This window comes from Clinocottus analis, unplaced genomic scaffold, assembly GCF_023055335.1.
Source record: "Clinocottus analis isolate CAN_PGR_092001 unplaced genomic scaffold, fCliAna1.0.p SCAF_14, whole genome shotgun sequence".
NCBI lineage: Eukaryota > Metazoa > Chordata > Actinopteri > Perciformes > Cottidae > Clinocottus > Clinocottus analis.
This window is the reverse complement of record NW_027175865.1, coordinates 11,855,471-11,927,559: the sequence shown is the minus strand read 5'-3', so window position 1 is coordinate 11,927,559 and position 72,089 is coordinate 11,855,471. Positions and strand designations below refer to the sequence as shown.

Genomic DNA, 72,089 nt, shown 5'->3' with positions numbered 1-72,089 from the left:
GAGAGAACTTTGAACTTTAATCTTTCATGCAAAATATGTGCATAATATATATATATTTTTTTTAAACAGCAACGTTACTTTACTAACAGCCGCGATTTTCAGGCTTGGCAGTAGGACATTTGAATATTCTTTCTAGTTCTGGAAAAATCTAATGTAATTAGAATTCCACTTCATCTAAAAATCAAAACAAGTTCTGATGAAAAAAAATTTGTGAGTCAAAAAAATAAAAATAAATTGGTAAACACATTTTTATCCCCATCTCACTCTCCCCCCCTTCTCGGTCCTTGTCGAAGCAGATCATTCCTGCTGAGTGGAGAGATTTGGGCTTGTTTGTTATGGTTGAAGTGTATCACTCACTGAAGCTCTGCTGCACTGCATCACATGAATTAATGATGAATGGAAGATGAGATAGGAAGAGGGGAAGAGAGAGGGCAGAGGGCTGCAGAGAGAGAGAGATGGACAGGAAAGAGGAACATGCATCAGAGATTAACTGGAGACATTACGGGATGCTCATTTTGAAAGAAACAAATGAGAAAAAGGATTGGAGAGAAAGAGAGACTGATGAGAGGGAAATGGAGATAGTGAGAGGAAAAGAGAATCAGCTGCCACACATGTTCTTATCTTTCCTGGTTGTTTTGTGGAAGAATAATCATGGCACTCATTTGATTACAAGTGTCTCATTGAAAAACATGAGTTTTCATAAGTGTGCAGCCAAATCCTTCAAACACAACTGCAAAGCATTTTGTAACTGGGGAGTTTGTAATGAGTACTGATTTCATGACTGGATATTGCATCTCGTCTGACATTGAGCGGTTGGACACTTTTGTGGGCGGTTGTTCGTTTGGGGTCAATTACAGGTAATAAATGGCCGAAATGAGCTTCCTCTGTAGGGTGGCCGGGCTCAGCCTTAAAGATAGGGTAAGGAGCTCGGACATCAGGATGGAGCTTGGAGTTGAGCCGCTGCTCGTTCGTTTAGAAAGCAGTCAGCTGAGGTGGTTCAGCATCTAATCCGGATGCCTCCTGGACGCCTCCCATTAGAGGTTTTCCAGGCACGTCCAACTGGTAGGCGGCCCTGGGGAAGGCCTAAGACAGGCTGGAGAGATTATATCTCCCGGCTGGCCTGGAAACGCCTCAGGATCCCCCAGAATAAGCTGGAAAATGTTGCGGGTGAGAGGAAAGCCTTGGTCGGCCTGCTGCCACCGCGACCCGACCCCGGATAAGCGGCTAAAAATGGATGGATGGATTCATTTTGTGATGTTAGAGGCGAGGCTCACTGTCAATTTCAACCTGTCTTTCCTCCATTTTATTATACACAGGTTCACGGTTCCTACTTACTAACTTTGGCTATCCTTAACTTTACATCTAGTGCCACCATTGGGATGGCATTGTGAACGATTTTCGTGAAAATATCTGAACAAGTGCTGGTGCGATTGCATTGAATACATTGAACCCCAGCCTCCGATCCAAAGAAAAGAAGAAAGTTGAGAATCAGGGCACAGCGGGCGACTGAGGCTCCACCGCACTTCAGTCGAGCTTCAGAACGGTGGGTCAGGCCCCGTGGCATCAGAGATCGTTTCACCAGCCAATCACAAGACCACAATGTTGGTTAATTACTCAATAAAATATCACCTCATCTCTATTCCCAACTGTTCTCATTTTCATGAAACGTGATCATGTGCTCACTGCTTCCCATTACTGCTTCAGAGAAATGTGAAGATTTCCTGTCTCACTTTGCAAAGAGGTAAAAACCACCAGCCTTCAGATAGTGCCGTACTATTGTCTCTTTTGCAATTTTGAGCAATTTTATTTTCCATCAAGCCATCTATACAAACACATCATTCATCACAACTCAGCATGCATTGCAACTGCCTGTCTTTGTAAATGTATTTTAGTTTTGCGCCACTTTCCTGGCCGAGATCTGTACATGTGTGTGGAAATTTGGGAATACGTGGAGATTTGTCTGAACCACTCTGTCAGCACTGTGCCTCGGTAGCAATAGCCTACATACCAGTCGGTCGCAACCAGTGGACTGGGCAAGACTGGCTCGTCGGCACTGACAGAGTTGTTGTCATATTCAATTGTTTATGATGATGCCTAGTAGAAACACGTGTCTCAAGTTAATTAAAATCTCAATGGTTAGGCTATAGTCGCTGCTAAACTCAATACTACACAAAAAAACACATGCTCATCTATTCAGGCGTCTAACGGCAGCCATGAAGCCAAGGTGGCGACTACGTATAATACGCAGCCCAGCAATCTCACGCTGAAAACCACTGGGCATCGGGACTCAAAATACGAGCTCAGTGTGCGACAGGCGGAAACTGAACGAAGAGAAGGAAGAGCCGACTAGTTATGCCTTGTCGTTGCGCCTCTTGAGATCAGCTAGCTGAGACTAGAACAGAAGTCTCCCAACATCGAGTCATTTGAAAGCCGAGCTCCATCGCAGACAATATCAAATATAACCTGGCTCCGAGGCAATGTTTCATATAAGTATGGTATGGCTATGCAGCACAGCAATGTCAGCCTTTAAATTACTGGGTGCTACCGCCAACTGGTGGTATGTCGGCTGCATTGCTGCTGAGATACAGTGAAGACGGAGTGGGAGAGACAAATCTCCACACACATTTGCAGATCGATGCCACGGCAGAAGTGTAGCAAAGGTCACCTTGGAAGAAAGCCAGTTGAAAAACCTGCTGAGTTGTATTACTTTTCTTTATGTCCAGTTGTTGGAGCAAGATATTCACTTTCCAGCCAGTAATATCTATGCACACATTTACAGACTTGTCTACACATTTTAAGTTTAATGTATGCGTTTACATATTTGTTTCCACATTAAGACAAATCTTAAAATATTTAAAGCACTGAATACAGTAATACTGACGTTACAAATCGGATTATGCACACAGATTCTGAATACATATTTATAGAATATAAGGTTATCATCCTGTGATGAAGATGTGCCAGATTTAGCCAATTACAGAGCAGAAAGAATGAGAACAAAGACTATATTTGAGTCATTCCCAACGTTTAGGTGTCACACACTACCAGCTGTACTGAATCAAACCTTCAAACCTGTAAGGCCACAATGTGCTGCCCAAAGAAAATGTTTTACTATGATTAAAACCCTTTTGGAAATCTTGAGTGACATGACATTTCCAAAATGTCATTCTGTGTAAATGTTTTAAACGCCAGTTATAAAACAACTAATGGGAAAGTACTTGTGGTAAAGGTCACTGGTGTTGGTAATACTGCAGAGATTTGGGTTTGAGGATCAGACATGCCACTAATCCCTGCCCGTGGACTTTACACCAAATCCCTTTCAGTCTCAACTCAATTTTAGGAAAACAACACTTTTCAAAAATCTAAAAAGTATGTTTTATATTAACTTATTTTATTACAACCATATCAACATGCCAATAACAAGTAAAATAAAGATATATTGGGAGGAGGTCTTTGCATCTTGTAGGTTATTGGATCCATGTTTGGTTTCTGTGTGCAACTATTGAAGAAGAGAGCTTTAAAACATTAGCCTAAATCACACACCATAACAGTAAAATATAAAGGAATGGAGCAAGAACTTGCATTAATTCAGAAAAAGGTCCCATTTGTAGAATTAAGGGGTTATGCCTGGGACAAGAACAAAGATAGTTTATTAAAGACACAATATTAGAGTTTAGTTATAACTAGAATGACCACCTCAGAGTTGTCAAGTAACATAGTTGTGAAGACTATGAAAGAATGCAATGAAATTTAATAAATCTATTCTGCATGTATGAATCATGCAGAATCATACAGCAGACGAACAGAGAGCTTTGTCCCATGGTATAGCAACAATGACCTGAAGCTCAATATCAGCATAACCAATGAGCTTGTGGACAACCAGAAAAACAAGAAGCCCCCTTTTCCTGGTTGTCACCCGGGAGAGGAAGTGAAGAGGATGTTCTCGTACAAGTACCTTGGGCTCCAAATCAAAATCTGGACTGGACCCACACCGCTGAAGCCCTCTTCAGTAAAGAAGAGACAGATTGTTCTTCCTGAAGAGACTTGGATCCCTTAGTGTGTGCAACAGCCTCCAGCAGATCAGCCGGGAGCCTTGTTCTTCACGGTGGCGTTCTGAGGGGGTCGCATCAAGGCTTCGGAGGTCAGCAGTCTCACCGAGTCGTTAGGAAGTTCAGCTCGGGGATCAAGTTAGAACCGGACGGTGTGGAGGCAGTGACGGAGAGGAGGACCAGGGACAATACAATAACCCTTCTCACCCTTTCCACAGCGAGGTGCGGCAGATTTGGGTCAGAAAAGATTAAGGGTGCCGATTGCTGTACAGGCACTTTATTTATTTGTGACATAGGGATGAATTAATATAATTGAGTTGATTTAGTTCAACATTGTTCTTCTGCTGTACGTGTGTTAGTGTGTAAGTTTATTGAAAGAAACCAAAAGCAGTCATATTCTTTGGATGTGCGTCCATGCTTGGCGAATAAATCACATTCTGAACCCAGAGTTGTAGACATTCGAGCAGACGATGTTCAAATATGGATTTTGCTGCAAAGATGCTTCACACGCACATTTCCAAGCCGGCAGCACAGACGACGTATGCAATCACCACAGTTACAAGATGGGCAGTGCACCCAAGATTAGTGTCACCAGTTCAGTATCCAGAAAGAGGTACGACGCTCAGACCGAAAAGGTTGTCACTCGTCTGAAGCATCCTCAGATTCATGTTTTTAGTTGTGGGCGCACTTCAAAGTTTGAGAGTGTGTGTGTGTGCATACCTGTGAAAATTGCCATAAGGCCAAGTCCTTTCCGCTAATCATTGCAGCAGGAATCTATTACCTCAAGGCCTGCTGGGAAAAACATTCTCCTCAAGACACACTGCTCATCTGCCAGCATATTTTACTCCTTCCCTCTTGAGATTTTAAAGCTGTCAAAGCTTGTTGTTTCTGTCTCAATAGTGCAGTAAATTAAAAGTATGCTTGCATGTGCATTTGATCTTTACTTGTCTAGTTTAGTAACTTTTACCTTCCCCTAAAGGCTTACAGAGGATGCTGCTCAGACTTATGCCAAAGCTTTACGTTGTACATACATTCAGGATTGCCTGCGTTCCCAAGTCTTCTGCCTTCTTCCCCCATCAAAAGCAGTTTGGAAACACTTTTGAGAATTCGCTATTTTTAATCACAGGAAGATGTGGAAAGTAAATGTTTAAATGAATTAAACCTTTATATTGTAATTAGGCTTTCTCTTGCGTAAAACACACCAAATGTGTTTGTGACAGCTCCTTACTTATTAACATATACAGACGCCTTTAAATCCTAAAAAAACAAAAACAATGCATTGATGTGCAAAAAACAAAAATAAACTTCATGAACTACAGCATTATGTGGCTCTCCACCAGGATCTGAACCATTTATTGTTGTCCCACTGCTTAATAATCCTTTTTTTCTCAAAAATGATGAATACATCTATACACAAAAGCCGGCTTTCTGAACTTTCTGTGCAGCGCCTGAGTTTCAGACCCAATCAGTACATTCCCGTCAGTGAACTGCCCCAAGCTTCATTCCAATAACATTGTCTTGCAGATCTCTAACAATTCATATACTCTCTTTCATTTGGCTGTCCAGCAGCCCGACGTCAACAAAAGCAATCCTTTTAAAAGCATGTACCAGAACTATACCCAGCCAACGTGGCTGGGATGATTAAGTATTGTCTGTCTGTGCTCGTGTGGTGATGTGTGTGTCCGTGTTTCCCTCGCATTCTTCATCCCGAACATTAAAATCCTTCCACTCTTTCACAAGACTATGTCAACTTCTCCTCTCCACAACCCCTGTTCATTTTTATTCCATCACATTAATTCCAGCAGGTAAGACTGGAATAGCATGAGCGGCAGCAGATCCACTCAGAAATGCTCACAATTTGCCAAAGAAAAAAAAATTGAGTGGGCGCAGGCAACAGAAAAACCAGAGCGATGGTGAAAACACACAAGGCTTCAGGCAACATTAGGAACTCTCAACAAAATGAAAAGCGACAACACAACACCTGCATGATGGATATTTGATCACGGCCAGAGGAGAAACACGCGCACATGAGTTCAAGTAGACACACTTCAAAAAAGTGTTGATTTATCATAAATTATACTTCTGGTATTCTGTATCTACAACACCACCCACCTTATAAAAAAAAAAAAATTCACGCTCATTTTGAAACATTTTGATAGAGATTGTTCTAGTGTCAGCAGTATTCAAGCTCCCTCTGATCAAAATGTGTCAAACTTAACTTAGCTGCAGCGCGAGAAGCCCGCCGTTGTATTCGTCCTCCTGGAAACATGGAAACAAAAACTACTCTGGCATTTTTCCCTGCTTGCCATCAAGCATTGGCGAATTCAGCACCGGTTAAACATATTTTCCCCCATAAATACCGGCAGGAGAAAACTGAAAAACAGAATTCAATATGGCTGCCTGTGCCAGAGTCAAATCAGAGAGCGCAGGTAATGCCGGCAATACATCTTCATTACAGAATCCATGGGGGGAAAAAAAAGTTTGAATAATGAAACTCTTTTTTTTCGCGTTCGCACTGGAACACCTCATTATAAATCACACCTAACTCATCACACAATCACTCTACTCTCACCCTACTCAAAATCTCTGCTACTCTCTGGAGAGTGAAAAGGAAGATTAATGTATATGAAATAAAATAGATGCCAAAAGGTGTTGTTTTGACATTGTGAGGGACCAGGAGAGAACAGGGGAAGAAGGACACACAAAAAAAAAAACAACACATGACACGGGATGATAAATATATGGCAGAGGTGAAAATGGTTTCCACCTGATTTGATACGGAACGCTCTGCCTGTCCCTCTTAATCTCACAGTCTTGGTAACATATTCATTGGCACCATCAGACACACTGCGTTATAGGCTAAAGGTGGGGAGTGTTGTCACATGCTCTTATCTATACGAACCCATGTGCAACTCTTGGCATTTCCATTCAGCACACAAAGAGCGCTGCATAGGTTCATACCAAAGCTTTCGGGGTCACAGAGCGGCGATATGTAATTTGTGTATTCAGACATTATGGATGTTTCCAAAGGACACAAAAACACATTAAGGTTGTTTAAAGTTTAAAGCGTTAAGGCTGATCGATCCATCTCGCCGCAGGAATAAACGGATTCTCTGATGAGAGTCGTTCTATCTTCATCTCTCTCCCTCTCTGTTGGTCTAAATTTTTCTGACACACGCATACACACACACACACACACACACACACACACGCACACATGCATACATTCCTTGCCTTTGCAGTGGGACTTGGGTAAGCTGCTATTGGTGGTGATGTATAGAGGCTGCAGAGGCCCCAGCTGACCTGGGATCTGCTGCTCTATGAATCTTTTATCACATCACCTCTGCAACCGTTGCTCCCCACTCTGCTGCTGCTGCCCCCTCTTCCCTCCTCTTCCCCCCCACATCCCCCTCCTCTGCTTCCTTTTCATCGTCACACTGCAAAAATATCCATAGAAAATGTTTGAGAGCATTTTAACTTGGAATAAATCGTCACCATAACGACAAGTGATTTGTGTAATTTCCACAAACAGACACCGTTGCCAGGAAGACCGCCATCCTCTGCCAGCCATTCGAGCTCATTGAGTAAGCGTTAATCATCCCTCAATTCTGCCCAATTGAATCAGAAAATGAGCCCGCAACACGGTATTCCTTTCAGAGCCGGGCGATACGTGAATTTATCAATCATTTTTGGAATTCATGGTTTAGAACGATGTTTAAAACGAACAGTGTGTGTGTGTGTGGTCCTGCTATGGCGCCAGCCTTAAAAACACCTGCTGAAAGTGAGCAGATTCATTTGGTAAGCTAGTACTTGGTTTCCAATACAAGAAGAAGTGCAAAGAGAAACGCTGGAGCTGGACGTCCCGACTGCTCCATCTCAAGCGCCCCGTCAGGTTCTTTGGGCTACATTCAGACTTGTTTTTCCATTCAGCCACATCGCTGAGGAGGACTGGCCTCACTGCTATATTGGTGCGTTTCTGCATGGGTTGCCGTGGTAACGGCGTGGGCATCATTAACTACATAGCATCGCAACGTGGAAGCATGAAAAATGAGCTTCCATTACGTCGCCCTCAGAAACCATCACTCTGTCAGGGCGCTTTGCAGAAAATGTGTGCGTGTGCATTAAATCGGATTGTAGGTGAAAACGAGCCTGAAACACACAAACAGAGTATCCCGTATCATTTATAGTGTAACTAATGAAGCGGCAGTTGAATGTACATAATATAGAGACCAGCGGCGGGCCGTGGATTTCATCCCCATGTCTTCAGTCAGAGTGAATTAGCTGTTAACTTTTAGGGCAGATGAAGGATGTAACAGCAGGACTGTTCATAGCGAGATAACTGTCCAGGGTTTTCTTAATTTTGAATTACTGGCGTGTTTTAAGGTTGACTTGTTGCTTGAGGAGGAGGATAGGGAGCGGTTTCCACACATAAACATGTCATAATACACTACGCCTAAAAAAAACTGGACCGTGAAAGACTTTGTGTGTGACACAAAAGACACTTTGAAATTCAATTTTAGCATCCAAAGCATTCGGACTGAGATTCATCTGGAGAAATCCAAATAGAATCGCAATTCAGAACCACCGCCAAACGTGGCTTGGATCCAATATCAGAGGAACTGGGAGACAATCTGCAATATTTATAAGGGATAGGAATTCCCCAGAATTCTCAAGGAGACCATAAATGTCATATGAGATTTTTATTGAAAAAATATTGAGCACTGCTTGTGTTATGGAAAAATGAATGATGGTCAATTACATTTTTCATGAGCAGCGATTTCAATAAAACATGCCTATTTAAAACAGCCATTGTGAAGAAATGGCTTGAAGGTATGGTCTATCATTTCAGAAGATGAAGTACGCATGTTCCTTAATTATTTCATTTTTAGCCACATATTCCTGCAGCAGTTTATCGTGCAGGTATGGAGCCATGTTGCATATCAAGTAATTACATTTTGCAATGCACAAGATATTCCACATCCTATGTTCAGGCTGGTCTCATCCGGCATTCGTAGCTATACCAACGGCAAAAAAATAGAGATATTACACATCCATGTAATGTAGTCATGAACGAGGAAGTATAAAGACCACAAAAGCTCACACATCGCGGGTGAGAGGAGAGGTGGACGGGTCAAAGAAACGACAATATTTCAGCCAGGAGGCCGCTGTTTGTTCCTCGTGTGCAACGAGAAGTCAAAGTTTATATTTGTCATATAACTTGTGTATTTCTGTGAAATCACTTTAACCCAAAAGAGATTTTTTTTCCCCGAAACCTAACAAAGTAGTTGTGTTGCCCAAATCTGGTTGAGCAGTTTTGTTGCCCACATATGTAGTTTCCTGTGAAGACAGAAGTTTATTTTGAAAAGACCATATGCATGTAAAAGGCAGAAACTGACACGTTGCTGGCTTTTTGTAAGCTATCATACGAACCGTTGCACGAGGACAAGCTGTTATGATCATGTTTAGCGGGGAAATGAATATAATTATAGTTGCTTTACAATCAATATGTGTGCCCGACATAATTTGAGCAAAACAAAGCTTGGAGAAAACAAACCAAAGACAATGTTTCCAACTCCAATGACAGCTTAATTACAGCCTAATTATCAGAATATGGATATGTATTAACTCCAGCGCCCTCTAGGGGTTTGGGAACCACTTAGTAAAGCAGACAAAAAGAGGCAATGGCCTGAAGAAGAAAGTGAGAGGAGAGGGTTAGAAATCACCAACTTGTTTGTGGGCACCGACAGAGAGAGAAAATGACCCGGAGCCCACACGCCACCGTGTAAACACTCCAGAAACACCACCACATCTCACGAAGCAAATTCAAATGCATCTCTTCTTCACCTCCAGTCTCTCTTGACACGGCTGTCACTCCATCCCGTGGCAGTCCGGAGAGAAAGGGGCGCCGTTCAATTATCCTTCTCTTTACAGGACGAGCGCGGCAACCTTGGCCAAACCGGCTTAACTTTAAATGAATAGCAGAGGGCCCTTTATGTGCAACGTGAAACAGTACGCCACATGACAGGCAATTACTCTTGGTGATGTCACTCTGTCAGGGGGTCACTCCCGCTGCCATTGTTGTTATGCTCTGCTCCGCCCGTCCGCACGACTTTTGATAGACATTTCTTTAGTGTTTGGGCTGAGCTTTGCTGGCAGTTTGTGGCGGCGCTTGGACAGAAACTCAATATGGGCCGGTGCCTGTGTGAATGAACTTGGAGAAAGAAACGGAGGGAAAGGGATATAGGACGCAATGGTGGGCGAGGGCGAGAGACAACAGCTTTAGAAGTCACACAGACCGAGAGAGAGGTTTTTTTATTAAAATGACTCTCTCAGACTTGAGAAATGGTCTTTGTTCTAGTGAAGTCCAGCCATGGTTTATTCATGCCAATCTCATTTAATTTCTATTTACATGCATAACATATTATTCCACAGATAGCCGCGTCCGAGTCCTCCGAGACATTTTAGACAGCATGATGAAATTTTGAGTGACAGTGAGATACCATGGCTGATTTCTAAAGTGCAGCATCATTTCGGGAAAGAAAGAAAACCCTGCTGTTTTATAAATACAAACACAAGCAGGCGCCTCGTGAACGTGCGCGGCAGCATCCTTTTGTGATCTTTTTTTTTTTTTTTTTTGTCAACGTGACCGCATCTCCAATAGGGAAATGGGATCTTTATCCATAAAGAACAGAGAGAAATGGCAAAAACGGGAGGAGCTCTTTTCCCCCGGGCCCCAATTAAAACTTCTTTCGGCAAAGTGGCAGCTTTTTATCCCTCGCTCTCACAATGTTTTTTTTTTTCCCGCCACATCTCACGACAAACTGAAGGAAATAAGCAGTGAAAGCAGGCTATTAGAAACCGAGAGCCAAGTGAGGGAGGAAAGGGGGGGCGAGATAGGCTAGAAGACGGAAAGAGCAAGAAAGCTATTAGTCACGCATTAGTCAGAAATTATGGAATAATTTCAAATGTTAAAACTCCATATCTGGTATTTGGAGTCATTATTATACAGTTTGCTTGAACTTAAGGGAAGGCGCGGACTGCTTATGTAGAACAAGAACGACAACTCGTGAACAGAGGGAACTTTATAATGCCAAGAAGCCAGGAAGCTGACGCGAGAGATCTTCTGCGGTGAGCTGAGATGGAGTGCGTGTCGCTCAACAGACACACTGACAGTTTGCCAAATTTATAAGTATTCGGATCCAGTTGTGGCCATTTTTCCGATCTGACAGATTGCACAGGCTCAGATGTTTACATTCACAGTATGACGCTGCAGCTCAGGATCCAACTGCAACTTCATCTGATCGATTTAATGCGGGTCTATATTCATTATCGATGCTTGCACATCTCACAGAATTACACTTCAAGGAGCCGACAGTGAACTTAAAAACCCATACATGTTACTACGGCTAAGATGAGAGGCAGTACGCTGTGTCTCGATTAGTTATGCTGGTTGGGTTGGGGTGGTTGGCTAGAAGTCCAGGCTTTCTTTTTGCCATCTCCATAAGCCAACAGCTCAGCTTGTTGTTTCTCAGAATACAAAGTTTCCATCCGGACCAGACCATCAGATTCAATTACTGAGCACAAAGCCCACAGCGGCACAAAACCTGCAGCATTCAATAAAAGATGGAAATAAATGATGTGCTTCTATAAAAAAAAAAAAAAAGGAAAAGGGAGCTCTTAGATAGTGGAAATGGTTCATGAGGTATTTTGATTAAAAACTATCCACTGATTGCTTTCCATCCATCTTTTCTATTTAATTTTTGTGTGATTTGCAGCAGCCAAAAGACCCGAAAGAATAAAGACTATTTTGTGCCTGTGAACTTGTTAAGATTGGACACAACTTTAACCAAGGAAATACAATATTGTGTTTTTTTAAAGGCTGATTGTTTGGTTATAATCAATCTGGAAATAAAACAAGAACATTATTATAAAAATAACATTTGAAGAGTACCTTCTCAAGCAGAATTAAATACGAGTCTTCTTAGAGAGTCAAACCTGTTGAAATTAAAATTGAATTGAAAGAACTAGACAAGGCGCTCTCCTTTCACACAGGCGAACGCCAATGTCAAAATTAGATCCTGATTCAATTCAGGAAAAGCATTTGCCCCTGAGCATCACTTCTATCACACATCCACAAGCATCAATCAACACGCAGCAAAAGCTGATCGGTCACGGCCGAGGTGAATGGACTTCCCTAAGCAATGGTGCGTTGGCCTCCGTGAAAATCAAATCGTTGATTAAATCCTGGCACATAATCTCAGTGTTGACATCAGAGTATACAAGAAGTCCTGTTCCTACACTGCCTGAAGAACTACAGGGTCGATATGTGAACTCGGAGTGAACACCGGCATGCGAAACTCAGCTGAACGCCCCTCGTTTTGTTGCAACTTCCAAACGCTCCACGGTAGCTGTTAACCCTCTATGGGCTTGATACTGACACATTAATGACCTTGATGCACAGCTATTTCACTCCAGCACAGATAAGAAAGCAAGCATTGCTCCATATAAATGAAATCAGGGACCGTATCTCATATTGGTACATGACGCATTATGAAATATAGTCAGCCATGCAAGCTGGGCAGGTACTGTGTTCGTAGTGAAACATGTGTGTGTGTGTGTGTGTGTGTGTGTGTGAGTGTTGCAGGGGATGTGACAGCCGGGATCAGATAGCAGTGACTGCATTCCAGACTGAATTTAGAGTCAGTCTGATATAAAGGGTTGGAAGAGGGGGGAGATTGTCTCTGATATTTATTGACTGCAACATTTGTGGAAGCAGTTGTGGCGCTGCAAGCAGCAAAAGGAAACTTTTATGCTTTGTGTTACCGCAATTGCGAACTTGTATTAAATTGGACTTTCCACGCAGCTTGATTGAACGAACATCCCCTCGCGTGGTGCCCTGCAACTCAATACTATCTGCAGTCTTGGATGTCCTTGCAAAAACATGTGGGCCTAATCATATTACGAGCTTGAATTGAACATTCTCCTTTAAAAAATCTGTCCCTTGAGGCCAATGCTTTGCAACTTGTCAGCAGATGATTACATATGTCAGCGCTGCACTCAATCACGCCAACTTCCACTCTATGCCAACCATTTTGTAAGTGTCCTGCAAAGGGCATTTCAGGACGTGAGGCCTGAGAATCCTGCCACTTTACTGGTGACGAGGATAAAGGATAGACTGCATGCCTTGGGGAGAGAGATGGGTAAAGAGAATAAAGAATACAATGTTTGCAGCCAGGAATGCTTTAGAACGGTAGGTGAGAAGAGAGAGAGAGAGAGAGAGAGAGAGGTGTAAGGAAGAGAACACAGATTATACGGTTTCCTTTTTGCTTGACTGAGTGTACTGCGTGCAAACTATGCACCACCCCTCCATGTGCGCTTGCCGAGGGTGATGACACAGTTTGTCAGCAGGAGTTTATGTCCTAACAAGTCTTTGTCTGTACTCAGATTTAGGCAAAGGCCTTAAATGGACAAGCGGCCTGGAGAGAGAGCCTGATTAGCTACAAGAGGCCAGGCCCTTGGCAGACCTTTCCTAAGACCTTTCCCTGTCTCCCTCGTCTCACGACTGGAGACAGCTGAAGACAAAGCCCTGGGTGCCTGGCCCTGAATGTAGAATAGTCATCTAACTGTAAACACTGTGGGACTACGGGGCATTATTTAGCAAAGACATTGCATCATAGTTTTTTTTTTTTCCATATATATGTATGCAAACAAACAGCCCCAAAGGCATGAATTTCCTGATTTGCCCTCCCTCTGCAGTTTATTTCTACGCCCTGCCTTTTGTTTGCCAAGAAGATTGCCTCCGAGTCTTAGCCTGCGCGCATTACCATCAAGGTGGCGCACCACAAACACATTTGAGGAAACACGCGCTGAATAGTTCTCGGGTACATTTGCATGAAGACAAGTTCATCAGTTCCTCAACCTCTCGTCACCCTCTGATTTCCTCCCCTGCCACTCTGGTTGCCTCCACCGACAGAAAAACCTGTGATACATCTCGACAGTGGAGAGTGTTTGCCAGCGCGGTAAATGGTCGGAATGCTAAATAGGTTCATACAGCGTTTCCATATAGGCTTGAACAGGGTTGAATTATACATGTGTTTGGAGATCATTGGGAGTGTGTGCGTGGACAGGGAGAGAAAAACAAGGCAGCAAAAGGTCGAAGATGCGCTGTGTAAAATCAGCTGTCAATTACACTGGCTTTATATTCAGACATTTCTCTCCCCCGTCTCTGGAGCATTCTGTCAACTGCACTTGTTGAATTTGGATGTATTATTGTTTATTCCCTCCCACCACTGCGTTGGCTCGGTCCCCCCTGATTGCAATCGGAGTTCCAGCCTTCCGGCATTAAGTATGCAAGCCCTGCCACATGCGGCGCCATTCGCGAGCAGCAATCAGCAAATGCCACCGTCTCTTGCCTTTTTCCCTGACGACAAGATGAAAAGGAACCTAACACATGCAAACAGAAAGAAAACTGCACATTGACGGGGGTAAAAAAAAAAAAAGGGAGGGCAATGAATGCTGAGGATATGGAGGTATGCAATTACACGCACATGCACCTGGCATTGTGCAACTCAGGTGTTTACAATGAAGAGCCCCCCTCTGCTATACCTCATTATCTCAACACACAAGCTTGAAGCTGTCCCTTAGCATCATGGGAGTCTCATCTTTAAACCTGACTTTTACGTGACCTTTATGAATCTTACATTTTTACTGCCAATGTGTTGCATGGTCTGTATCAATAAACATTTTTTTTTTTTTGCTAAACCCGGCCTACAAAAGAACAATGCTTCATCATTGGGTGTTAACAGCCTTTTGGACGTTTTCTCAACACGCCTCGACGAATTCATTTTGACAGGTTTACATGGTTCCTGTCTAAATATCTTCTTTGGAAGCGTAATGGAACCAAGAGATATTCTAGTGGTTTGTGAGGATTAAAGGCATTTTTTCTTTTAGACAGATGCATGTTGTCTGTCGTTTAATGAAAACATCAGCGGCTGCACTTTCATCTACCGAACAGGCAGATGTCACAGATGATCACAGCGACCGAGAGGAGCACCTACAGATGCCTCAATCTCACACGCTGATGAGCTCACCGTGTACCTCCAACTGTGTTCAGCAACATTCGAGTCTGCATTTAAATAACTTTGCTTCAAAGTTGCACAGTTGGGTGAGTTAGTGCACTTTGTTCTTTAAGTGATTCATTCACTGCATGCGTTCCTCTTAGAAAGAAAAATACACAAGATGAAAAGTATACCTGAGCAAAAGCAGCCACTCCAATCCTTGATTACTGAAAAAGAAAGTTCTGGTGATGCATATTTGTTTTAAAGAACAGGAATAAGTGGACATCTTGGGAAATACGTGAATGTTCGTTCTCCTTGTAAAGAAGACGTTGCATGTCTGTGAGGTAAATATAGAACCCTCTTATTAAATATCAACAGTTTAATAAGTTTTTTGTTATTTTTAACAAAGACTATTTTAGTTAAATACATGTATACTATAGCGTGACAGGTAACAATGGGCTTTTCTTCTTTCGACAATTTCAATCAAAATATCAAACCATACCCCTTAAAACAGAAACGCCGTATGCTTGTTATCATTGGACGCTCGGGGCCTGATCAGCCCTTTTGAACTTCTATTTGATGATTTAGGCCAACAACCTTTCATCAATTAATGGAGAGGTTTTCACACTACATTGGAGTATACTTCTCCATAGCAACGTGGCATGCACATATCCAGGGGCCTTGCATAAATACCACTTTGATCTGCTCACAATGGAAGCATAGCTTAGGGATAACAGTGAGATCACCTCTCCAAGCCCCTCTCATCCACTCCCTGGAATATCACCCTGGCAGTGGTCAATGAGCAAAGCTTTGTACCGAGAGTCAATAGTGGAGAAGGGCGTCACTGAAAAGAAACCATTATTGAGTCAATGACTTGACCATTACTGTGAGATTAGCAATACTTTAACTATGTGGTTCAATACCGAGTCTCAAACGGGACTACGCTGGTGAGGCGCTCCTGTGAAAGTTGTAAATCAGCAGGTGGAGCGTTTGTGGAACGCTGCAAAAAATAATAGCTAATGCCTTTGTTTTGATGAGCAGCTTGACACCAGAGATGGACTTGGCTCGCTTGTTGACAGTGAGAGTCTGGAGGGGAGCGTTCACATTCAAATCAGACTCTTTGGCAGCCATTTCACTCAGCAGGGATCAGCTGTCTGCCAGAACAGATTACACCTGGGATACTGACGTCGGCTCTCCGGAGAGTGTTTTGACAGATGACCCCGGAAAAAAAAAAAAAAGAAGTGATCTCTCATGGAAACGCAAGTGTGCCCCCGGAGGAACAGACACAAAAAAAATATTGTACATTGTACAGGAAATGATGTAAAATACCATGATGTACAGTATGTTAAATTCCACATTCCTTGTATGTGTGACGTACCATAAAAATAGGTCTCTCAGGAAACAAAAAGATGGAGTAAATATGTTGTAGATGGAGCTACACCCCTGTAAACAATATTTCTTCATTACACATACGCTCTAATTTCAAACCCCTGTTTGAATTAATAGATATTTTGTATGTATTCTGCATGCCCGGTGTGCGTAGCCTCTAACCTCTTTTACTTCTACACAGGTGGGAAAGGAAGAATGAATAGTTGCTGATGAAGTACCACGTGGCGTGTGCGTGTGTCCGCCTTGTTAGATTCCAAAGCTATTCAGATACGTGCTTAAGTGGAGAAAATGCTCAGGACAGGTCCTGCGACTCAGAGTCCCACAGAAAAAAAAGATCGAGGCGATAAGGTGAAGTTTAAGAACAAAAGGATTGTGCACACCTGCCTTCTGTAATGGCGTGACCCTAACTGCTAATGAATGGAGAGCTCAAACACAACCAATTAGTAGAGGTGCTTGTTAAACTGGCCACTTAGCGCATGCTGTGTCAGGATAGATCGGCCTTTCATGGCTGCTTTGGGGCTATTGATATGGCTGCTGACAAGTGCATTACGAAAGGAAAAATGCCTCTGCTCGGGATTACTATTTCATCTTCAGCGAGCAAATAAATAAAGATCAGTCGGCCAAACAGCAACCACCTATACCGCTTAAGTGCTGTGTATTTGTTGCTTCAGTTTTAGTCCCCTGTCAGCTTTGAGAGAAATGAGAAAGAACGAAGACCGAATGGAATTGAGATGGGGTGAGAGGCTGAAGCTGCGCAGGTACAGCAGGGTTACGAATCCAAAAGGCAACGGGGAAGAGGAAAAGCAGCAGCTGGAGTTGAAGATGACAGCTGGGCCAATAAGCAAACAGGTGAATAAAGACAGGAAGAAGAAGAGAAAACACCATCCGCAGAGATGAGCCAGAGGGGATCGTAGACAAACTAGCACAGAGAAGCAGAGTGGGGTGGGAAGGACTTGGCACGGTAGAGGGAGAACGGAGGCACCGCCGTGGTGAGATGCCTCATGGGAGGATGACACATATCTCATCCCCGAGAGAGTGGAGGAGAGGGGCCAGACAACCCTGCTGATTGACTGGCAGTGTGTTGGCCTGTCATTCACCATGCACTCACACTCATTAACACTCACTGCGACGGAGCCAAGGGCAGAAAGCAGCGCGGCACAATAACATTCACCAACATAAAGCTGTTCTTTGCCAAACGACTACGCTGCATAAAAAGAGGCTTTAAGGCGTTTTCCACGTTCTCAGCTCTTTTTCAATGAACATCTAATTCTGGAAAGACATCAGAGAACCGTGTCAACCATTTCTGATAGAAAGAAACATTTCATATGCTGTCATTTCAGGGAAAGCGCTTGAAAGAAACGTTAAACTGTTTTTATAACCTAAAAAAGTAAGCTGAAATCAGCTTTGATTAGTACAAACAGAGAGACCGTCTCCTTGTTGCAGTATCCTTACTCTGTCCGAGTTAGGTTGGGGTGAGTTGCAAAAAAGCTAAACAACCTCCATTTTCCACCCCTTGTTTGTTTGTTCCACAAATAAATGTGGTTATTAATTACTGTGCGGCCTCTGTCTGCTGAATCCAAACGTGGAGAAAACAGTGGCAGTATGACTCACCAGATTGGCGCTGTCCAAGGTGCTCCAAGAGAGAATACATCACACTTCTCCACACTGCAGCCCACCAGTAGCATCTGAGGGATTGGTGTATTAGTACTGCTCTCTACTGGCCATTATATGCATTACTGCAGTGCTCATACAGGTCTCTATCACCATCCGGTGGCGAGGTGAGACATTACACTTCACCCTTCACTTTGAAAATGAAGGAAGGTGTTGAAGTGAATTCACTTTTTTTGTTCTAATACTTTTGTAGCAGCTGATGTTAAAGACTTTCCAGTTCATTAATATGCAATATAAATATGCGATATGGCAGTTGAGTGAACTGGTGGTGCAGTCCTTAGCCGCCAATAAAACACCCAGCATGTGTCCCGAGGGCAAAATCAGTTCTCAGCTGTCACATCTGCAATGCCACATGTATGATGTGTGCATCCCTATTCATGCATCGTTCAAGCAGCACACTCTAATGGGACAAACATCCATTTTACAAATGCGCCTCAACGCTTAGTGAAAACTGATAATTTCCTTTGAGTGTGAATAGTCTTAAAAGATGCTAAATCCCACTTTGAAAAGGGAACGGCTGTGCTCTGAAGCACCGGAGAATGATATGCACCAGTGTAGCCTGTGGGGAGTTACTGTGCGGAAATCCTCGCTCTGCATTAGACAGAGACAATTGATCAAAACAGACTAATTAATGTATGTGTTTTACATATATTCATTTCCGAATCAAATATTAATGAAAATAAACGTACTTGTTTTTCAAATGAGCACAAGGCTATCAAATATTTCAGACAAACCTCATTAAAGATACAGAGCCAAGAGCGAACATGCATTTTTAAAGGGCCACGCATCACAATGGCGTATCGCAGAGTGGGCTGCTTAATAGTGTGGCCTAGATCAGATTTGCAGAGGGCCTCGTGTTGCATTAGATCAAGGTCTTCTTGAGAAGAATCAAAACCTCTTGGCCTTTCTCCTCCCGCATCTTTTAAAGCAAACATGGAGCTCCTGACGTCCTCCTACAAACGATCCACATAGTGTTACAAGAGTTATGAGAAGCTTTGGGCCAATGAATCAGCAGGGTTGGCATATGTTCAAGTGTTGTAATGACAACAGTGAAGATCTATACCCAGCCAGCAGTGTATTAAGTCCATAACTCAACTAATACATTCAGTTTGGGTTGAAAAGTCTCATATTTTCTCCATCTCATTTATATCAGCATCACCCCCATATTATTCAACAGCTCGACAAACTACAGCCTCGAAAATGTTAATAATGTGGAATCAACTTATTTAGGATCTTTGTTATATTTATTTTTTGTCTTTTTAAATGTTAAAGTAACTCAAATTGATCTCCATGGATTTGTGTCAGTTTTTCCTTGTCTCCTGTAAAGGGCAAAATATTTCTGGTTTTGGATTTTTCATATCAATACATGGCATTTAAATATCAACTTGTGGTTTGGTATATTGTAACAGATATTCAATTAAAAAATATATTAATTGCTTGGTCATTTTAAAGACCAAGCAATTAATTGAGTCGAAAAATGTTTTAACGTTGTCGTCAAAAAAACCCCTCAGATCTGTAAAACTGACAACCTCAGAAGAATTTGCACGGAAAGGCGTGAGAAAAAGACAATAAAGCAAAATCTAGTCACTACCGAAACTTCTTCTGATTGGATAAATGAAGCAAGGTCACAGCAATAAGTCGGCCAACTGAATGACACCAAGTCACAGAGACAGACCGATAGAAAAGGCGTAAGGCCAAAGAAACATTGCACGACCCTCAGAAACACATCATGCACACAAGCTCACAGAGCCAACACAAACAAAGTCAGAGAAAGATTTAAATGGCCGACAAACACCAAAAAAATAATATGTAGCCTTCAATATATCATTGACTTGCAGCCGGAGAAACTCAGAGAAGATGTTACTAATATTAACAAGGATCTATTTCAGCACTAGCAGTGTGGAAGTCGTTGCGTGTGCTCAGCTTTACACCATCAGGTGTCACTGTGGTGCTGGAACGGATGCCAGACCAGCAGACACATGATTGCTGCGTAGGACAACGATTAAAACCACCAGCCTGCTGCGTCCCATAGCAGGTGATAATTCACCCCAGATCACCCACATACTCGGCTATCGAAGCTCCGTCATATCTCTAAGACGCCTGCCACTTAGACTGAGGGACACGCACACGGAGATGTGAAGAACCACCTGTAGGATTTGAACCCAAGACCACCGCTGTGAGACAACTACCAACCATCATTGCCAAAAATAACCACATAATTGCACACAATACTGTTAAATGGATACATTTAAGGGAAAGGAGTACTATTTTACTCATTTCTTTCTCCTGGATTACTGAACTTACTACTGCAAATTATTTTTTTTTTTTCCATTTTTAGAGCAGACATTTTGATATGTAACAGCTACACACAGGTGTACATGACATGAAGTACTTGTACATACCTAGACCAGTTAATATTAGTAACAACTGTGCAAAAATAGAATGAAGGCTATGTGGAGGAAGAATAGGAATTATATAGATAAGTGATCGTGCAAAGACATTTAATTTTATGACATTATTTAATTTTGGTCATGCCAAGAGATGACCAGCAACGATCTTGGATCCAAAGAGATGTTCTCGTCTCAGACTAAACTCGCTGGAATTCTGTTTAACACATCACCAGATACGCAATCTGTTTCTCAAGACCTCACAAGAACACAATCATAAACCAGAAGAAGTCGAGTGGAAAATTAAAGGCCAGTTGTATTCACTGTAGTTTGATGGACTGTAAAACACCATGTGGTGGTGTCTGAACACAGCTTCTCAAGTGGAACAATGAACACAAAGTCAGATTCACATCAGGCTCTTTGGTTGTCATACATTTCACTGGAAGCCTATTTGGCATTCATAGTATACGAAGCAGGTTACGCAGCTCTAATCTGTTGACACAAGCTCATTTGTTCCTGGTTCCGCTGCATTATTGCCGGCAGTGACAATAAGCAGCACAACAATCCCGGCGCTTATTCTGTCTAAAAGGCCAAGCTATATTGTTGTGTCAAGTTATTAATCTTTGAGCGCTTTGGTTTGTTTCATCAAATACTGCGTGGATTGTTGACAAACTGCATGTTGGCCATGACGAGGTCTGAGCAGCAGAGGGGGCCCTTTCATTTGCTTCAGTAACCGGCTGGTGTCGTGATAACCAGTCTCGGGTTGTGAGTCATTCATTTTCTCAGTACCGCGGTGTCCTGTGCCTTCCACGAGGCGCTGACTCACTTTCTGCCGGGGGAAGGACATGTAGGGCAGACTGTGACTGACAAGCCTCATGAGCGCACACACACCCACCCTGTCTGGGAGACACAGAGACTGTTAATCACCAAACGCTCCTTTTCAAAACAGGAAAATAAAATGTTTGAATTTGGTCATGAAGGACTGGCACAACAAAGTCCCACACATTGAGGTTTGAGGATTGGGAAAATAGTTTTAAAATGTTATGGGGAAGAGCAAGAAAACACAAATACAGCAGAGCAGCTGGTGGCCCAGACAGAGAGAGATCGCAGCCCTATACTCTATCCAGTGCTGACTCCAACTACCGGTCTCAGTAAAGTGCAATCCACTGTCACACCTCTTACTTCCCTTTAAAAACATGAAACGTGCAAAAACAGCTATTCAAACGCAGGAAAATAAGACACTTATGCTTTGTATTTCAATTTATTTATCTTTAAAGAACCAATACGAATTGGGGATTTTTTTTTTCAAAATGGGTACAATGATAAAAAACTGACCATTTTCATTCTTCTCCACCTTGTCTTTCAGGTTGAATCTTAGGCTCTGTGTGTGAGTTTAAATAGCTATACGTAGGGAAGTCCTATTGTAGCCCTGTTAAGGAGAATGAATGAAAGCCGGAGAAGTACCTGTTGTTGTTGTTGTTGTTGCTGCGTTTCTTTCCTGTTTAACTGCCTGGATGAGGTGGTCTGAAGTGTGTGTGTGTGTGTGTGTGTGTGTGTGTGTGTGTGTGTGTGTGTGTGTGTGTGTGTGTGTGTGTGTGTGTGTGTGTGTGTGTGTGTGTGTGTGTGTGTTTAGGATGCTCAGCAAGGTTTGGTGGGCTTATCTGAGGTGGACTGATTATTGCACTCAAAGATAAAAGAAAGAAAAGACATGGCTCTCAAAGAATTAAAAAAAAAAAAAAAAAGTATTGATAACAAAGTGTCCTTGCCCCTGCCAAACACATAACTGCCACACATATCTTGTGAATAAATATTTCAGACATATTCAAACTGAGTGAACTCCTAAACTGAAAGTGACATTAAGCAAGTGAAGGGTAAAAGGAAAAACATTACTGCATTTTCAGGTGAACCTTTGAGTTTTTGTGCAAAAGAAATGAAATTAAAAAACACCCAAATACCAAAATGGACAGTCACAATGTCTTCATAGATTAAAAATGTATTTTCTTTTAAAAGGTACATTATTCTGGCCTGATCGTAATATCAATAATTGTGGAAATGAAAATCAGTCTATCATTTAGCATCTTTTCGTCACCTTGGTTTGTGTAAAAAATAAAAATTCACAAAATGGAAAATGTTATCCCATGATTACAACTGAAACAAAATTTTAAAAAAAGAAAAGAAACAGGATGGACTCAAGTTGAAAAGATTCTGGCCCGCGGTTGAACAGTATAACCGGGAGGCAGGCCTATCTGTGTGCTTTGACCTTCCATTCATTGGTTCGGCTGGTGGATCCCCAGATCTGGATTCATTCATTCGATCACTCACTAGCTCTCTGATCAATTCACCATGACTCAGTGTTGACAAATCATCACAATAATTACTGATAGCACTCTTCATTTTTTTTTTTCTTTTTCTTTTTTTTCTCCCCCTTGTTGGAAGATTCCCCACAATGTGTGCATTACAAAGATGCACTGACAGGCCGCCGACCTACTGCACGCAGCAGTTGTGGCTGTTGGTATCCTTGAACTTCAGACGCATTTTGGGTCTGTATTTCTCGAGGTAAAGAAGCTGTTTGGAGTTGAAGGCGCCGCGTCTCTTCCTATGGAAAGCAGAGGAAGGGTAGAACATTAATATAATACTATCCACAGCAAACAGTACGGTGATTACCAGAGTGATATACCTTCTAGCTTAACTAACTTTGTAACAAAACTCTTACGCTTCTCTTTTTGAAAAATCACCTCTGCATTTAACCCATTCTTAGCATGTTGGGAGGAGCAACTTTTATTTTTGGCAAATACAAGCCATTCATTTCATACCAGATAGTTAGTCTATTAAATATAAAAGCTACATTTGGCAACCTGGTAGTACAAAACGTTCTTGACATTTGCAAGTGCCTTCATCATTTTAAGTGTTGATTGTAATGCCTGTGAGCTGAGTTTAAAACAAAGACAGGAAACGGGGGAAAACAGCGAGCAAAAACTACTTCTAATGCTCAATATATTAGACATTTATACGTTTGTTTGATCGATACAAATAACGATGTAAAGATATCAGTTCACCATTTAATGGGGGTTTATGTGCTATATTTTGTGGAACCTTCTGGAGTCTCAGCCAGCCATATGTGTTGAACTATTCCTTTAACAATGGACACCTTTGTTTCTAGTCGTACTGAAATTCGAGAAATAACTCTTCCCAGTATTTAATATAGATGGACAAATGCCAACATTCAAAAGTTGACAACATACCAAAGAAACAGAACCAAATTCCCTAAATGACAACTTTAAATTACAGTTTGGCCGATACCAAAAAGAGGCTGTTGATTTCACATGCACTATTCTAGTCACACACATTGTACCATTTACTGATTTAAGACTCAATCTTTATTAAAGCCTTAAAGTGCAAAAGTAGGGAGGGTACTTACTGCCTTATGAACTGCACAGCATCCTCATACCTCATCCCAGTCTCAATGAGGGCTAAGGCCACCAAGACTGGAGCTCTGAGAGGTAAAGAAATCCAATGGACCAGTTCAAGGAGACAGTGAGAGAATCAAAAGGAGAGAAGGAGAACAGAAGATTAAATGCCACGGTTCACATGGTTCCATAGTAATATGGTGGATGGGAAGGGAGGAGGTTTAAACCTGGGAAACAGGCCTGGGAAATCAACAGGGGTGCACAAGTTCACTGTTGCCCTGCTGGCGCCCGGTGCTCACACACACAAAACTGTGATAAGTTACAGTAAGATAACCTTCTCCTTTCTCACCAGATGAGAAAAATAAATAAATACTAAGAAAAGAAAAAACTTTCTCGACCACTCGGAGGGTCAAATATCAGTGCTGACAGAGCATTTTCTTTAGTGGCTTCTCTCTCCCTCACACAAAATTCACAAGGGAATGTGAGAAAGAAGGGAGACTGAAAGAAAAAAAAGGGAATGGAAGAAAAAAAAAACATGCAATAGTGTGGAACAAGGGATGAGAATATTGTTAAAGAAATGACAAACGACAACAAGGAACAGCCTCCTACACTAAAGACCATTAAGAGAAGGCTAGAACAGAGTCAACTGCAGTAACTCAGGTCTGGGAAGAAGAGGCTATGAATTCAGAAAATGGCAGTCTAACCAATACTGGTAATTATACAACCTCTGGAATGCTACAGCAATGCAACATGCTGGACGCCATTGAGAACTGATCGGCTTATTGTGCGAGTCTGTGGCCAGTAAGGGTGTTTTAACACTAGTTCTCCCACGTCATGGGCTTCTGCCTTCTTCCTTTTCACACTTGTGTTGTTGTTCGGCACAACCCGCCTGTAATTCACTGTCACATTGGTCTGTGAATACGACATCAGCGCTTTGCCTGTGCAGCCTCAAGACCAACAGACTGACAGTCCACGTGCAAATGAAATGGTTCTTTCCTTCCAAGTCTGCAGAAGCAACCAAGTGTTGTCATTAATGATAATTCAACCACCCGATGGTGCAAGTCTATTTGCTTGGTTGCTTCTGCAAGTCTGCAGAAGCAACCAAGTGTTGTCATTAATGATAATTCAACCACCCGATGGTGCATTCGTGCCCAGTTCACATTACACGACTTTTGCCCTGATTTCCCGCTCGCCGACAGTTTTTGGAGCTCCGGGAAACACAACAAAAACAGATCAGAGCCAGATTTTCATTGGCTCGGCATTCGCACATTGTCACTCGAGCGCTATGCGTCAACTGTTCAAAGACAGGCGTATTCCGGATGTCTCGCATGCCAAAAATCTGGATATGTCAGGGAGCTACAGCCAATTAACGTGTAGGATACTGGTGGAGGAGAAACCTGGCAGAGCGATGGCCACGCCGACAGCCCACCTGTGTGCCATGTGTTGCATTTGCAACACGATCCAAAGTTGTTGTTGCACGCTAAGGGCAGACAGCGTGTTTTCCAGTGTGAGGATGCTAGACATTGAGATGCATCAGACATGGAGCGTTGGAAATCTTGACAGGTGAATAGCATTAAAATCAAATTGTGAGGCCAGTGAAGAATCATACCGCTACTGGGCTAGCCTGCTAGCATTGTGGCAAGGACCTTGATAATCATCAAGACATGGGTTGGTGGAAAATCTTTGGATGAAACATCCACACACAGCTTTTACCTAAACCTGGCATATTGCCAGAGGAGTTGTATCTGAGCAAGGAATTCAATGTCACTTACTGATGTTCGAGCAGACCTTTAATGTTTAAAAAGTGAGCCGTACAACAATCCACACTGCCTCTTGCGTTATTGTCACAGTTCCAGGCAAATCGATGCAGCTTGCCACTCACCGTCCAAGTCCTGCTACACAGTGCACAGCGATGATGCAGCCAGGCTCCTCTCGGAACTTGGTGTTGAGCAGCTTGAGCCAGTCGTCCACAATCTGGGTGGGAGGAGGGGCGCCGTCGTCAAAGGGCCAGTCCTAGAGGAGACCAAAAGGACAGCGTGAGTGTATAAATTTTTTTTTTTAATTTTTAAAAAAAAAAGCATATAATAAAAAGGCGTCCACAAACGTGTGTGCTTGTGAACTCTTACCAGGACTTGAATCCCCTCCTTCTCCACTGGAGTCTTATCATAAGTGGCATCACAAACTCTCACCAGTGTGTTCACGTCACACTTTTTCAGTTCCTGGTAGACATGAGAGCGTTTTAGACACAGGACTTTCAAACAAACGCACACAGATACAAACATGGTCAGACGAGGGCATACCTCAGTGAACTTGTTGAGCGTGGCATTGGTGGGGTTGTGGGTGATGAGGAACCTCATGCACTCGTAGGAAATCTCGACTGCAGCGGGGCGGTTCATGTTGGCGAGACGGCTTAAAAAACAATTACAATACAATACTCTTACAAAACAAAAGCAACTTTTGGCTCAGAAGTCAGAAAAGGGTAGAATAAATAAAAATGACAACACGTGGTGAAGGATGGGTCAGAAGGACAACAGGTGTTCAACTACGGGATGATGTACACAGAAACGTGGTAACAAAAAGTATCAACTAGTCCACAGTACTCCGGGATGTAAAAAATGAAATATTACAAAACCCAAAAATGGAAAAGAATAAAAAAAAAAAAAAGAAAAGATGGAGAGACTATCCAGGAGTCATCCAATCAGTTTACCCCATTCAGGAGAGCTGTTTGTGATTGGCTGTTCAAGAAGAAAGCGGCGAGCAAAGATTTGTCGTATTGGTTGGGACAAGGCAGTGCAGTCGGGCCAAGGACTACGCAGTATCCCAGGGGGGCTTTAGATGAGTCAGCAGTTCCTAGTGTGCCGTCAATCAGGGGGGTTTTCGGGTAGCGTAGTCCCTTGGGGGGCGGCCGATTCACTTCTCCACGGAGGTGAGGTGCTGTGCCTGGCAGAATTCTCCACTCAAACACGCCATATAGGTACGGCTCAAGTCGACACAGAAAGCCTGTCAAGAGAGGAGAAGGACGAGAGGGGGTTACATGATAATATTGACATAACACACACACATATACATTCGATGACTGAACTGCATTTTCTTTGCTATTTATAAAAGTGTTTAATGCATTTATATTAACACTCAAGCATGTGTCAACTTCAGAAAGGTAGCTAGCTGGTCGCTCGGTAGTTTTAGCCTAACAATTGGATGGATTTATTACAGTCCTGTGACAGCTACAGATACCAGGCATTTGCGTGTCAACGCATTGATTTATGGATTGCTCTCATGAAGAGAATGAAAATTTCAACAAAAATATTCAAAAACTATTAGAGACTATTAGCAAACCTGCCTGAAACTGAAACGTAACATGTAGCATGCTCAAATCTTTGTTTACAATGGAAGAAGACAGTTGCATCTCAAAAGTTTAATTAGACCCTTATACTTCTTTATTGTCAGCCTTTAATTTTAAGTTCAAAAGAAAAGGCAACATCATGTCGTCACGACTTCCATGTCGGGGCAGAGGTTGACAGACAAGTTGTTGCATCAGTTGGTCGTCCACCTTTGGAAATTTTCAATCAATGGGGACTCACACCATGGTACTTTACGCGAGTATAAACTAAAATTATGCATCTACAACTAGACCGTGGGACTACATCACCCTTCTATTTTACCACCGGTCACCAAAATGGAAAAGTAATAATATGCCCAGTATAAAGCGCACACGCTTAAGAGGGCGTCAAACACAGCAGGTAATGTCTGCTCTGTAACTAGCCAGGGTGCAGTCAGTCAAACTGTGCCAAATCCTTGACAGTCGAAACCCAGCCGCCACAAACTGGCTGGAACCGTCTCAGAGCAACATACGAGGGAGGTAGGACCAGAAAGACACGAGGGCGGGAGGGGGTATGGGGGGGTGGTAGAGGAAAAGTGCACACACACAGTGGGCGGGAAACAGAGAAAGGGCTTGGACTTCAGCACCGTGTCACAGGCAGTAGTCACAAGGTGAGGATTGCAGGGTGGGCAAAGCTTCAAACAGCCCGAGCGTTACAGTCCCACGCTCCCTCTTTTCACCTACTTCTAACAGACAAGACTTTCTGTGCTCTTTCTGACTCTTTTCATTTCTATCTCACTCAGAATTTACTCAGGACATTAAACGTAACTGTAAGATATGTATATACGGCATTTTGTATTGTGGCTCTTAACCCCAACAACTTGATTTCTTGTAGTTATTGTTTTGTTTTTTAAAAAGCCAGTAAGGCATCTAATTTCCCTCCAAAACCACACCAACTCTCTCCTCTTTTTGTCTTGCTCGCACCCACTACCCCAGTGTCACTTGTCCTCTCAGTTAACTGCCAACCACAGAGCCACTGTCAAGGGGATGCATCAACCTGCTCTCCTTCATAAATGTATTTCCCTTCCCTCCATCTTTTATACTTGGCAAGAGCCGCAAGGGCACTCAAAACAGCCTCGTTTTTTTTGTTCTTGCTTGATGGCCGAGATCCTCCGTGACGCCTTTAATTACCGTCTCCGAGCAGTTCTGAACACAATGTGGCATTGCTGCATGCAAACAACTGAAATTTGGAAGAAGGAAAAAAAAAGAAGAGTAACCAGACTTTAAAGGCGTGTTTTCTTCTAATATTCCAGAAAGAAAAAAAGGATTGAAAAGAAGCTGGCTGGGGAAGTGAACATGTGCTTTCACCTGTGAAACCTGAATGTGGGATGGACAGCAGACTTAACTGTCAGAGAGTGAAACAAAAATGCCGACAGACTCACCAAGGACACCACAATGACAACGTATACTAAAGGCAGAAAAGCAGCTGTTTTGTGGATGCTTGCCCTGATGCAAAGTGACATTATACAGTCTGCATTTTAAATGCAGCAAATGGTAGGGTTACTGAGAGCAAAAGGATAACGTTCATGCTGGTATGGACTGACGAACATCTTGGCTGGGAAGCAGCAAGTGTGTGTAAGTGTGTGTGTGTGTGTTTTTTACTTGGACCAACCACATAGTTTCTATATTGGCTGCCATTCCCTCATCACGATTAGGTCTCACATAATTCAACTGCACTGATATGATAGAGATGATAGAAACAGCCTAAGTGAGCTTATTAAGAGGGAAATGAGCAAATTGTGGCAACATAATGCCACCGCCGCTGCTGCTTGGAGCGCATGCAAATCACTTAGACATTTGCAAACTTGTTCTGCAGTTACAGTGCATAGATGAAGTAAGAACAAACCAAACAAACACAGACACAATCTGTTGGTAGAAGCAAAAACATGGGAAACCACACAGGAAACAAGAAGCACAATACAAAAGCCGTAAAACTAAAGACTGCACAAACTCCAGCTGAGTGAACAGGTGATCTGTTGTTCCTTTACCATTTTAACTTAACACCAAACAGTGATGTCGCAAAGGTACTGATACTAGAAAGGTTTTTGCTTTTCTGCAAGTGAAAGCCAGCGGAAAAAAATTAAAACAATAAAAACAAGGAAAACACCGTGGCTGTAACTGCCAACTAGACGTACCGATAAAACTCAATTCACCATCTTTTCTGTATCTGTCCGAGCATCTCTTGTAGTTCGACAGACAAATTATCCACCAAAGACCCTATTTAAAGTGTAATTTCAATGTTTCTCTGCAACTCTAACATTATCTTTTGCATTTATGGAAAAGAAAGTTCTAAGTATCTACTCGAGTAAAATGTCGCAACACTTTAGCTCTTTTTGTTCTCTTCGCTATGGCGTCTCACGAGCTGGAGTGTGTACGCCTCTTCTTGTGCAGAGTAAAGCACAGCGACTGGGGGGGGAGGTTTGTAACGCTGCTTTTCTTTGCGGAGATCTTACTTCATAGCTTCTAAGTATCTGTAGCAGAACCGTTTACTCTAGAACTTATCAATAATCCAGGTATTAATTAGGTTAGAACTGGTACTACTACAGTACCACTCTCTGCCCGCTGGTACTGATAAACAGTCGGGCAAGCTTTTTAAGTTACATACTTAATCTACTAATACTAATCTACTAATATTGCATACTCATTCCGAAAGCTGCAACCACAAATCATTTGGCATTTCTACTTTAAAAATGACTTAAATGAAACTTAAAAGTGCTATTAATCATCTATAGATCTTTAAGTCACTGTATTGATTATCTTGACTTCGCGGCAAACGAGCAGCTTCTGAAATATAATAACCAATGCCTTGCCCAGAAATCACCTCCAGTGACTAAAGAGAAAGAACAGAAGGAGAGGGTAAGATGGGAAGTGGGAGAGCAGAGAGTAGCAGTACTAGCTGATAAGGTCTGCTGCATCTCAGAACAGAAAAGGACACACAAACCTAAACAGGTGATAAGTCGCAAAAGAATGGGAATCGGGGCACGGGAATTCTGCAACTGATCACTCATTATGCATGGATGATTCATCAGTCCTTATGGTAAGGTATATAGCGTCAGGTTTATTAGCAATCTGAATCAAAAAATGTGTGGTTCGAGTGGAAGAGATACGACAGCTGTTCGTTTATCTTGATTTATAGTAGCAGATTACGTGATTTCAAATGTTTCATTAAAAGAGCTTATAATAATCAGAAACAGAATGGAACAGTGCCTGTGGAAGTTGTTAAGTTATCACAGCTAAAGTGCATGTAAACAACCACAGTGGGAGTCCTAATTGAAAGCCTTCACATGGTGAAGGATTTTACTGCCATGGGACTCCATAATTGTAGAGCCAAGGCCATGGGCAGTTCTTGCTGACACCTGATAGCTGTCAGGTGGCAAATCCTCATCCGTCGCACACCACTACTTATATACAATAACTATGTAACACCATTCACATACTGTGGATAGTCACAAGCTGGCTGGGGCAATACATTTGCCACAAAGGCAAGGGGGTTGTTCTAAAATTAGAGAGAGAAAAAGAAACGTTCACACTGACTCAAAATGTCTGCACATGGAATATACAGACTGGAAGTGGCAACAAGTCCATCTTCTTCCCCCCTTGTGAACAATGTGAGTATTACATGAAACCCTGTCTGGTGGTCTGAGGTTGTGCCCGTGTCTCACTGGTGTTTTGTCTGGAGCCAGGCATGACCAGACTGTACTGCCTTGAAGCAGCTGGAGGGCTTCTTTGCTGTGTGGGAGCCGAGTCAAGAAGCAGGAGAAACGGCTGTCATCGATGTCGAAGCATTACACACCTTCATTAACACAAATACACAGGTGCAAAAAGAAAACAACAAAGTGACAAAAGCCAGTTGCATTCGCCTTTCAACTGTCCCGAGCTGGCATTAATTTGAAACTAACGGTTAAAAATCAGGATTGACATCGTCAAATCAGCGGGAATAGAAATGAGGCTATAAGTCACAGGGGCATGTCTTCATTCCTGTTGCCTCTATGAATGCCAAATACAAGATAACAGATATGCTTGTAAATGGGGGACAGGGACAAAGGAATAGTAACATGAAGAAAGCTGGTAAGATGCAAAGAAAAAAACATTAAGAGGACATAACAATGGATACGTAAAATCAAACAAGTTAGGAAGAAAGTAAAAAACTAAAAAAGTTATGTCAAGAACTTGGCAGTGACTGTGGCTGAGACTAAAACAGGGGATAACACCTGCCCAATGGTCCAGCTGGGTCCTTGCAGTGACGTCAATGCTGCCGCTAGCTGGGTGGGTGGATCTCACCTCAAATTGGAGCTGTGCTCACACCAACAGAAGATGAAGCAACTACTATTCATTCATTTCAAATAAGTGCTGGGACACAAGAAAAAAAAATAGAGCAACAGGTGGTTGGGAGATCTAAGTGACAGCAAAAATTGTGAAAGGCCCAATTTTATACAAATAGCTCTGACTTATTCCTACTCTTAGAGGGGGGGATTTCACTCTTGTGCCAATTGGAACGTTTTTTCCTGGGCCTGAGAGCCTTTTTGCCGACTTTGGTACATTTGGTCGAGTGTGTAAGCTGGTGTCATACTTGGGTGTGGGAAAGACAAACTAACCTCTGGCCCTGATCAGACTTGTTATTAACATGCATCTTTCTTGGGTGAGCCCATTTCAAGTGGACATTTCAAAGTGCAGGTGTGAATACATCCAAGAGAGGGCTGGCATGATTAGTCATCAATTAAACAATTGCATTGATTTGTATAGGGTGCCTTTGTGCGTTGCAAGAACGATATATTGAATATTATAATGCATAATTTCCAAATTCCAAAAAGATGGGCACTGCGCTGCCGGTCGGGACAGCATCATCAGCTGTAACCGCCAGATGAGAGTGCAGCGCAGCGGCTGTGAGATAACTAGACGGGCATATGAACTAAAAGCATGCGCAGCAGGCCCGGCTATGTCAAACCAAACAGGGAGATGCTTGAATAGAAACAGTTAGAATTTACTCCACTTTATCTTTATGTGTTGTTTGCTGCTCAGATCAGGACGCTTGTGTCCGACAATATATCTTCAGTATCATCTTACAAACAGATTTTGGTTTCAGGTATTAGGATCTGATAAGTCGCAAAAAATGTAATGATGAAAGTCTCCCATGAGTCACCAGGTAAGATAATTAACTTTATGCTCAATGAAGACAAAAGCATGCGATGGACTCTGGGGACATGGTCCACCACTGAAGGGACCTGTCAATGTGGGGGATGTTGACAGGTCACCACACCATTCAGCAAACAGTACACACATAAAGCAAGTCGTGAACCTCCCTCACCATACGTCCATTAGAAAACGCAAAGACAAACAGACAAGCCAGGAAACACTTGCATGCCGACACACACAACTATAATAAGCGACACTCATTGAACTTCTAATACATTTTCTGAGCATTACCAGTTTATCTGGTGTAACAACAAAGGCTAAAATCTCCAGACAGGCCGGGACAAGACGGCTTTGAGAGATGTATAACAATATGCAAAACTCCAACAGAGTACTAGACAGCGTGAACTGTTGCCGAGCCGTCCATTAGCACACGTCGGGGCTTTGCAAACAGAAGCCTTGGGCTGAAAGTGATACTTGGACGTTGTGTAGATGATGTATGGCCACAAGCTTTGTTTACTGAATTCTGATTATGTGCCCACCCGTAGGTTTCTGAAAATACAGTCTTGGGGAAGGGAAGAACTGATCCACATCCACACAAAACATTTCCAGCAACAGTACCTTCACCTACCATGAAGGTAGGTACCACACACACACTATATTATAAATTAGAATATATATTTGTCCATTGTGGTGAGCAACAGGAATTAACATCCGACAACAGTTAAGCTCAAAATAGCACACTGCGACTCGTGGCCAGATAGGACACGGCATTATGGATACAACGCATGCCATTTGTTAGGGCATCGGGGGACATTAAAATTTAATTTTTTTCCTGTTTTTCTTATGTTTATGTGAGCAATTTCAGGATGAAATACATGTTAACTTAAGCCATTGGGTGTTTACATTATTTCAATCAGTTGAAATGAACTATAAAAAACTAGGAATGCACAATATTGAATTTCTCAAGATATAAAATATTTAATACTCAGATATTTTCCTGTTTATTTTGACGGGGTTGCCAATACGCAAATATTTCTCTTCACCTAATTTTCAGGGATCATCAAGTGTCTCTTGTCTGTTATCCTGCAAGTTAGGTCACCTTACATGCCCCATGTACTTGTATTTCTGGCCAATGTGTCACTTTGAAGCTTTTATTTGCCAATCGATGACATGCGGATATAATTGTGCAGTCATAAAAACAGGGCAATATACAGGATCCCCATTTTTGGTAGTAGTACTTAAAAAAAGGACAAGAAGTCCTCAAAATCCAGTCCAAAATAAAAATGTGGAAATACCTCAAAAAACCTGGAAGTCAAAAGGTTTACTCATAAAAACGTCTTAGTGTTGCCATCTTGTTTTTCATTTTGTCAACAATATAAGAGTATAAATATACAACCGTTAACAAGACTCTTTTCTGCTTAAAAGAAAAGAGAAAAGCATCCCATGTTTTAGCGTGTATGTGGGTGGATTATTTTCAAGTCTAGAAATAGGTTGGGGGAACAGAATGACCCTCCATGGAAGCAACGCTCCAATCCAACTGCATAAAAATAAAAATCCTCAAGGCTGCCTACAAGTTAGATCACTTCAACCCCCAGAGACCTCTTGAAGAGTTTATAGATTCATCACGTCTCACTTACTCTTGCTCACATGTCTCGACAACCACTCAAAGCAATTTTACACGACCTGTAATTCACCCATTCATACACTGACGACAGCGGCTACAATGCAAGGTGTCACTTGCCCACACCTGCTTACTAATCATACACGGAAGCAATTTGGGGTTAAGTGTCTCGCTCAAGGACAAATCGTCATGGAGCTGGGGATCAAACCCCCGATTGAATGGCGGCCAGTTCCACCAATGAGCCACAGTCGCCCCAGGGGCTGACAGAGCCAACAGTACCATTGAACTGAGAGGGGACCAGACAATGCATGATACACGTTCACAACCACGCTGTAGGATAAGGCAGCATCCATCCATCCATCTAAATGGACATCCTCATTCCGTCTCCTTCAGTGCAACAGGTTACTTCGCTCTGCTGCCAGAAGACAGGAGCTAATCTTCCAGCAGAGTTCTTTTTGTTCTTGCTTCTTGTGTCGGTGTAAACTGGGCCAGAGAGTGAAGGTGACCAAATATGTAACCCCCCCCCCGCCCCCAATATTTCCATGAACAGACGAACACTCCACGCGCACATCCTCGCACATGGCAAAGCCCACTTATCGCACTGCTTTGCAGCCTCTGAGTGAGCACAGATAAACAGTGTGACGATCAAAGGCCTCTGATAGCGCTTAGGGGGAGGGCGAGGGGGGCAAGGACTGATCCGTCTCTGGAAAGGACTGAAAGAGAACAGGGCTTAGTACCTTACAAATGGGAATGAAAAGAGGAAAACATATCCAAACAAAGGCTTGTTCTGTTCACGCTGTGGCCTAGTTGCACTTTTAATCACACTTCACAAAATTAAACACCTGAATGATGGACACTAATGACAATAAGCCAATAACTTAAAGAGACAGGAGGACAAAAAAAGTGCACTTTGACATAGTCATCTATTTCATGCCGTGCCTATAGAATTAGTCAAGTAGGAAACCATTTGTAATATTAAGAATTACGTTTTAAAGAATAAACTACACTGGGACATCCACAGAGGCAAAATGTTTGAAACATAAACCTGTTCAAGCCTCAGTCGAGTGAACATTTCCCCAATGTTTTAATGGATCACTAGATGACTCTTGAAACTCATCTGTTGAGAACAACCACAGACATGATGTTGCAATGAAGTTCGAAGTCAGCAGATGGTAGAAAGATACCGCCTGGAAAGTATCACATTTCACAAGTCAAGTGTTTGAAATGACCATGTATATTTGTACCATGTGTATAATGTGCTATGGACATATCTGTCAATATCAATGGGTATCCCTATTATTATTATTATTATTATTATTATTATTATTATTAATAATATTTTTAAATACAGCCGCATCCTCCTCTTACAGAAAATTGAAGTTTTGCCTTTTCTATACAAGTTTTCATGTGGAATATGGGTCGAGGGACTATATTCAGCCATCTCTGAGCTCCTTTGATAAATCATAATCTCATGTCACAATCCTCAAATCGGCTACAGGATGACATCGCCCAGCCTTGACAGACACATACATCACAGCAGTGAGCCTCACCTCTATCTCTTTGCAAACACATCAAGGCACGGTATTATCGCATTCTTTTAATAATACATGGTAATATTTGATACTTAAAATATTCCTCTTTACTCAAATGGACCAAACAAGTTTTATTTTCCAAATTTGCTGCCTCTAGGTTTGCTCCATCTCTCTCACACACACGCCTGAAAGTCCCTGTCGCACTGGAGAGCATTTTTGCTTTTGTTTGTTTACAGTTTAAGAACTTCACAACATTTGTGCAGAACAAAATCAGCATTGTTAGGCAAAGGAATGTCCTTTGACTACTGGTAAGTTGTCGATAATTAAGGCTGTCGGTTTTCTTTCCAAAATCGAGGAAGGACACGTAACTGCTAAGACCCAATTTATTTATTTTTTGCATGTCGACGCTACGTTGTCAAACTAACAGGCAGGATTTTCTGAGACCTTACATCATTTATTTTTAACACTGCAGAGTATTGTGGACTCTATAGGGAGGCCCTTCCCCTGAAACTAATAAGACAGTAATAAATATGCAGAGTATCGATTAGCTACTGAACCGATGAGCAGTATCGATAAAATCATAACAATACCCATCCCTAATGGACGCTCGGAGTAAACATAGTAAAATGGATGCATTTTAAAAAACAGAAACAGCCGTGTGGACCTAGCCTAAAACTGACATAACAAGAAATTAGCAGGTGAAGCAAAGGCTAATTAGTTGGTCAGAATACAAGTTGTCCGTCCTACATGCCAGTATAAAATTACTTTCATTCTGACAATTAACAGTCCACCACTTCCTGTGGAGTGAAACTAGTTTTACTGGGACAATGGTTCCTGTGTGTACTGAACTGTCTGGATTGTGTGTTTTTGTAGTATTTGGATGCAAGAAAGATATACTTGAGTCAATGTGGGACACAATTACGACTGAAATCATAGTAATTGTCTAATCTAAAATAGAAATAAGTTTTAGACCGACATTCAGCAAAAGACAGAAGAATGTCTGCTCACATTCTTGCCAGGAGATGCAGAGTCCCACTGTGACATCAATTCTTCTGGCATTTAGAAACTAAGTTGGCTTTCTGACAGCAGCATCAGGGGATGCCTGTTGCCATACCAACAATTATGTCAGCAGTAGCAACAAGTGCTTCTGTAGGGAATTTGGGTGTCCCTTGTGAATAGATCAGAGAAGAGCAATGGTGCACTCTTATAACATTTGCAGAGCAAGGCTGAAAATGCAGAATGCAACATTTAGGAGGGTCATGGTTATGGCTGCTCGTATAAGCTCAACTCAGAAGTCCAACTTCCTCCCAAAAGGCATCAAATATAGGCCCTCCATGTGATCTTGAATCAGCCCCAAGTAGAAAATCCATCTTTTTCAGATTATGGCCTCAATTAATTAGTTTGGAGGTCATGTTGTGAGAGGTAGTCACACATTGCATGTGTTTTAATAAGCTGCTTAAGAAAATGGAGAAAAGGCCAAGCTTCTGTAAGAAGCAAAAAAGTGCCTAGACAATATCAAAACACACCAGGCTTGTCAATGTGCAATAACACAGCATTTTCTGGACTATAGGTGTTTTAAAACTAGAACATTTTCTGGATTACTCCTACAAACAACAACTCTAATCACAATAACACACTTTACTATAGCATGTGTTGGCAATTGACAGTGTTTTTGCCCGGTAACTGGACTTCAAGCCTGTGCAGCTAGACAAGGTAACTGTAAACACAAATAACAAAAGGATGATCCTATTCCTACCTGTTGCTATAGTTTCAGTAGACAGCCTTGCAGCAGCATCTAGAATAGTTGTCAATCTGTCAGATACTACCAGCACTACAGAGTCGGTGTCTTTGCTCTATCCCAGCGCTGTGGCAACAACTGTAAACGAACGCTGTGCCGAGCAGGGCATGATACATTAATCAACACACCACACAAGGTGCCCATGGCTACCAGTGCAGGATTATATATGGCTTTTCACTTAAGGGATGGAAATGAGACAAAAGTGATGAAAAGAATAATTGTGTGTATCTAATACTAGCTTTCCACTTTCACCTTATTTCAACACAACAAAGCTGCTCTGGAGCCAGGGATCTTAGCAGGCCCACACATAGTAAAAAACAAAGCTTGTGTTCCATTCTGAGCACAGTCAGACACCCAAAGGCATAACTAGATATTAAATTGGCCAAATCTGTTAAACCAGTAACTGTGGAACAGACCTTTTCAACCCTATCTTTCAACACTCACAGCCACCCTGTGGTTAAATGGGCTGAAAGCCAGCAGGCTACAACATAGGTGTTCTTCTCCCCCAGTAACCTCCTTGGTAAGTTGGTGTCATGTTACTGTACACTGGGCTTGCCTTTCTCTGTTACGGTAACCAAGGGTGAGAACTTCCCCACTTATCACATTGCCTTTTTAATGCCGCCTATAGACAGAGGAACGATCCATCTGTTGGTGTAAAATATCATGCAGCTAGATTTAGGCCAACTTTGAAACACTTCAATCTTAAAGTACACAAAATTATGATTTGTAAGCAAAATGAGGAAACGCAAAATTGAAAGAAGTGTTTCATTCAAATCCAACAACAATGTAGCAAAATGAAGGCTTGGACTAACCTTGAAGTTTATAGTTTACAAACACGCACAAAAATAAGGTATCATCAGTATTGCCAGACTTTAAGTGTGGTGTCTCTGGTATGAAGGCTTCCTACTGTATAAGGCCTGATTTTAGCTGCAGGCTGTGCTTTAAGTGGACTGAGAGATGCGATGCTATTTCTACATCAGGCTGTCAATTAACTATAACATAAAGCAGGTCACGAGTATGAGTGTCCTACTTCTACAGTAACATGTAAATAGAGCATAAAAACTCCCTATTCTGTAAGATATGTGGACTCCATGTATTTTCTACGTGACATTGTTGCTGGCATTAGTTAAAGTGGCACAACTATATGATTTGCGTACAAATATAATAGGAATATCGTGCCACTTCTACTGCACATTGTCATGTCTGTTTTGATAACTAGTTGCATTGAACGCATCTCATCTTCAAAACTTGCTGCAGGCAAATTGGGTCACCTTGCAGTGACTCATGAGCAGGAATGTAATTAGCTTACCTGTTACACCAGTTACTCATTGACTCATCCGCCCATGTTGGTAGGAGTGTTCAAAGCTATTCATTTGTATTAGCTCCCCACTGGCATTTATTACAGAGAGGAGACTGAAACCATAGGAAGGTCATAAATTGAAAACTGAGAGGCATGGGAATGTGCTGCGGCCTTTAGTGTCACAGCTGCTCTAGTCAACTTCCTCCCCAAGTGCATTTCCTCATTTCACTTCTACCAACATGGCTAAATGGTTGGGTGCTTTCCGTTTTAAGAAACCAGGCGAGGCTAAATTATAGACCCGCATAACTTTCGCTGCTAGTAGTTACATTTTTACATGAAAGGCTGACAAATGTACCAAGACAAACCGGCTAGTTAACAATTAAGACAGTGAGAGAGAGAGAGAAAGAAAAGAAAAAATCAAACGGTCACCCAAGACACCACCACCACCACAACAGACAGAAAATGTCGGGTTTTTGTCGACCAACTCATTCTGTTTTTAAGATGCGAGCTTTGCATGTGGCTTAAAATACATGGGTCAAGCATGCTTTGGGCAAGATTTATCACAAAGGGCGGAAGGTAGTTAGCTTCGTTGCCATCTATACATCTAGCCAAGCTTCTCACAACTAACGTCACCGACGTCTGTCAAGCCCACCGTAACAAAAAAAAAACGACAAAAGAAGCTGAAAATACTGGAAATCCCGGCCACTGGTTTCAGTTTAAACACCTGAACGGTGCCGCTGCAGCACTTAAAAACGTCAACCAACGAACCGGCAATGTGAAGCTAGATGTTGTCCAAGAGAGAGGCTACCTTGCCGATACGTCAAGACTTCATTGTATAGCTAGGCGTTACATTAGCACTTATTTTTATGAAACTACAGACGACGGTCAGTGCTGGATAATAACGTGGCGTTTGACTACACACAATGTGCTGCGTTACCAAATACACATGAAATCCTGCGGGATTTCCCTGTGCTGACACTTGAAGCTGCAATGTCGGTGATGACTCTCTATTATTCTAGGAAATAGCTTTAGCCCGAACAGTAAGCTAACGTAGCTGCAGTAGCTAGCATGCTAGCTGAGCTCCGTCAATTTGCGTTTCCCAGCAACATTTGGCAATCAAAAGAAATGCCAAGACTCGTTAACTTGAGAGTTGATAACACTAATTCGAGAGCAAAATTAGGGTTTGTATTATTATATGTTGGCACGGTTTGTTTAATATTGTAGCGTTAACGTTACGTGACCAAGAGTCTAACGTTAGCTATTTGCTCTGCGAGCTAACGATACTGGTCCGTCTACTCAGAACCAACTTACTTTAGCTCCCTTGTGTTGTGCTGATCTTGTACAATATGCAACCCAACTTTTAACCGGGCTTCTGCGTATCTGTGTTATTGCAGTCGTGCACGATCACACCGGAGACAAATTCAAAAGGGGTCAGCTGTAGTACATTTATAAGTTATTAGGTACTTACAAAGAGCAGGCTGAACATTGAAATCCCGTGACTACCCCGGAGAAAGTGGAGGGAGTGTAGAAAACTGCTGCCAGGTCGCCTTTTTGTTCCACTTCAATGTGGCAGCTTGAATTCTTGTCGGAGGTCGGGAACTGTTGTTGGGGAGGAGCCTCGTCAGTTTGTCCACACATTCAGGGACTGTCGGAAATATGAAAAACGAGGCAACCCAGTGGGAAAGACCCGGGACGTCTCACTTTCTACGCCAGACAAGCATATAGCTACATACGTGCTTTTTTATTTTTTACAGAAGTAGCAAAAAAACACAGCGAGGTTCCAAACGGGGAGCACAGGCCATACATGTATATGTATAACAATTTAAGGAATACAGCTACAATAAATTGTCAACGATTTGTTGTGCCCATTTGGAGACATTTGCAAACAATTTGTTTGATGTGCGCGTCTCTCTTTGCCTCCCTGTTGATGCAAAATGGGGCTCAGTGTCACTTAATGTATTACTTATACTAAATGGATATGAAAGCAAAACCTATTACGGAGTTATCTCTACGAGAGCACGTGTATGCACGTCTAATCGTAATCTCACGTCCGGAATAAAGATGTACGAGTTCACTACTTGCACTCGAATGCAGCATTAAGGTCTGGCGTCAGTGCGACGTAAGAAGAATCCGGGTGGAAGACGAGAGCTCAACATAGTGACGACAGTTCCAGAAAATAACCGCACAATTATGGCTGTGTTCAAGGGTTGTTTTGCAACCTACATTTCATGAATTGTATGTGTTTGTGTGTACGTATATATATATATATATATATATATATATATATATATATATATATATATATATATATATATACATATAAATGTTTTAAGTTGGCATAGCACACTAAGCTTAGTGTCCTTCTGTTCCTAAATATGAAGGTGGCATCTTCAAATAGGGAAGATTGTGACAAATATTGTTTTTGTTTACAATAGGCCTATATTCATTTTAAGTGGAGTATGTTTGTTTTCCACATTTGTCTGCAATGAATGAGCATTCCAGGTAACTGACAATTGTTATCCAAGTAATCTCAACTGACCAACAAAAGCCTATCAATGCAGCTTACTAGTAGATCAACAAAGATCCTTAGTGGCCTGAAATGCTGTTTTTACTATATTGTATATCTCCCTCTAGTGTTCATTATTTTACTTGTAGCAGATTTCTACACCAGATGGAACTAAAATCACTTCCTATAACCTCAAAGGCTACTGACATGTACAAATACATTGGACAAAAAGAGGGGGCCTGACACCAACATACAAGAAGGTTTTTATTGATGTGATATCAATACAATCAAGTACTGTAGATTTTGTATAAGCAGATAAACATTTTTGATCAAAAAGAGTGCATTTTATACCCAGAGTCTATTGCATAGAGTGCACGCAATAGCCTTGTATGACAAACATATTTTAAGTTGATAGATTGTACATTACTCAAATAGAAAATAAAAGTCAACAAATAATCCTTCACAACAACTCTAGAATGCTAACTACATGTCGTAAATGCTTTTAACTCATCAATGCTGTTAAATACCATTTATACGTTCTAGGCTTCGGTGGTCGGTTTTGGCATCCCTATTAAATTATCATAAATGTATAAATACATCTTCATTAATTTCATGTGCAAATGGGAATGGCCGTTTGTATTTACTGAAACTCAAACAAACAAATATCCCTTAAGAACCGAAGCGAGGCTTAAAAAAAGTGTTTGTTTAAAAAAAAAAAGGAAAACAGAAAACACTTCAAAGCAACTTGTGACCGAGATGGAACACGAATCTTACTGACACCCGTTGACTGATTTGCACACAGGGCAAACTCTGAAAGCAAGACACAAGGTCAGAGAGTTACAGCCACATGCAACTCACATAACCATTTCATATGTCCAAAAATGGAAGGCGACAAAAAAAGGCAACATACAGTTCGCAACGAGCAGTCTTGTAGACTCACATTACAATAATGATACGTAGCAGTTGTGGGTGATTTCATGCTATGAGAAGGAAAGGACAAGAGCAAGTGCACTGTTTGCATTACATAGACTTAAAATACTGATTAGGCCTTATCCTAGCACTGCTTTCCTAGAAGAGCTACTGTTTATGTATAGTGAGACAGCATGGTAGATGATTTATAGAAACATTCTGTACAACATTTATTCAGATTGCAAAGCTCAATAGTTGGCCCACTCCTCCTGTTCATTGCATTTGTCTATTAGGTTTGTAAAGTAGTCCTAATTTCAGTGTAATGATAGTGCTTGGGCGGCAAAAGTAAAGGCACGGTAATTGGTCTGTAAAATAAGATACTTTTCTCGATGTCGCCCAAACGTCCTCTCTTCTGTAACTGCAATTATGATAAAAGATGTTTGCACACTTCATCAGAGTATCGTTTTTCTGTTCATGACTTGGTACAACCCAACAAATGTTGCACACCATTGGACCAATATGCAAAATAGTCAGACGTGTTCAGTGTCGTCCAGTAATGTATGTTTCGTAAATGTTGTTTTCATTATGTTGATGTCACCTCCCATAATCTACTCATTACCTTCATCTATTTTATAACGTGTTCCCTTGCTTTGCAGTGTGTGGATTTTTCTTATAAGCCCAAAGCAGGCTGAGAGATTTTGGAGTCAGAATACATGTGGAACATTAACAGGACTCTCAGCTCTTCCTCAGGCTATGTAACTTTATTCAAGTTTGTGATTATCCTTGTTGAAGTGTTCATTACCTGCCAGGGGGACAATGTGAACTACACACACACACACACACACACACACACACACACACACACACACACACACACACACACACACACACGTATGTTGACATAGTGACAGACAGAAGGGTATATTTACCAGAACATACAAGCACACGCACGCACGCGCGCGCACACACACACACACACACACACACACACACACACACACACACACACACACACACACACACACACACACACCATGTATCCTTAATGCCTTATCCAACAGAAATGAGTAAATACACCACTCTCACCTCTTGCCCTCCACCTCTACCAGAAATCTGGCAGAGGGTTGTTAAATGTTACACAACCTGTATTTCACAACATGAGGGCCTCAGGCAGTCCGTTTACTTATTCATGGTGTGGATACAGATTGATTCTCATCTTGTCCTTGTAGCCACATATGTTCCATGAAGCAAAACAATAATTCAGCTATTTTGGACACAATGGTTTGGGAATTATTAGAAACAATTTGATTCATGAATGCTTCACAAGTTGCATAGCAACTGGCATTGAAGGAAGAAGTCGATGTATTTTGTTTGTCAACCATTTGCATCTTTATTTTTCCCTAACAGTCAGCATTTTCACATATTTTACAAAATGTGGTCAGAAATGGGGCTTTCGTAGTATTTCAGCAGAGATTAATCACTTAGAATGTTAATGTGATATTACATTAATAAATGTGTACTGTACTATTAGAAAGCAGTAATGTCATGGTTAAAGTGTCTAAAGAGGATGCTTGCGACACCGTGATGGGATTTGCAGTGCAAATGTGAAAACATGATCAATACAAGGAAACGGGCCATTAATCCAGCTTGAGTTGTGTCCTAACCGTCCTTTTGTGGTTGCTCTATTCTATGGCATGTAAACATTGACATACATATAATCCTTAATTAATTTCTCCTGAAAGTAAAAGAAAAAAAGCATAATGTTTGCATTATCCACTTTAACAGAGCAGTTTATTTACTAAAGTCAAATACTGTGTGGTCATATTTACGCTTGGATTGTAATGCTTGGATTGCATTTCTGGACAGTTCAATAAATTATATAAAAAAAGATAAAGGTCATCTTAAATGGTCGCCAGCTAAATTCAGAAAGAAGCAGAGAAAAAAGCACCCTACAAATGCCAACTATTTGTCAAAATATATATCTCACTCTTAAAACAAAGATTTAATCCCATTAATAGTTTTAACGTAGCAATTGTTTAGAGTACCATAATGGTCAAACAAAAGAAACGTGAAAAGTATAGTATTTCAGCACAAAATGCCTTGTTTTGCCGTTGTTTTTCTATATGTTCTGTGTTGTAACGTGGCTCTTTATGTCAGTATTGCCATTCACGGTTTAAATATGAAGGAGGATGTGACTGCAGCCAGAGGAACCAATCACCCCCCAGGGTCTGGTGATGTCAGAGCTTGTGGGCAGTATGTGCAGTCACATGGGAAGGTTTGTCACTGGCACTTTACAAAGTAAGGCACTTAATAGTCTGAATCTGATAAACAACAACAACAATGGTGACAAGGACCAGATAATAACAATACAATTATGACAATATAATAATTAAAATAATATAAGCTAAAAAACACCATCATAAAATACAACACAAAACACACATTTGAAGGACATTTAAACAAAGAACACAGTATGATATTCCTTCCCCTGCTTTTTAAAACTTTCCATATTTCATTCACAAAGTTTTTTTTTTCTCGTTGATATTGCTGAGGGTGAGACAGATAAAGATGGTGGCAATAATATCGAGAATCCTATGGGTTTTGTGTTGCTGTAATGACTGTAGGTATTTTAGGTTTAGGGCTGCGCGGAGGTGCCAATATAGGAACATGAATGAAAGGACAGGGTTATGTGGGACATAGCAGAAATCCTGAGAAGGAAGAGTGAATGTATTCGGTAGAATAGAGGCCATTTGCCTGATCCGAGGGCATCTGGACCCATACTTGGTCGCCCTCCTTCAGCTCTAGGACAGCACTACCGGACGCCTGGTCCATGTAGCCTTTCTTGTATTCATCATAGGTGTAAGTAGCTGGCACATTGTTCTTGTACAGTGCCACCCACAGGCTTGTTCCCTTTACATGCATGTGGTATGCAAAGTAGTAGACACCAGAGAAGGGAGCAGTGAACATGCCAGTCGCAGGGCTGTAGGCATTTTGCCCGTTGTACAGGGTTCTGTCAAATTTGATTGGCATAGCAGAGGGAGGGAAAGGTGTTGTGAGGATGGCTGTGAAAGCTGGTGCCACAGAGGCAGAGAGTGGGACTTGACTGTATGCAGGCCCTTTCCTGTCCCCTGGTACTTCATCCCCTTCCAACTGTGAATCTGTTGGTCCTGCAACAACTGTTTGGCCATTTCCTGGAGGACCGGGAGGCCCTGGAGGACCGGGAGCGCCGGGGTTACCATTAAGCCCAGCAGGGCCTGGTTTCCCTGGAGGACCCTGGGGACCTATAGTTCCCTTCTCTCCAAACTTACCCAGGCCAGGAGGCCCTGGAAGTCCGGATTCACCCTTATGGCCAGGGCCACCCTGTGGCCCCATGGGACCCATGGGACCCTGTAGACCAGGAATTCCTGACTGGCCCCTGGGTCCTGGAGTTCCTATAAACCCTGCCTCACCTTTAGGCCCTGAAACACCTGTCATCCCTGGATTTCCAGGTAAGCCGATCTGCCCTGCATCACCTTTGGGTCCAGGTTTTCCAAAAGGACCTTGAGGTCCAGGAATGCCTTTCTCCCCAGGTATGCCAGGTTTTCCAAAGGATCCAGTGGAGCCTTGGTCACCTCTAAGGCCAGGAAGTCCTGGAGGGCCTTGGGGCCCCAGCTCTCCCTTCTGTCCTAGAGTTCCATGTTTTCCAGGGAGTCCCATTGGGCCTTGAAGTCCTGGTGGTCCTGATTGTCCATCAAGGCCTGTTTCCCCAATTGGGCCGAGCATTCCTTGCTCTCCTTTGTCCCCTGGGAGACCAGGCAACCCACCATAGCCCTTGTCTCCCTTAGGCCCACTCAGACCAGGTTTTCCATAACCAGGAGTGCCAGGAAATCCAGGAGAACCCCTGAGCCCTGCCTCACCTTTTGGTCCTGGTAAACCTAATCCTCCAGGTAGGCCGTCTTGCCCAGGCTTCCCAAACCCAACTGGTCCTGGCAGACCTTGTAGACCTGGAGCCCCAGCCTCTCCTGGTTCTCCTTGTTCCCCCGGGAGTCCTTGATCACCTTTAAGACCAGGCAGTCCAGACAAACCTTTTAGGCCTGGTTTGCCTATACCTGGAAGACCAGGAGGTCCTGAAGTGCCTTTCAGCCCAGGAGGGCCTCTTATACCTGAAGGCCCTGGCTTTCCATTTCCATTCTCGCCCTTAAACCCACGTTCACCCGCTGGGCCAGACAGACCTTTTGCGCCTGGTTCACCCCGAGACCCAGAGGGGCCTCTCATGCCTGGAAGTCCAGGTTTCCCATTTAGAGACAAGCCAGCTGGGCCAGGTAGGCCAGGATGCCCTGGAGAACCTCTGGAACCTGGTTCACCACGAGGACCAACCTCGCCATTAAGCCCAGTCATTCCTTTTGGTCCAATCTTTCCTGGGAGTCCTGGAAGTCCAGGCTTACCAATTCCTGGAAAACCAGGAGGTCCTTGAGAGCCTGGCTGGCCATTGAGACCCGGCTTGCCCAGACCAGGTTTGCCTGGAATTCCTTCTGGCCCAGGGGGGCCTCTAGGTCCAGGTTTGCCTTGGAGGCCTGGTTCCCCCTTGACTTCCATCATGGGTGGCATATCTGGAAAAAGAGAAGATATTGTTCTATTGTTGTCATGATAATTTAGTTAAAAACAAATAATAAAAAAAAGATCAGAACATGTATAACATGTAACATATAAAAGTGTTTATGTGGAAAAAAACAAACATTTTTTTAAAACCAGCCTTTACTATTAGGAGCAATGGGTAAAGTGACAGGGAGAAACCCGAGGTTCACTCAAACAATTTTGATTTGTGATAAAAGAATGGCCAGCTCTACCACCTGAGCCACAGCTGTGTAGTGTCTGAATGCATTTAGATGGAAACCAAAACAATTCTCCTAATTTACTGTAGGTCAAAGCAATACAAAAACCCCTCAAGGCTGCAATTCCTATCTCCACTGAACCTAACTGCAACAACCAGCTGCTTCACCATTAGAAGTAAATTCAAACCTGTTTTTCACTCAGAACAAAAGATTACTTCATCATCATGTAAGAACGAAAGCTACATGTACACACTGGACTTTACACAGTCCTTTCACTTAACAGTAAGGGTGTCAGACTTTTAAAAGAATTCTTAAACGTATGCCTGAAGATTCAAACTGTTGCAAATGCCAGCCAATGGACCAATTCTTAGAATATATTTATTTGTGTTGATATCTATGAGCTGGTTAAGTTTCAAAATGTCATAGTCAGTATTGAAGGAATAAATGCAGCTGCAGACGCACTAAAGAGAAAAGATGTAAGAAAATGAAATCCAATTTACATAATTGTCTCATCTGATGACCTCTGTCCATGCATCAAAGGCATGGTAAGCTTTCTCACTATTCAGGTCATTAATTAATTATTTTCTTAACTGCTTGTTCATTGTCATGAATCAAAGGTTACAATGAACAGAAGGCTGGCTCTAGTCTGGCCAGGTCTCCAATCCATATAATAATGTAATGATACAATGAGACACAAATTCACGTTTCTGTTTTACACGTGAGTAGTTTGTGTTTTAGAGTGTCTTTAAAATGTTTTGATTGTGTAACAAAGCGGAAGCTTGACTGAAGATATATGCCACATGTCCGAGACTGTCTCATTATCTTTTCCAAGCTAAGTGAAGCAGAACACAGCAAGGCCACACAGAGCAGAAACACAGGCCTGGTCTGCATTCACAAAATGTCAGCAGGTTTGCTTTTGCTCATCTCAACAACACTGTTGGCCCGGTGGCCAGAGGGCAGCTCACCTTGTATTCTCTTCATTAGAAAGCACAACTGACCAGTATCCACATTTTATAATGCATAGTGTCTGTTTGGATCTCTGTCAGACAATCTTGAAGTGAATTAGAGTACTGACCACGGCTTCAGTCAGCCTAAAATAATGAAAGCAAAAATTCAGCTGTGGAGAAGTTATCCTCATTTTCTAACCATATCTAAAAACAGTGTTATGTGACACTCGTCCTCTTAAACCTGGGCTCTGTCAATACGTCAACAGCAATGAATGGCATCGGAGAAAACATATTATTTTCTCTACCTTGTAAGAAGCTTACAGAAAAATGAATGTTGGAAATCCCATTATTCCCTGACTATAACTACAGAGCACCTCTTCCCCCTGCTGGCACTTAATGAGAATGCAGCCTTTTCTTTTAAATATCTGACACAATAATGAGAAACAAAAGCTTGATACATTATACAGCATATGGGTGAAAGTACTGTATGAGTATAGGTGGGCTTTTTTGTACAGTATTGTGTTCGGCATATGGTAAGCTTGCATCATGTAGTTTTAAAGACTGAGAACTATGGTATACAAAGTAAAATGTCCCCACAATGGATAGAATCAACTTAAAGCAAAATACCAATTTTAAGAATAAAGGTTTTATTTTTGTGGTTTTGGTCATTATTGCTATTCTGTATATTACTATTTACACTTTAAGATTTTTATTTAAATATGTATAGACATTACCACCCAATATGTGGGTAAATGATGAATCTGCTTACTTTGACCTGTATTTACCAGACTCAGACTGTACAGTTCATGTGAGATTTCAAATGTAATCACTTTTGTATCCTCCTCCAAATGAATGATTCCTATAATATGTTTAGACTAGAAGTTTGTCTAAATCAGCGAGGGTGCCAGCCGAAACATTGTATCCAGGTGTGTAGTGAGCATTCTGGCCTCAGCTTTGTTTGTTTATCTACAGTAGAGCGCCTAAATAAATCACCAAGAGAGAGGAAATAAGGTGCTTCACACTTGAGAGGATATAATGGCTTCTTCATTACTTGTTGCGATTCTCTCCAGATGACAAAGACTTAAGTTGTGCTTTCAAATACATTTAAAGTGACAGAGTTACACAATTGATTGAACTCTGCTCTTGTAAGAGCAAACCTGCAGGAGCCTGAGAGCAGTACTGACTCTGGCCATGCAAAGATTGATGCACAATCCACAGCTCATAATTGCTTGTGATTGCACAAGAAAACCTTTATACAAGACTGGAAGCCTTCTTCTTCAAGAATGTCTTGCGTTTACATATTTGACAAAGTTTTTTTTAATGTTAGTATTGCCCTTTATTTTTCCCTGGACATCTATATTCCACCTTTCGATAGAAAAATATTCTTTGATTTACTTCACTCATATACTTCATTATGATATTACACATCTTATACATCCAATCTAAATATCCTATATATGTATTACTCTTCGTTTTCTTACATTTAAGACAAATTTGTTCATAAAGATCAATTGGTGAATTATTACAGTGGTGATGCAATGTGGACATGTGACCACTGGGTGGCAGTAAAGGCATTGTGTTCATGTGAGCCACATGGCACATTAGTTTCACTCCTCCAAATCTTAATCTTGTTTCTAGCACACTTTGAAATCCCATTTATAGAAAGCATAAATTCTATTTGCAAATCTTTGATGTTTCTGTGAGGGATTATACTGCGACACATGAACAGTAAGATTGCTCTGAATCCAACTTCTGGAGTCTGTCTTTTTCCAACGTCATATTATGGCACTGAAATGAAAAAGTGCCCGTTGTTCGCTTTGAACTTTGCTTTGAAGAAAGGGGCCTTCGTTCACACATGGCGCGTCTCATCTGATCCAGAGCATGTATTGGTAGTTTGAGTAAAATTTGATAATGATAGCAATGACAGCAAGGACATTTTCTTCAGGATGATTATCACGCCCTCCCTGTCTCAGTTACCCTTGCCTGAGCCTTTTATACAATCTATTTTTATATCCTTCACACTCTTTTCTTCATCACACAGCTGAAGAATATTTGATAAACAGTGTAGTAACAGCATCCAGATGGCAGGAAGAACAACTGGCCAAGTGGAGCTCAGCAAACAGTGGGCAATCAGGCCTCCATTAGGCCCCAACTGAGAAGCTGCCAAATGCTGTCGGACCGCAGGGCAACGAGACACACACTCCAGTGAGTCCTTTAACTGCCTGAAGAGAGCCACTAAACCAGTGGCTTTAGGCACAAGCCTGTCCTGGGACGGTTTTAACAGTCCCAGGTCAGGCTTTTCAGTCGCAGATTTAATTGCCATTGTTGGAGACTTCTTTGGTTCCTAGGACGCTGTTATATTTCTGTTCTTTCAGACTTATGATACACATCCGTGCTGACTGGTTCAGATAGTTGGAAAAAGTAACTTAGATACTGTTTGCAGGAAATAACTTTGAGTTGGGAACTATTCAATTTGAAATAACTTGCATAAACATTGAGCCTTAACTATAGTGTGACTATTGTGTACACTTTAACTAATATCAGAGACACTGAGACTTGTCCCTGAAAAGTGATTGGCCCTATAAGTTAAAAACAAACAGTTTATGTAGAGCATTCATGTAAAAGTGACACACTGTAATCTTCCTGGTCCCATGGATTACTTACCAACATAATGTCCCTTGCCTTCCCTGAATGGGGGTCCAATAGGCCCTTTCATCATGGGCTGCATGTACTTCATGTGGGACACGGGGGGATAGCCTCCAGCAAGAGCACGCGCTCCCAGCATCAGCAGCACACAGGCAGGAGCCAACAGCATGGTGAGCAGCATCTCAGCCGTCAGATGTCACACAACAATAACTGGAGGAAGAAATAGAACAGAAAAGAGGTCCTTATTTGTTATTATGCTCAAATGTATATGTTTTTTCTTCAATTGAAGTTTACAAGGAGAAATCAAGGAGTCAAGGGGAGCATGATGGGCTGAAGCTGATGTGGAATTTACACCCACTGTGATTATGAGTTAAGGGATCATAATGTTGTCAGTTAGAAATCTTTTCATCATGCTTTGATGCATTTCCTCATTCATTACACCACTCAATAGCAAACATTTGTGGAAACACATTTGAAAATTGGAAGAAACCAATTTTTGGCAGAAGACCAACGCTTCTTGAAGGAGGGAAAGCAGAAGATACTAATGCCCAAATAAAAATGGGCTAAAGGTTGGCTGACTTTTACTAAAACATGAATTACTTCAATACTTTAATAAATATTAAAGACAGGCACGGCCTCCATGACTTGTTCCCATACATTGTATATGTCACAAACTCTTACAAATATAATGTAATGTGAGCATAACTGCTGATGTATGCCGCTGCTCTCTCCTGCTACACCGCAGGCGGTAAGTATTTGGTTGGGTTACTATTTGGCCGAGATGGCTCTCAGAACCTGTGGCAAGCAGATCTGTTGACTTTAATTTACTTCAGGAAGAAATAACCACATCTCCCTCTGCCAAATATTTGCACAACCGTGGTCAGGTGCGAACAGGAAACCACCAGAGGATGGTTAGTGTGTTTGTATATCATAAGTGAGCAAATGTAGGTGTCCTTCAACTGGTGAAATTATGTGTGAAAATGGCTTAAAATTCCTCTCGAACTCTCACCTGAGCTGTTTTTGTCAGCTGTCTTTGGACTGATCACTGTCAGGATTTTGTAATGATGTGGGATGAAAAATGGAATCTTAGGTTCAGTCTGCTTCTGTTTGAATGCTCAAAATGTGTTAACATGAGAGAAAGCGGTGCGTCGATGAACAACTGCTAACTGCAAGTTTCTCTCTAACCTCTTTGGGATTGTATGATTTAACTGGAATACAGTATTATAGTCTGGCACAACCAAGTCACGCCAATATAAGGTGACATTTCGCAAACCAAATGAGACACGAGAGAGATACACTTCATCACTGGCAAATGTAGTTTCTGATTACCACCTCTTACTTATTTTGGGTCATTAATATGAAGCAGCATTCAGTGCAACTCTTCAGTGCCAATAGAGGAGGTCTCTAGCTCATCAGCCCTTCCTTTATTTCCCCTGCTTCATATAATACTCATTTTGACCTGTGTGTGTGCGTGTATGTGTGTGTTCTTGCTTTTGCTAGTCTCTGCAGATGGACTTAGTTTGGACCGCGACGTTGACAGGAGAGTTTACTCGTAGAACGGCAGTTACCCAAACACAAGTTGACGTTCATTTGCAAGGTATCGGACATTTGAAATTTGAAAATGACATCAAATTCTACACTGCAGTTTATTGGAAGCAGGAACTGCGAGTAATCTGGGAGTCCACAGTCGGCTTCAAGTCACACATACTTGGAAAACAATGTATTCATTGCCACCATGTGTGTGTGCAGAGATGACGTCTGTTTTACAGCTTTGGTTTTACCGACGTCTGTGATTGTTTAGCAACCACACAGCTAGGTAGCCAAATTCTGGTTTAACAGTCATTTACCAAAGTGTTTCTCTGTTTGTTTTTTTGTCGATAGACATAAGAGTGTGTGTGTGTGTGTGTGTCTGCGGTATTTGTTCATGCTTGTTTATGGTACTGCAGGTCGCACCTCTCAAATGTGCACACAAAAGCTGAATCGACGCAAATTGAGGAAAGCAAAGACCAAGATGTGAAACTAAATAAACAGGAGAAAGAGAGAACAGTTTTGGGAGGGCAGTGTATGGTCATTGGCCGACTTGCTGGCTGGTTGGCAGCGACGCTCGTCTGGTATGGGGGTCTGTGGTTTTGTGGAACTCTGGATGCCCACCATTCTGCAGGCGTCCAACTCTCTCAAGAACTGGAGCGACACACGCTCAAACCCAGAAGCCGTGCATGAACAGGGATCAGACACAGACAGGCAGTTAGTTCACCGACCTGCACAATCTGTTTATCAAATGTTTTCGTCCAAAAACTCTGCAGACGTTGTTAAAGGATCTCACGCAATCCTCTCTGGCTGACCACCATGAGCGACTGCTGGATTGAGACTCGCACACAAGAACACCCACGTAACACAACACCCATTCAGGATGCATGAGAACACAATATAGCTCTGGTAAAGTGGTTACGCGGGTGTCTTGAAAATGCTTAAAACCGTTAACTTTCCCCCATTTTCACATAAAACTTGGTCCATTTAAAACAAACCAAAGCAATACTCCGGGTTTGGGAGTAGAGGGGAGCTGATGGTGGAGCCTCCTTCAGCCATTAAACATGAGCAGCATCCAGAATTACAGTTAAAAAAAAGCCTCGTCTGGCAGGCCAAGTGACACTTTATATAAAACAGATTGAGCCCAAAAAAATAAATCACCCCACACATCAAGGTAACAGATCCAAGAATATGCAAAGAAAAAAGAAAAGAAGCATTAATGAGAAACTAAGGCAGAGTCTGACCTTAAGGTGTCGAAGGGCAACCGCACCGTGAACTCCGTCGTGACATTCTTACAGTCATCACTTTGCTGTTCCAACTCCCAGCCAGCTGTTAAATAACTGCGCTATGTCTGACATCCACATCGATGGATAGATGGATGGGTAAATGCCCCCACCTCTCCTTCATAATAGCTAGAAACCAGACTGTGTCTTTTTGGTCGTTGTATTGTGTCTTTTTTTGTGGTTTTGTATATCTTTGTTGTAATCTTGTGTCCCACTCTTCTCACTTTGCTTTTCATTGTTGTCTTGTCTCCTTCTTTGTTCACATCTCTATCGGGTTGTTTTGCTTTTTTTTTTGTCATTTAAGGTCTTATACATAATTTTTTTTGTGTCTGTTTGGATCTTTTTTGCATCACTTTCTTGCAGGTGATCCATACTCTGCTGTTGGTTAACAAACTGCACCTGAACATCAGCGATCTCTTCATACAGGATATGAAGACAGGCAAAGAGTCCTGCCACTGCAGATCCAAAATAATGATTATAGGATACCAATAAATACAGCCAGAGATGCCAGACGTGCATTTTAAAGCTGAGCTCCTCTTCTGAAAAAATTAAATAGCTTTAATGTTACGGTATTTTCATTGAAATAGTACTGTAGCCTCAGTATCCTGTCCAGCTGTAGTATGAACGAAAGAAGAAACAAAAACAAACATCGAACTATTTTTGTTTTGCAGTTACTCAATAATAAAAGACTGATAAAGATCAGAAGCAAAAAGGCCTGCCGGGTCGGTTCAAAAAAATCCACCCATACCAACATCCAACACAAAGACACATGTCAGCGAGTGTACATAATGAACAGACATCACACTTCCCCACATCCAATACACCTCATAGATCTGTCTCCAAACCACCAGGTAATCTGAGTCACAGACACAAACCATATCCAGTCTTTTTTTTCGAACATGTGTTGGATGCCATTCCAACGGAGCTGAATCACTAATCTCTGAAGGCTTCGAGCCACAGAGAAGACTCGACAGCTTCCAAGCCCAAACTCAGCAGCATCTCAAGTGGCCCGCTCAGACAGGCAAAGGAGACACAGACACCGCGGCTGAGTGCGAGCCGAGCACACACTTCCCCAACTGCTCGGCTACCCGCTAATGAAATCAACAGCGCTGGGGAGGTGAGGTTGAAGGTGCTCTGCCTCCACTTTCCTTAAGTGGGACATGTGTGGATCCAGACTCCCAGGCATTTCCTAAACCACGTGCCACGGGGAGATTATATGTACACCAAGAGTCAGGGTTCTGTGTCGTTGAGGGAAGATCATCATGTACCAGCTTTTACAAAAGCTCCAAATGGTTCAACAACAACCAAGGTTTGTTAAATAGTTTGGTCACGACCACAGCTCTCGCCGAACCACATATTTTCGCTGATTCATCCAATTTTGACAAACCTGTGCCACGACCATAACCATAACCATAACCATTCCTGACCATGAACCCACAAGGGTGGCCAGCTTCCTTTACCGAAGCCTCTTCTTGTAAATTCAGAAAAGCAATTGTTGGTAGACTTCCCTTTTACGGCCAGAGTGAATTTCCAGCACGAAAGAGGAAGAGGCACTCTAAAAATATTCATGCATATTATTGAAATTGTAGTCTAGACATTTGAGTATTAACGGATTTTACAGATTTATAGTAAAAACACAAGCACCTGCAAACATTACGCAAACTCTGAAAAAAAACAAACCCAAACATGCCGAAGCAATGCGAAGGTATCACTTCCAGACAACACAGAGCTCCATTGACCATTGAACTCTGTGAACGCCTTGTTCTCTACGAGATGGAGGGAAACACTGAGGAGGGAGAAAGTGAGCACGAGTTACACAACATGCTGGCGGCCAGAGCCACGCATCTCTTCCCGAATTTGAGGGCGTGTGTGACGGGGGAGAGGAAATTGAGCGTGTAGGGTTATATTTAGAGAATCACCTGCTTTCGAATGAGGTAATCACTTGAACCATTACACCTTTCCGGTTTCAGCTCACTGCGTAATATTTGAGCAGTGGTCACAGTTTTAGGTAGCTTTGAACGCACCCTGTATTACGCAACACTGTGCAAATAAGCAGTGGTGGAACAGTATGGCTGTTCAGATGACATGCGTGTGTATACAAGTGGGCGCAGAGTAAATGCATATTATATGATGAGGCATTCACGCTAGTGACTTCAGTTGCCACTGGCTGGAAAGTGTGTGTTGAAGGTTTTGTTTGATTGCTTCTCAGGAAAATATTGTCCCTTCTTGGCCACAATACAAGCCGCTGTGTTTCTCAGTAGCAGTAGTAGTAGTCCTGAAATATTGGTCAATTATAAAGCAGCCTTTATGTGTTCAACATTGAGACATGACTTGTACTGTTGTCACCTCTACATTTCCACACGCATAAACGTTTATGCTCACATACAATCACACTAAACCGTATAATAATTAGAATATACACAATACATTTTTCATTCTCTCAATCGAGTAATTATGCGGTCAATAAAATGTCAAAAAATAATGACAATTATTTCCTCTAAAATCTGAAAGTTGACATCAGATTGCTTGTACTGTCTGACCAACACACAAAGATACTTAGTTTACTGTTACATAATGATAAAGACAAGCAGCAGATCCTCACAATTAGGTGAGGTTCTGCATGTTTTCTTGATAAACTACTTAAATGCTTAATTAATTTTGAAAATAGCTAACTACAAGGTACACTTATATTTTAGATAGTAGTTATGGCCTGTTTCATTATGACAATGCCTCTCTAGTGTGGGAGGACTTACCCGGCTTCACCATGAGCTATTACTTCAACTCCATCCAACATCTTTAAAATGCATTGGATGGGTGACCACATCATCGATTGCCCAACTTTACTAAATGACTAAACGGAAGCAAATCCCTGGACTCAGGTCCCAAAATCTATTCACAAAAAAAACAAGGTTTTGATTATATTCATATTGTAGGTGACACAAATGGCACTCTTTCACTTTCCACATGCACTGCTTGCCTCCTCAAGCGCAGGTGAACACAGTCACAACCTTGTTTTCTTTGTGACTCTGTCACGGCGGCCTGTTATGTCTGCCATCTGCCTTGCTTGTTGTCTTTTCAGCATGTGCGTCCTCGGTTTTCAAATGTGTCCGTCATAATGTGAATGGGAAGAATCAGAACAGGAGATGACTGTCATAAATTTACCACAGGTGAACTGAACATGGGATTGAAAAAGGCCTTGTTTTGCTCAAGGGCAGAAAAAAACCCATCATACAACTGTAAAAGGGAAGAGTCTCATCAATTCTGGAAAAGGTACCAGTGGAGCTTGGCTGTGTTTTTCTAACATCCCTGAAGGTTGAAGCAGGTGAGGAAAGGGCTAAGAGATGGTCGGAGAGGGGTAAGTTTATGCTGATGGTGCGGTTTAAGAGAGAACGAGTGAGAGTAAAAAGGAAATGGGGGGTGTAAAGTGTGGGTGGTGAGACGGGTTGCGAAGAAAACATGGAGGGGGGAAATGAGTGAAGAGGTCAGAGAGAGGGTTTCCATTCCTTGATGACTTCATTCAGAAGAACAGGTTTAATACCCCTGGGAGTCTATCTAAGTGCAGAAACAGACGTGCTAATCATAAAGTGGGGCTGATGTATTGTGCATATGAAGCGTATGTGTGTTGTGTGTGTGTCATCAGGGGAAAAGGGTGAAGCAGTCAAAGTGAGGTTAATTAGCCACAGAAGTATTAACCCGTAGGACATAAGACATTTACAGTCGCATGCAGGTTTTGAAAAGGGACCCTTATATGCTCTTAAACCCAGACTAGGAGCAGTTTCAGGCCAGAGAAAGCATATTAATTATGATATATTAGCCAGTCTGGCTCCCCTGCTGTTTTACCGATTCATGCTCTATCACCTCATCTTTCAGTGAAGCATTTCAGATCAAGATATAGTCAAGGGAGATGGATAGAAAGTCTGCTAAACATCCAAACAATAAACCAGTTGCAGTATATAGGAAATGGGGGGTGTAAAGAAGACATATATATATAAGAAGACATGAAGTTGCTTCGATATATATATATATATATATATATATATATATATATATATATATATATATATATATATATATATATATATATATATGTATATATATATATATATATATATATATATATATATATATATATATATATATATATATATATATATATATATATATGTATATATATATATATATATATATATATATATATATATATATATATATATATATATATATATCTTTCCGGCTGACCCGGTGGTGCACTTAAGCTCAATATGAGCGGCTATTGAGATAATTAAACGCAAATAGTAAAAAAAGAAATCTCATAAAAGGCGATCTGCTTCCACCTTTCCAGAGCAAAAAATGTTCAGCAGGTCATTGAATGAACACATAAGGCCTCTCAAAAACTGGCCTTGGATCCTTACTACAAAATTGGAGATTCATGGATTAGAAAATACAACCATGAAGGAAACTGTGTGTCAGAGGTCAATGTGATGACCTGACCTCAGATTTAAAACTAACCGGACACCCAGTAATATAATGTCCTGCAAACCAGGACGATCACCTGTTTGCTTGCTGCCTCGTAGGCCTCGACTGGCAACCTCAGCTCTTCTCTTCTCTCTCTTTCCCCTGTTCCTCTTATCCTCCTTAACCCTCCCGCTCTCCACACCGCTCATTGCTGGTGTGAATACTTTTATTGTGTGCTGCCAAGGCCTGGGCAAGCAAGGCGTTTCTTTTTTTCTTCCTGTAAGTACACCCGGTCCTGACATACACTCAGGTCTGTTATTCCTAATTAACATAACAGCAAATGTTGAGGTTGAAGACGGAAAAGGTGAAATGGGAGAAAGAAAGAATGAGCAGAGACAACGTGAAGTAAGCTGCAGCTTCGACTCCGACTTTAGCAGCGCACGCAGTCAGTTTTTAATAATAATGCAATTCATAGTCATTTTTTCAAAGATTATTTTTTGATTTTACACCTAAATAAATGAAAGCGACTTCTGACGGACGTGAATTTTGTCGACTGAAATGAAGTTGAGGAATTATAAAGTAATGGAGGCCTAACGCTCTCACGCAAGTTCGGTTTGCTCAAGTCTACAATCAATAAAGACCAGCAAAGCGTTGTTAGTGTTACTTAAAACTAGCACCATATCTTCAGAAGATTGAATATTCTGGGAATTTTTCTTCCGTGATCTGCAACCCGACAAAGATATTTTACTAGTTAGCTAAAGACATGCTATTGGCATGCTAACTTTTAAAGTGTATGTCACAGAACATTTAACTCTTATCTTCAAACTCTTTGTATTTTGGTCTTTTTAGAGCCCTGTGTATTTTGCCTTTGGAGATATCCAAAGCTCGACAGGCCTGATGTGATAGCGTCCAGTTGGTGATCAGTTGTTCAGTAGCTGGAGAGTACGGTGCTGTGCAGGATCAGGGATCAGATGCTGGACTCTGTCGGGCTCTAATGTGCTGGGTTGGGCTTGTTATGGCTCGTGTTTCAGTGCCATGTCTCCAAGTAGCTGTCACCTTTCTCACCAGGTGGGTGGCTTTGCTTCTGCCAGAAGAGGGCCTCTGAAATGTGCTGTCGACACACAGGCCAGAGAACACACAGGAAACTGACAAAAGTGAGACAAAGAAAAGAGCTCCACACAAGCTATCGCGTAAAGGACCAATGAGTTTCCTCATAACAAGTTTTATTTTTTTCGCAACATAGCTTCGTTATTTCCAGAGTCAAAATATTCACGGTGGCAGTTCATCCAAAAGGCAATGCTAGCTGTGGCGCGGAGTCAAGACCATGTGGAGTGTGTGTGCATGGGTTTATTTACGATTCAGTGCTCTGAAGGTGAGAAATGTTCCGGGGTGCTTAAATAAGAAGACTAAATCCGGAACAATCGCACACCATCAATTGTTCCATTCTTTTATGCCAAGACTGGAAAAAATCCCAAGCTGCGCGTAGCTGGGGCTTACTTCCAGGAGGGAAAAGCCCAGAAAAGTCCTCTTGTAGTCTGTTTCTATCAAAGGATTCCACAGTTTGACGCTCCATGAAAACACTAAGCTAATACAGAGCACATTGTCAAAGGCTACCACTGATGGAGGCGCAGGGCAATGGAAACTTTTGTCATGGGAGGGGAAGAAGAGTAAGAAGTAGAGGGAAAGCCTTATTGACCGTGAACGAAATTGAAGCAACAGAAGAGTGTGTGTGTGTGTGTGTGTGTGTGTGTGTGTGTGTGTGTGTGGAGGGGAACGGGGGGCGGGGGGGGAGGGCGGCAAGAAGCCACGAAGAAGACATGAAGTCGCTTCGAAAGGCCGAACAGAAAGACTAGGAAATTCGAGGAGAAATATGAAAGGGGAGCAGAAAGTAAAAGCTTTAGCTCTTGAGCTCCCTGTTGACCCAGTTCAGATGCTTGCCCTGCCACTCATCTCGTGCACCCCTTCCGCTGGCAGACGAAACCGATTCACACATATATACGCACACGCCGTGCACACACAGATACACACATCAGTTGGCAGCAAAACAGAGGGGGAGGCCTATTTTTCTGTTTGAGATGAAGAGAAGGGGGAGAAAGAAAGCGGTAGAAAGGAGATTATAATTTAATAAGGGGCAGGAAATCTTGGTCAAATCCCCCTGAAGGAGCTGAAATGCCTCCGTGCTGGAGGCTACTGGACTGCAGACTGACTGAGCTCCATCTGAATGGGCTTCTCTGGCACAGGCAGCAGGACAGAGGACAACAAAAAGACCAGGAAGAGAGAAATCCCACCCTAGCTTGGTTTGGGGCATATTCCTTTATAAAATATAAAGCCATCAATTTGTAAATCCAAAGTATCAGCTGCATGACTTCTGCTGGATCTGGAGTGATGAATTTTGCGGTTGGTATTAATACAAATATGGCTCAATGCCCAAACATCCAGAAATACTCAGTTTTTCTTCGCTCGATTGCCAATTTATGAAACACAGTTCATCTCATGTCTTACGGAGGCATGAGTTTTATTTGAAATATTTCTATATTGGTGTCATACAACATCCAATAATTTGCTTCAGTTAAATATGATGTTATACTGTAATATATAGTACATCACTGGCAAAGTGATGACCGAAATTCAGACACATCTGTGTAAAGAACTAGTTCAGAAATATCGATTTGAAGTCCAACAGTATAGCTAACATTAACCAGCTTAAGCTACTGGTCAAACCAGACGGAAACAATCTTGAGTGTATCGAAAAGATGAAGAGTGATCATCTTATTACAAGCATGCATTCGCCCTTCCGTTTTTAAGAAGAGCACTTTCAAAAGTCAATCTCATTTTGCAACCAGAACAAAAAATAAATACACATGAGGGTAATTACTCAGTATGACAACAGAACATATTTGAGTTACTGCAATTACTAATGCCAACGTGAAGCCTGAAGCTTTCTCTCAACAGTTAACAGAAACAGGGATTTACTAAATGCAATATGTGCTTTAAAAAAAGGCAAATATGTGGAAATGAGCAAGTATGTGAACTGTTGTTGCTCAAGGATTCAGACTGTGTGATGCAGGGCCATCAGAGAATGAGGGATGGGCTGACATGAAGCAATGCTGTGAGCTCTTGGACGCCATCGAAAATATGTTGCCGTCTCTCCAATAGTGTGTGAAGGAAAGGGTTAGTGTAGCAGTGTGTGCATTTGCACCGTCTTTAAATTACACCAAACATAGTTAAGGATATCAGGTCACACATGCAGAGCAACCTTCTCCATCACTCTTCCACCATGTTTTTCTCTCCTTTTAACGTTTTCTATATCCTTCTGTGCTCCATAATCGCTTGTCCCTCCGTCCACCTCACAGTGCGTTTTATAGGTAAGTCCATTGAATGGTTTTGAATCATAGTTGAGGGAAATTAAATGTTCATTGGCCTCTGTTTGACTGATCACTCACTTAAAGCGCTGCAGAACCCAGCAGGGTGTTTCAGCCTCCAGACCGAGCCAGCTGAAAAAGAGCTCACAAAGCAGCTCAAACACACACTCGTGCATGTATATTAACATACAGTTCATTTCCCCCTCTGACTGTGGTCCTCGCTGAAACTCACCCCACCCAACAGGATCAATGCAAGTCTTTATTAGTAGCTGGCTCAGAGCACTGCCTGTGTAAGTAGACACTGTCAGTTCTGGCCTCACACCTCCCAAAATCCTCCACTGGGCTGTATAAACATGGCTATGTGAGTATGTGTATATGAAATTATGTCAATATAGTTGTGAGGATAATGTTAAGATGTAAGATTCAAAGTAACAAAAAATAGAAGGTAAGGTATAAAAAAAGGAGAGGAAACATTACCAATGTCCAGTCATCCCTCACTTATGACGCAATATGATGAATACTACAAGGTTCTATTCACTGAAGCAAGCATGAGATAAGTGGGACTTTTACGGGGGGCTACAACTGTGCGGTCATAATCAGTCTACCTTATAGAATGAAACACATAAAAGAAGCTATTTGGCCGCTGACGTGCACCCACGGGGCCATGTAAAAACTGTGAGAAAACCGAGTGAATACGTCCCGTTGGAGTCGTATAGAGTGGGCTCACACTGAAGGCTATAAGAGCCACCAGAGAGCAGCACCGGTCAGACCAGACAGTACGAGGAGTCTGGGAAGTGTCCGATACTGGGTCGGGGAGGATGGGATCATGCCCAGTTCTATTTCACACTACTGCATGTTACTGGTGGTCTGATTCCCGCTCTGTGGCACTCTGTGATTTGTGTGCCTGCAGGTTGTAAGGAAATACTGTACTGTACATTGAACAACACATGAAAGCAGACAATGCATACACACATACTGTGAATCGCAAGTGTGATTGCCTAAATACATATTTTGAATGATTATGCTCATGTAATGAACTTGATATATAGTTGTAAAGACTACGGCATTAAAGGACTGCCAGACAGCTTTGGGAGAAACAATCTCTTGAAGTTGAAGCTGTTTACTGTGCAGGCTATATTATTGTATAATTTTTACAATAGGCTGTTCTGTTTGAAAAATAACTACAATGATCCAAAACATAAATTTGTCATCTGTCAATGACACATTGTCATATTATGGAACTATTTGTAGTGCAAGCAATCCATGAATATTGGTTGTTGTTTCTTTTGACGGTGTAAAAAGTGTAAAATGGGTCAAAATAAAATTACAAAAAAATACAAACAAAAACAATAATAATATATTTTTTTAAAAGCTTAGGTTTTAACTAACATTCCTCAATCAGAAATGAACTGTGCATATGTTGGAGACTATTTTTAGTTTTAGATTAATACACATTTGGTACAGGATGATGAGATATTGACCCAGTGCAACCTTTCCATAATAAAAACAATGGAGCAAAAACATATTTTGCTCCATTGTTTTGCTCTCAATTGGTTCTGGTTCATCCAGTAACCCCTGAACACAAATCAATAAATATAGACATTTCCTTGCGGAAGTACAATGTGTTCTCCAGGTCATTCAATTAGAAACAGACCGGCATGTACATTTGGCAATATCATGAAAATCAACTTCCAAAAGAATTACGCTATTATATCGCCAATACATATTGGCAGCAACAGCCAACATATTCATTCAAATACCTGACATCATATTTGGATTATCCATAGTAATTAGCTGAAATATTCCTGATATTAGACAGAAGATAGCGGGCGTGCTGTTTGCTAATTTGCTCCTGAGTCAGTACGACTTGACAGGCGTTGTTAAATGTCAAAGAGGAAAAAGCAAATAGAAACATGTCACCTTTGCCAAAAGCAGAGCGTCTTGTTTCAATAATCACACTTTGTGCAGTGAGGGGGAGGAAACAAAAATAAGTAGCTGAATGAGATGCCGCGGAAGGGCCAAGACAACAGAAAGACCACCGTTAACAGAGCTACATTGGCAAACACAACTCATAATAATAAGGTTTGCTCGCTCTTTTTCACCATGGAATGTTCTATCAACTCCACACAACGGTGCAAAGTAACAAATAACTTCAGCAGCTGTCTTGGCCGTCCATCACATCTGTCGTGTCTTGTGAATTTTCTGGTTTGTTAGAGGGAAACCCAGGCAGGTCAGAGACTGGTTTTGCAGAGTATATATTGGACAGTGGCATTTGGGAGGTGAGACGCAGAAAGAGTTGAGGAATAAATCAGTTCCAGCTTGGAGCAGGACAGGGGAAGTGTGCCTCGCAGATACAGAGGTTAACTCTATATTTCCTCCCTAAAAACAACTTGTCTCTCTCCCTCCCTGACCCTGAATCTCCCTCTGACCTTCCCTCTTGTCCTGTCAACACCTCATTCGCTCTCTTGACACTAATCGTGATCAGGGTGACTCCCTGTTCAGTTCCCTTGTGTGTGATTGATTTCACCCGAGCGCCTTTTTATATTAAAACCAGATCTGTTCGTCCCCTGTCTCTTATCTCCATAGCGCAGTCATCAGGAGGTGATCAGAGACACACACAGGAATGTTCCAGTTGAGACAAGATATATGGCGACGATGGGCGAACAAAGGCCGCGGGAGATGACATGGTGAGTCTAAGACCATTTAGGGTACCAAAAGCTGGCTGCATTAATACAGTAAACTATATACAGTACTCTGGATTTGACCTTTAAGGTCAACTGAAATGCCTGTATGCTACTGGAAAGAATTTATATCGTCAGTATGATTCAATTGAATAAAAAGGAATCATTTGCATTCATGCTGTAAACACCAAAATTAAGGACACATTTCTGGTTAATGAGCTGTAAACGTGTCTAGTCTACTCCCCAATATGTTGAGTTTGAGGGCTGTTCATCTGGAAGGAGGGGGAAAAAAGAGCTTTTAATGACAATAAACATTTGGATAATTGTATAGTGTTGAATGAACTCCATTTCCTTGTTCACCTGCCTCTTGGAATTCCTGCAGCGCTGCCAAGAGCCAATAAAACAGCACATGCAACCTTTGCAAGGCCAGACGCAGCAATAACCTTCTCATTACGCATTATTTGGCAAACGGCTGAAATTAAGTGGAAGACGCCTTTTTCTTTTTTTTTTTTAATACGTTCTGTGCTCCGTGCTTAAAATGATATCAAATGAGTCCATCGAGCATGACGCCGTTTGAGAGGTTTTGATAAGACTGAGGGAGGCTCCATCAGTCTGCATGCATCTAATGGTTCATTAAGGAATGATTCTCAGGATCTGATATGTGTTTATCTCCAACCTGGCAGCCAGAAGAAGGGGACATTCTTGGGAGTCTGGAGCTACTTTAGATTGATGTGCCCTCACTTAGATAATCACCAGACCAAAGGAGGGCTGAAGCAGCTTCTTTGTCTCCAGTTGGCAGCGGGAACGGACGGGAGGATTGGTGGGAGGAATATGAGCGTTAGAGAGGAATAAAACTTACACCACAGACATGAGAATGAGACACATCCTTGGATACGAGAGGAGCTGTGGAGGAGGATGGAGCAACAATGAGAGGCAGCGGAGGCCAGCCTCTTTAAACTAGAGCCCATCCAGAGCAAATAAATCAACAGACACATAGAACGGTGCTGTTGTCTTTACAGGCTCAACGTGCATGAGTTCTTGAAAAAAAAAATAGTTTGGACCCCTGAAACATCTCATTGACACAGCTGTTGAGTTTTAAAAATAGTCCATATGTTTTACATCAACAATAGATCACATTACTTGTGTGCAGAAGGCAGTGTTGCATGGTACCTGCAAACTACTTGCTCAGCAAACAGCAGACAGACAGTTAGCTACTTGCTGGTGAACGTTGTGGAGCATTCAGCAGCTAAACATCCAGATATTTGCCAAGCAGGTAAAGATGACATCTCGTTAACCGGAGCCGACAGGCGAGAAAGATGTTTTCTCCTTCATTTGACTGTTTTTTATTCTCTTTCAGCTGTCTCTAGTTACTAGTGATGAACAGTCAGTATGTCCTCATGTTGCTGCTTTATAATAAAATATTTAAAATATAAAACTATTTGGAATTTATTGGTAATTAAATTGAGATTTGAGGGCTGATGGGCAAAGTCGACCCGAGTCAGGCCAAGCTAGCACATGAGAATGGAAAAGGGGTCTTCAATTAGCAAAAGTTAGCTCAATTTGAACCTGTAACATGTCAGTGTTGTGTTCACTGCTTGTTTCTGCTGCCCCCTAGGTCTAACAAAATATGTTATTATGAGTATACAAGCTCCCAGAAAGCTTAATTACTCTACATTCATTCCAGCACAAGAAAATGTCTGTGTAATATGACACATACAGGGTCTAATGTGGAAAATTAATGAAGAGGAAAGGTATACCTCCATGAAGTCATATTCAGTCCTTCCAGCGAACTCTCCAAGGGTGGGAGTCTCTGCTGTGTTATTACTCCAAACAAACCTAAAAAACGACCCGCCAGTATAAGGAATGACAGGGATGAAGAGGGGATGAAGTGAGGGAGAAGTGGGTGTTGAGCGACCTTATTCACCGAGTTTGTTTACAAGTTGTCAGTTTGCAAATAGGCGCAAAGTGGAGCGAAGGGGCATCGGGCCAAGTGCGGTCAGAAAACCGCGAGTCGGGAACTGTGACTCAGATTATGTTGACCACGTGATCTCGCCATAGCCCGGGTAGAGGCCTCCAATCTACGTGCAAATGTGCAAGTGAGATCATCGATGAGAAAATATGTCATTTCCTTTGGGATACACCCCTGTTAATGACCTGTGGCACTTTACACACAGCAGACTTTATGTTCTGTTAAACACCTGATACTTTATGAACTACAAAATGCCACTCAGTTAGTACTTCTGTGATTTATCTGATGATTTCTTTTTTTTCTTTTTGATTCTGAAATACAGACCTACACGGCAGACAGGTTTAACAGCGTACCATTTTAACTGTCACAGTAAAAGATATCATCTGCAGACTGATCAAAGGACTTGCATGGCTTCCGCTGAACCAAGCAAAGTTCAGAATGACTTCCAACAGCTGACAGTCGGAGAGACAGTAGAGAGAAAGAAGCAAAGAGCGGTAACAGAGAGAGGCAAAGCTCTTTCAGTTCCTCGGGTGACACAGAGCAGGCCGCAGCGGGAAACCTCAGCTCCTTCTTTCACTGTGGTCTGAGAACATAAAAAGCACCACAACGTTTGATCTCCAGACTTGAATACATCTCTCAGCTTCATAAAAAAATAAAAAAATAACACAGTTTTGGAAACCATATTCCCCAATTATTCCCCCATAACTGCCCACCCCCTCTTTTTACCGCTCTCCCTCCTTCCTTCCATTCGTCCCACATTAGCGATTCTGTGTCTAGTATCAAAGGGGGATGAAGATTAAAGTCTGGGTGAGGGGAAGAGTTGCGTGGTGTGGGGCAGCTCGGCACTTTGCCACAGCTTTAGATAGGGCTTGATCCATGGAGGTATTCGCCCTCTGTCTGCCCACCGTGAGCTCCGTTCTAGTGACGGAAGATGGCTGAGAAATGAAGGAGGGCTTTTGTTCCCTCTCCTCCAGGCCGACATACTCACACATACGCGGTATTCTCCGTTATCCAGTCACACCTCACGCTCTTACAGCTCCGGAAGGATTTCAAAGTCTATGTCTGGGAGGAATGTGACCCTGTAGCTCTGTAAAAGCAAGCAATGGCTGAGCTTCCCTTCGAGCCTCGGGCCTGTTCTCCATTTTTACATTCATCAACTAGCATCTGCTCTCCAGCAAAGCAGTTGTGGGTCAGTTTCAATGAGCATGTTTGTTACCCTTGTCACTCAGCTGGCAAGTTCTAGACCACATAAGAGAGAGATATTTACATCAGGATCTGTCAGTAAAACATGTTTTAGAGTAGTTTTGTATGCATATGTAGGAGACTGGTGCTTTTAATAGTCGAGTTTAAAAATGCAGTTAAAATGAACAAATCATCCTTCATCTTTGCTGTGTCTCTTCTGGGTGCAAGATCGAAAGTTTGAAACATGACAGGTATGTTTATTTAATAAAGTGTTCTTCCTTATAAGATTTGAGGATGTCTACCATAAAAATAAATATGAATTCCCATTTCCATTCATGGTATGTTTTCAGTAGCCTTCACTTAATTGGGGAGAGCTAATTAACATACAACAACCCTTCAAACCTGACAGACGGAAATTACACTAACATGCCCAAATGGTTTTTCATGCTAGAAAATATGTTCATGTTGCATTTCTTCACACAATAACTAAAAATGTTCTATTTTCTTCCCTTTTTTTCAAATGGCAATAAAACTAAAATAAATATAATGGTGGTGTGAGAGTAATAAGTCAGGAGATCACCAAAGTCATTAGGATACATCATCCAGGGAACATAAATATTTGAGCTGAAATCCAGTAGTTATATTTCAGTCCGGACCAAAATTGTGGGCAGAAATGCCACGTGATCAAAGAATATTTTACAAAACAAGTAGAATCATACAAAAAGAACTAATAAGTAACATGTGTATTTTACACTGTAAAGGACCCAGTCCCAGAGTAACCACTAAAACTCACCCCTAATTTGCAAAAGAGACTTGGGAACATCATCATCTGTGATTACTACTGCCATAACTGACTTCAAAGACAGAAGTAGAGCAACAGGGGGAGTGTTTGCATCAGTGGAAACCCTCAACCGATCCTCTCATGCTACCAGGACCATTTCCATACCACATTTTGGCTTCTTGTCCTCACTGACCTCATAAAACCCCATAAAAAGAAAAAAAAACGTTTTTAGCTTGAAAGCAATGCATTTCTTAAAGTAATTTCAATGGCTATGAAAAAGTTTTGTTTTCATTGCTGAACAAAGTGCTTTGAACTTGAAAATATTCAAATGTTCAGTGGAATATTGACATTTCTGTCCAACAGGCACAATATGCTTGAATCTAAATGACTAGTGGCATGGTTTTCAAAAACACACATGTACAGTAAGCAACTTCCAAACAGCAACAGCATGCTTACGCACACATGTTTTTCGATGGGGCACATGGGCCAGTGTGCTGCTATGAGAAACAGTGATGTCGGAGGAGATGGAGTTCAGGCTGGAGACTCTGCTCGGGCAAATTATCTTGTTCCTCCTAATGGAAATCCTAGGCGTCAGCCAAACTACACGCCAGCCTTTAGGTATGAACCTTCCAACTGATCTACGCCCGATTCTCCCCCTCTCTCATTCCACCAAATATTTTCATAGGACATTTGACTTCAGTGGCTGGCTATTAGTTCCACAGGTGTGGAGAGAGAAACGCCATTAAAACACCCGGGGACATTCCACCACTGCACTTGCCATGGACCCATTACATTTATCTTCCTCTGACTCACCATACATTGCGATACCTGTCCATTCTGCCATTGGCCTATCAGTCACCAGATTTCAGAATGATATCAATTCAACAGTTTCTCACTTGGGTTTTTCTGTATATGAACATGTCTGTGAGTGTGTTTATTGCTACAGTAGCTGGAAATATGCAACCGGCCTTCTCGGCTGTGAGCTGTTGTTGTTTTAAGCCCCTTGGAGGTCTCTGTATCACTCCCACTCAAACTGGCACGGGATACAAACTGCAACCAGATGGAGGGCTTTTGCCATTGTTTTCCAGTTGAGTAACACCATGCTAGCGGGCAACGCAAAGGGGAGGGAGGTGGGTCAGAGCGTCATCGACAAAATCAGAGCTCTGTGCTCTAAGGGTATGCAATATGTAAAGGAAATGGATTGGATGTCCAGTCTTTCTATCTGTTGTCTCCCATCGTCTGTCACCTTGCAAATGCCAACACCTTTCTCTTATTCTCCCTCTTCCACAGTGAGGCAATGCTTGAATAATACTGAACGAACATGTGTGAGTGAAGGCCGTCAAACAGAGATATCCGTCCATCCAAAGCCAAATACATGCCGGCAGCCCACAAACCATCCAGTGTATGTAAATTGCCCACAAAACCTCTCGTTCCTTTCAAATCACTCATCTGCTGCTATAAAAGCAAAACCTGTCTGACGCTGTATGTGCAACGCTGTATGGTTTGGAAGCCAGTGTGTTTACTTAGCTTTGGAGAGGTAGGAGTGAAAACCCCAACACGTTTTATTTAATGCAAAACAAAACGAGATGGGGACAGGAGACATCAACGCACGCTCAAACCATGAGTTTAAAAAAACTTTACATGTGGTGCGTATGAAGGTGAACAGGCTAATATGTGTAGTGAATCAGAGGTAATGGCTTTTGAATGATTTATATACATGTTTTGAGGTCTGAGCCTCAGAACAATTGGGAGTGTGGGTGTGCACATATATATATATATATATATATATATATATATATATATATATATATATATATATATATATATCTACATATATATATATATATATATATATAGATATATATATATATATATATATATATATATATATATATATATATATATATATATATACTGTTATTGTAAGAGGTTGAAGTGCACCACGACCCTTTACCACGTAATGAGAACTAAAGGCATTCATGTCTTCTTCCTGGTAAGTTTCAATTTCCATAACTAGCAAACACAAAACGTATATGCCTTATGTTAAGAGTGCATGGACTAATTGCATTTCAGCTAGAAGAAAACAGGAATGTATTGTATTCATATGTATAGGTTACAACAAACACACGGATCCTTCAGTTTTAGTTTTCACAGAAAAAAAGATAGAAGATCTTTGAAAGATAATTCCAACAAAAAACAAATTAGATCAGACTTTTTGTTTCACACTTGCCTATCAGGGCGTCCGTACCTCTGTGGGGCATACGGAAAATGGAGGAGAAGAATAAATCTAGGTTTTGGGCAAAACTGGTGTTACAGGGCATTAATAGCATAGATCAGCACATTATAATACAATATCAAAGGGAGACGGCTGTTCAAACTGTCAATTTACCCAAATCACCCCAAAAAAATAGCTATGTAGACAGTTCATAGTATGGTGGATCAGTGCTGTGAACACATCAAACGCAACTCTATTCATTAGTGTGATATTCGAGAGGAGTTATGTCTCAAAACCTGGACAAGTGAGGGACTGGATATGAGATGCATTCAATAAAATATCTATGTTAATTTTGGTGAAGAAGAAGGAGGATTTTCATGCTTGAAAGGATGATTTGGGAGACATAGATAAATTATCAAGACACAAGCCATGGAGTCATGGAGCAAAGCTCCGTATTTGCACTCCCTCTGCTATGCTAACACTGTCCAGGATTGCGTGGTATGAGAGCGCTGTGTTTTGAAGGCTTTTCACAGCCCAGAGTTGAGAACAGTGCAAATAGACATAATGCCAAAATAACAGTTGTCGGAATGCAACTCTGCATATGAGGTTGTTGGCCTTGGATGGAGATTTAAGGTTGTGAGGCAGACAGATAACCCTCCCGCCCCCCTACTTTCCTGTTACATGTTGGCCTGGCCCGTCATATTTTCAGAGGTTATGAGGGTAGTCTAGGGGTGAGTGAGTCAACAGTAGCATAGAGATGATTGGTGACACATGAGGTCGGTAATAGATCGAGCAGAAGGTGTCAAGGTGCATCACAGGGGTCAGACATCCCATGAAATGTTTCCTGGCAACAAGCTGCAAACACAGGGTCAGTATTTGGGAACTGTGGATATCACTGTCATCACGCCTATAGACAATGATGTGTGGGAAAAATCACAAGTTTATAGAGCGAGGGACTGAACTGATTACCGATAAGACTGGCGGGCATATAAACCCTTTGCACCTTTCTGCTGTCACTAAATCATTTTGCCAGACTGGAGACCTCGACCTCTCTCTCACAGAGAAAAGCAGCGAGGGCGAATGACGTGAAAAAGATTGCAGACTTAAAAACAAACATTGTCTGACTTACTTTTCCTAATACCCCTTACCTGGAGCCTGCCAATGAAATGACGCTCTTTTCCCACTGTCTCCCCTGGACAGCATGATACAACGGCTGCAGTTTTTATTGGAATTACTTAAATGGATCTTAAATTGCCATTTGAATGATGGCTGCTGGTGTCCGTCCTCTGTGTGTGTATTTGTTTATATGCGAGTGTGTGCCGGCTCCAGACCCCGTTTCCATCAGCTGTGCCAAGCTTCTTTCACCCAACCAACCAACCCTCCCCTCCTAGCACTCCACATCCACCCACACTTCTCGATGCTCACCACATCTCCCACAGTGGTCACACTCATTTTGGCTTGTGAGTATTTCCACCCCCACCCCTCCCCACATACACCCTTCTTCATCCAAATTGCCCTCTCACACTCGTATGGTAATGGCTGCAATTTGCTTATCGCGCAAGCACAGATGTGAAAATATATGGAGTCTAGTCTGACAGTGGAGACAAAACCCTTCCATCTGGGTTTAGAAGTGGGTTTCCCAAAGCATCATAAGTCAACAGAACAAAGATGTTTTTGTTCTAAGACACTTTTGAGGAAACGGTCCAGTCCTGGCCAGTCTTAATTTCTGTGGATCAGATGCTTCTCCCGGCCAACAAACGTCACCATACATTACTTTGTCTGACTGTCTGCAACTCTGCATCTGCTCCCACCCACCATAACCACTTTGTTTTACTGTCTCAGCTCCCCTCTTGTTGCAGAAAAATGCAGTGAAAGTGATTGTAGACACATTCCAGACGCCCTCGATAGAGTAAACGATGAACCAGTGGAGAACCATAGACAGAGAAGACGCAGGAAAGACATCGGATGAAGTGTAGCTGAGGTTCCAGATGAGGCATTATAACATGCTTCCCTACGTGGAGCTTTACATCAATATTGGAGAAGATTTCATCTTCTGCATGGAAATCAGGGCTTATGTGTGTTTTGCAGATGA

General features: G+C 41.9%; 2 protein-coding genes across 2 annotated transcripts; both read right to left on the bottom strand.

Moving 5' to 3' along the window:
- Positions 1-22,091: 22,091 nt before the first annotated feature.
- On the bottom strand, positions 22,092-40,344 carry ptp4a2b (protein tyrosine phosphatase 4A2b). Its single transcript, XM_068575769.1, has 7 exons — positions 40,192-40,344; positions 26,668-26,960; positions 26,261-26,369; positions 26,087-26,179; positions 25,843-25,973; positions 23,972-24,046; positions 22,092-23,149 (listed from the first exon to the last, which is right to left on the bottom strand). The coding sequence occupies exons 2-7, from the start codon at positions 26,670-26,672 to the stop codon at positions 23,038-23,040; spliced, it is 525 nt and encodes a 174-aa protein (XP_068431870.1). The 5' UTR covers positions 26,673-26,960; positions 40,192-40,344; the 3' UTR covers positions 22,092-23,037.
- A 2,800-nt stretch (positions 40,345-43,144) lies between these two features.
- col8a2 (collagen, type VIII, alpha 2) lies at positions 43,145-50,729 on the bottom strand. Its single transcript, XM_068575485.1, has 2 exons — positions 50,561-50,729; positions 43,145-46,727 (listed from the first exon to the last, which is right to left on the bottom strand). Exons 1-2 carry the CDS (start codon positions 50,721-50,723, stop codon positions 44,824-44,826), a joined length of 2,067 nt encoding a protein of 688 aa, XP_068431586.1. The 5' UTR covers positions 50,724-50,729; the 3' UTR covers positions 43,145-44,823.
- Between the last annotated feature and the right edge of the window lie 21,360 nt (positions 50,730-72,089).

What these genes read in the sequence shown, in the direction of transcription:
- ptp4a2b (XM_068575769.1), bottom strand. An exon ending in AGGAGGGGATTCAAGTCCTG is followed by an intron (nt 25,974 to 26,086) that starts GTAAGAGTTCAC and finishes GGTCTCCTCTAG; the next exon opens with GACTGGCCCTTTGACGACGG. An exon ending in GCTGTGCAGTTCATAAGGCA is followed by an intron (nt 23,150 to 23,971) that starts GTAAGTACCCTC and finishes TGCTTTCCATAG; the next exon opens with GAAGAGACGCGGCGCCTTCA.
- col8a2 (XM_068575485.1), bottom strand. Translation starts at nt 50,723, where the DNA reads ATGCTGCTCACCATGCTGTTGGCTCCTGCCTGTGTGCTGCTGATGCTG. An exon ending in AGGCAAGGGACATTATGTTG is followed by an intron (nt 46,728 to 50,560) that starts GTAAGTAATCCA and finishes CTCTTTTTCCAG; the next exon opens with ATATGCCACCCATGATGGAA.